Here is a 72,089-nt window from a genome sequence, read left to right as displayed (position 1 = left end):
ACGCGCGCTTTGCGCACGGAAAACCACCGGCCCCGATTTGGCCAGAATTTTTTTTTCCGTCAGGAGATTTTTTTTTTGTTGCTTTAATCCCTGGGCTCCCCCGCACACCGTGATTTAATTCGCACACTGGCTGTAGGCATGGGCCAATGTGTGATTTTGGTGCAAAAATTGCAAAATCACTAATAAAAATGTGTTATTATAAAATGTTTCACTGTGCTCCTAAATTTCTTTGTGTGCCCCTAACATTTTTCATTTAGGAGCACATGTGCTCCTAGTGAAAAAGGTTAGCGTAGAGCCCTGCCTATCTACCAATAACTGAAGGCAACTATCTTTCCCATAGAGTGATTCGTTACCCTTAAATATAATCCCAATTAGATATTAATCCTCAGTTATTCTTCACAACTGACCAAATCTCTCACTCATTGCGCGGCAGATTCAGACTGTATCATTGTTATTTTCACACACGACAAACATGTGACATGTTCCAGTTTTATTCTTTGAACAACATAGAATATACAATAGAATAGAAAACGTAAACAAAAACATCTATAAATATAAATACAAACGAGTGCAAATTGAGTGCAAGCAGGTAAAACAATTGTGCAAAGACATCACGGATCACATTAATTCTAATTCACAACGGCTTATTAAATAATAATAATAATAATATAGAATAGAATAGCAAACGTAAATAACAACATCTATAAATATAAATACAAACGAGTGCAAATTGAGTCCAAGCAGGTAAAACAATTGTGCAAAGATATCACATTCATTCTAATTCTAATTCACAACCTATGGCTAATAACTAAATAACAAAAACCGACAGTAACAAAAAATGAGCATAAAAGCTATTAAAGGCTATTAAATAGTCCGTTAATCGAGGTTCTTCGCAAGAAACACGAGCATGTTCACCTTTTCAGGATTCAGCTGCGCTCGGAACGGACTTACAATTTTGCCTGCTGCGCTGAACACCCGCGCTCTGAAGGTGAACTTGTGGCACACACGCACAAATATTTTCGGGCCACCCGCGACATCAGTGGAAAACGGCGGGCTCCATTTGATTGCCACCACAGAAGAGGGTCTTCGTCCCCGTCAACCACAGGCTCGCGACAATAGGCAGTCATCTCTGCTTCTGCTCGCTCCTCTGTGGTGACGTGGGGACCTGCCGCAGCCCGAACTTTCTTTTGCAGCAGACTGCCCAAAGTCTTCTTCTTTTTCGGGGGTACAGGCTGCGCATCTCTCTCTCCTTCTTCGTCCTCCACTCTGATGGCCACTGAACCGGCTGCTGCACCTCCTTGCCTCTCCAGTCTCACCATCTCGGTCTCTAACGCGGACTTTGTCTCACCCAGAGCAGTGTCATCCCTCTCGTATCCTCCACGGTACCGAGCGTCAAGGAAGGTGCATTTGCGCATCAGCTCGCGCACCACATCACCTTCATACCTGGCCTGAAGCTTAATAAGAATTCCAGCCTTTATGGACTTTGTCAACTGGACATCCTCATCTGACACAGCCAACACATCATCCCTGCAGAGCTGGAGCATGGGTAGGAGAGAGGAACTGGTGACATCGTTCTCTCCAGACAAAATGTCAGTAAAATTACTGACTGGCTTGAGAGCAGCCTGCACAGCCTGCAGGACATCAGTGTCCTGCCATGAAAGTTAGAGGTGGCACCTTCTGTCATCAGACAGGACGTGCCTGATCGCCTGTGCTTGCTCCAGGATGCGCTCAACCATTGCGAGTTTAGAACCCCAGCGAGTAGCGCAATCCTGTCGATTAAAAAAACATTTTAAAATTAATTCATTACTTAATTAATTACAATGATTTAAAAAGTAGGCAATAATGAACAACAAACATCATGCACTGTATTAACCTGTAAGATTATTTATTAGTCATTCTGCACCACATTAGGCCTGTAATAAATTGGTGTATGCTGGCTTACCGTTATGAGACTATGCTCTGGGAGTCCTAATTCCAGCTGTTTTTTGTGCAGCTCTTTCTTACGGTGCCAGCTGTGTGAAAATGCCCCGTTGATTTCCCGGCAGAGTCCAAGGGCACGGTCTGTCGTCCGTCTTTGGTCCTGCACTGCGTTTGTCACAGCCAGGTTAAGGTTGTGGCCGAAACAGTTAAGCCACGGCCAATGCAGGGACCTGATTGCGGCAGCAATGTTGGCAGCATTGTCCGTGGTTATTGCCGAGAGTTTGTTCTCGTCCAGTTGCCATTCCCGAAGTGCGTCTCCGAGCGCGTCAGCAAGATTGACCGCTGTGTGGCTCTCAGGAAAGTACGTGGTCTGAAGGCATTTCGACTCCAGTTTCCACTCGGGTGTAATTGTATGATACGTCAACGACATATATGGTGTCATGTTGACTGACGACCACATATCTGTCGTCAATGAATAACTGTCTGCCCCCGACAGCAGCACGTGAACCTCCTGCTTAACTTTATTATAAAGCTCCGGAATGGCCGTTTTAGAAAAATATTTCCGTCCAGGCAGCTCGTACTGGGGGTCCAGAGTTTGTATCATGGACTTAAACGATGTCTTATCCAACGTCTGAAAAGAGACCATTTCTTTAGCCAAATACCTGGTCACAGCAACAGTGCAGGTTTTCCATCGCATACTGTCCTTTTTATATTTGCCTTTCCCTGCGAACGCACCCATTATTTTTGGCTGTACCAGTGAAGTGGTAGGTCGCGTGGATGGGCCTGCTTGAGCAGCGTCGGCCTGTGAACACGAGACCATCCTTGCAGCAATAAGCGGGTGATTTGTTTTTAGATGGCGACGTAAATTCGAAGTATTGCCATCTTTGGCTACCACCTTATTCATGCAGTGTTGACACACTGCCTCGTCCACGTTTGCTGGCTCACCTGTGTCATTTGGTACGAAACCAAAATGAGTCCATACAACAGAAGTCGTGTTTTTCTTGAACACCAACTCGTTCACGCTAGCCATTGTTTTTTTTCTCCTCACTCTCTGCTCTGAAGAGAAGCTGTCACGTGACCCGTCTTTTTAGACATGTCATCTATTTGACAAGTTATAACAAAGTTAGTGTTTACAAAATCACTTTTATAGCATCTTCAACCACACACTCTTGTACACACTCTAGGCATGTATTATATAGCAATCTATGATATTTTGATAAAATGTAAAAAAAATAATATATATATATAAAAATAAAATAAAAAAATCCGGTTTCAGACGGTTTTGATAAAAAAAACGTTTCTATTTTTAGAAACCCCGGTTTTCGGTATAACCAAAAAACCGTCCATCCCTAGTAGCCAATCAAGAAGCGAGCTGACTTCTTCTTTTCGTTCTTCAGCACTTTATTTGCCCTGTCGCACATGGCTGCCTCGTACAGGTTAGTCAGGGTACTACGTTAGATCACGTTTGATCACGCAAGATTTCTGGCTTGGGGAACGAGACTATCTTTATTAGGGATGCACGATATGCATTTTTTCCTACCGATAACCCATGTTTACCCGCTTCTCGTGGCCGATAACCGATATGATAACCGATATGAGAACAGATATAATTTCACAGTTGATAACCTGTAGTTCATGCACACCTGAAGGTAAGAAAGGCTGTCATCCAGGAAACCGGAAACAGATGCTGCTAACAGCTAGCGGCTAACAAAGCACAGCACTACGAAAGTTTAAACTGTATTTTAATAACATCACAACATGCTGATAGAACATCAACATGCTAAAAACACATAACTACACATAATTAGATGATCACAGTCCTTGCTTTTGAACACGTCCTAAAACGAAAGTATATTTACAAGCCATGTAAACCGATAGCCGATTACCTCCAGACAACAATAACAATTCGGTTGTTAAGTCGTAACGTGTTTCCGGGTCCAACGTTGGCTGAGGCGCTCTCTTCGAAATGACTCAGTAATAATAATAATTCATTATATTTATATAGCGCTTTTCCGAGGCTCAAAGACACTGACAAATATGGGAAAACCGGGAAAGTGCTGCGTCCCTTGTTGTATGAATAGATCAGAGTCTAAAAAACGATTGAACTGTCATTCTACCGCTGTAGTACACTGGTATTATGGTGCAGGGAATTTCTGGTTTGGACCCGGAAATTGCTAAACGTCACGTTTGACGTCAGACTTAACAACCGAATTCCTCAAAGTATACATATTAAGAGAGCTATTTATAGCGGTTTCACGTATGCGAGTGGTGTAGCCCATATATGCATTGTGCGCATATTATGTGCATATAGGACACGCGTGAAGCATTTCTGTGACACGCGTTTCTGTTAACTGTTTTCGTTCCCTCATCGCTGTATTCAATGCCAAAATCATATTCCTTCCATACAGCGTGCTTGCAATGGTGAATCTTCAGGTGACTTATGAGATTCGTTGTGTTGTAACTCGTAGACCTTTGCCCTCCTCTCCGAACTTTTGCCGAACATGTATTGCAAATTGCAAACGCACTATCTGCCTCAGAAACTCTGAAAAATGTCCACACCGTTTCGCTCTCGTCTCTACACTGCGTGGCTGTACGCAGGCCTGGGTTTCCGTTAACCGGTAATTACCGGTCTTTGTCCGGTAAAATGTGTTGAAGTCCGACAAATTTAAACCTCTTCGGTCATAATGTCCGGTGAAAATAATTCCCTCTAAGCACAATTTGAATACAATTCGCTAAAGTTTAATTGTCACATTCTGATTCCTTTTATATTAAAAAAGACGAATATATAGGCTATATATTTATTTTATTATTATATGATTTGACGCCGGCATGATGATGACTCCGCGAAACAGCAGCAATAGCCTGCCTAGCGGCAGGGTTGCCAGATGAGATTGACAATTTACAGCCTAACCAGTCTATTACCGCTAAACCCAGTAGCTCATTCGGCGATAACCCGGCCCATCTGGCAACCCTGCGTAGCGGGCCACCATAATAATAATAATAACTTTTATTTGTATAGGCTAGAGCTTTTAACCTGCAAACGTTGCAGCTCAAAGTGCACCATAGCGAGAGAGAGGTAAACATGGCAAGACAAAGTTTAAGTAGTGGCTCCTCCAGCCAAAAAGTCTTGAGGGTTCCGAGTTGAATGGAAAGAAAATTTCCCCTGGCTGCGTTTAGATGGGGAAGGAAAAATGTTCTGCTCACCGTGCAAAAAATCGGGGAGGAATAACGGATTCATGAGAGGAGCAACGAATATGAGAATGTCAGCTCTCACTGATCACAGTCGGTGCAGTGACCACATATCGGCGGTCAGTTTGAGGCAACAGCAAACCGCTATGAAAGGCCACTGTGAGCAGGCTAATGAAACGGCTAACAATAAGCTGCACTCTCAGCTACAAGTTGCATTTCACATGGCAAAAAATGGCATCGCATGTCATCAGTATGTGGGACTGACTGAGCTACTGAAAGCCTGAATAGCAGGCTATTTTATTTAAGGCTATCCCCTATCTGAGAAAAGGCATAGGCTACTATAGGCCTATTAACATCGAACGGAAATTAGCCTATGCGCATTGCAAGTTCATTTAAAGCCTATTTATTTTCAAAGAGTTTTATTCTATTTTATTTTATCTGATAAAAGGCATATGAACGGAAATTAGGCTAGCCTATGTGTCACGCCAGAAGCCTACATGTAACCTCTTGCACTTTTCAATAAAATATTATAAATCTAGACATTGTGGTATTTCTTTATATACGTATCCCAGCCTGCCTATCAATCGTTTCTCAATAAACAGTTATGTTCTCCTCATTGTCATACTCCCGAGTCCGATTAAGTATGATTTGACAGGCAGCTAAACTAAATGCCGTCCCAACCAGCGAGACCTGGTTATAGAAATGACGTTGTTTTATTGATAAAAAAGGGTAAAACTGAAAAGAGAAAATAGAAAACTCACATTAATCCCAAACAATTTAACAGACTTCAGTTAACGTAATGTGGAGTCCGTTCATTGATCGATGCAGTCTGTTCAGTTCCCAGTGTGGCGTGCGTTCAGCGCTGGACATATGGCATAGCGCGCATGCGAATCATGAAAGCCTATATTATTATATTTATTATATAGCTCGCATCTAATCGTATCGGATGAGAAATAGACATTAAACGGCATATATAGGCTAGGCTACACAACAGTAATCACCGCGACAAACAGCTATATTATATTTTAATATGATGACCGGAATATCTCACGTTTGTCCGGTAAATTGAAATCTTCCCGGACACGTTGACCGGCACACATTTTTTCTAACGGAAACCCTGACGCAGGCGCAGCATCATGAGCGCGACAACCGGAACCGGAAATATTTCCGGCTTCATATTATCGGCTCTATATCGGCAAAAATGTTATAAAACCAATAAATATTTAATAACATTAATTTCCCAATATCGGGCCGATAAATATCGTGCATCCCTAATATATATATATATATAAATTACATGTTATAAGGCTGATCTGTGCATGATAGTGCTGCATTTTGACATATTTCATGTCGCATCTCCCCCCGTTGATGGTAGCCTATATGACGCTATAGTCAGTCCCAATGGTCCAAAAGTCAAGTGCTTCGTAACACAGACGGGGTGAATTTTATGAATGAAAGTGAAAGTTCTGTCACAAAACGCTGTTGCGTATCCTCACACATTTTTAAGTGGGTATACGGAAATCCTTGGCCTTTCCTAGTGGGTATACGGCGTAGTCCTGCGTATCACGTAGACTACACCACTGAGTACATTGCTCCATCTGCGAGCTTTCAGACCTAAACACATTGGCCCTCTTCTGATGACCATTCATTATTTAACTCAAATGTTATATTTGGAAATATATCCATCTTTGTTTGAAACCAACACACATAGATAATCTGATAGATAACGACCGTTAATGTCGTCTAATTAACGGTCATTTAATAGAACACCTGTACGGCGGAATGATTCAGATAGTTAAAAGTCCCAATGCTGTTATACTGTGTATTGGCACTCATGGAATGCCTCTTGTCCAATCAAATTACTTGGTCGGATCTAACTGTTGTATAATAGATCATTATTAATTACAATCAAATACAATGAGTCAAATCTAGTTAGTTGTTCCTAGAAATTCACAATGGTGGTTTTCGTAACAACTAGTGGACAACAGCAGAGCAGTACTATTCCATGTAAGATAGATAAATGGCACAAACTTTTCCGTTTTTTTCATACTAATATTTTGTAGCGGATTTATTACAATTCACTGCCATCACGATTATCCTCTGGTGTTCAGGCTGTGATACGTGTCATGGTCAGATTTAACCAAACAACAGACAGACTAGGGATGCCCCCACACAGTTTTTTTGCGACCGATATGGATCACCTATAATCTATGAGCAATATCGACCGATATAGGCTACTGCCCATACCGATCAAACAATAGCCTAATACTAATAGGCTAATAAATAAATATGAATCAAAATAAAAACTAAAATGAGTGTGGATGAGACATTTAACATTTAGAGCATCTGATAAAGAGAGGCCTCGGCCTAAATGTCTTTTTAAAAATGTCCACAAACCTTTTGATGGCTGATAGACCTTTTGATACATTTCTTCACTCTTGTTTTAATATTTTGATCATCTTTATTTGTAGGATTCCCTGCACTGTTAACTCTCCATCTGGGCAGTGAGATGGATGCTTCTGCTTATTCAGTGTCAGAGAGCCAGAGGACACACCTTGGGTCCCCTGATGCAGAGACAGAAGGACAGAACCACCGGAAGGACAATCTTATTAGGCTCCAGCCACCACCACTACCACCACCTCCCACCCACAGTAGGAACCATCACTCTCCCAACATTAAAGAAGAGTACGACACACTGTGGGATAGGTTCTTACGGGACTACATCAAAAACCAAAAGGCCAAAGATGAGATGCTCAGCACAAATGCCTCAGGGCAAGATGCACATGCTCTTAAAGAGAGGCATCGACTCTCTGAAGCACCGAATGACATGGATAGTGACAGTAATGACATGGATAGTGACAGTAACGCCAGTTCAGAGGTCAAGACTAGAGGTCAAGAGGTCAAGATCGAAGAGTGCTATGGTAGGAATTCCTCTCAACAAAGGCCAACCACAGGCCGCGCTAGGGCGGACCAATCACATCCTGGATGTGAGTCAGGTGGTCACAAGAGCAGCTCAGTGATTGGATTACAGGAACAGGAGAGAAGGACAGCGGCAGGGCAAATCTCTGGGCAAACGAAACATGGTTGTGGTCATGACGACATGCGCCAGTGCTACGTCCAGTGTGGTAAGAAAGTAAACATGGCGGATATTGTGACAATACAGCAACAAATTAGAAGACGAGAGCAACACCATTGTGCTCCAACTGATCAGTAAGTCACACACATGCTGTGAATCCTGTCCACAAGTATTGTGTTCAATAATTCACCATAGGGTGCCAGGTGTCAAGTATGCAAATGGTGGTCATTGAATTGATATGGTGAATAATACTGCCAGTTGCATGACTAATAAGTCGATTTGTAATAGCTCAGTAACACATATCAACAGTAGCTAAACAGTTGGTAATTAAAGGGCAGAACTATAAGCACATCTAATAGATGAATGTCATGTATGATATCGCAGCAAGCTAGCTTGAAAGGGAGCTGCCAGTCAAGCGTGCAAAGTCCACAACCATACAGCCCTCGGAACTGTCTGACCAGGAAGTTGAGCCTAACAAGAAGCTTATTTCCATAGTTTATTTTGTGTTAGCATTTTTCCTGGACACAAAATACAATTGGAACCATTTAATGTCTACTTTCCAGACCCTTTAATTACAACAAATGCAATCAGTAATCCATAGATTATTGCATTTGCAGGACGTGTCCTGTCAGTCTAGATGGGAGTTCAGTGAACTGTTTGTCTGTCATTTCTAATCGACCCTGCGTTGTTTGTGCCTCCAGTGTTTCTAGCCGCAGGTCCTCTTCAGCTCATGTAACCATGGTAACCATGTATGAACCAGAATGCACCGTGTCCCCCCGATCTGACTGTGGTTCTCCATCCCTGAAAAGCCCACAGTGGGGTCCAGAGATGGTGGCAGTGAAGCTGGAGGAAGAAGATGTAGAGGAGTATGGTGTCATGGTAAAAGAAGAGGATGGAGGAGACCAAATGAGAGAGGAGGGAGTGATGGTAAAAGAAGAGGACAGAGGAAGAGTGGAGATGAAAGACAGTGAGATGGATGGTAAGTCTTTGTTATTGGTGAGTGTAATTGCCCTGTTGTAAAATCATTGCTACCAGTGTATGGAAACATATAGTGGACTAAATTCAAATGTTAATGCAATTTGAGATTGCAATTGCATGTTCCACTTTTGCACGCATTCTTTCGGTCAATATTCAAAATCAAATGCAATCATATGATTTTCATTTTCATTTTCATGTAGCTGGTATTCAAGTTCAATCTGAAAAAAGTTCATTCTGAACTGAAAATTACTATGCAATCCCACAATAGCATTTTCCACTCTTTCCTGCATTACTTGAGTCAATATGACAATTGTAATGCAATAATGTGATTAGCGTTTGCATTTCCATGTTCTAGTAAACACATCCGCTTCGTAGCTGACAACATTAAAATGTTGACCATTTCATGCAATAATGGTATTGCATGAAACACACACGCTTATAGGCTAATAATATATTAGAATATATTATTCAAATGATCCCATTCTCATATTCTACCGGCCTGTCAGTCATTCTCTGATGCTCATGACAGAATAGAACTAATAATTGAAAATGTAGCGTAATTCTCTGCGATCATGAATAATGATAATCAGACTACCGTATTTTCCGCACTATAAGGCGCACTTAAAAGCCTTTAATTTTCAAAAAAAACGACAGTGCGCCTTATAACCCGGAGCGCCTTATATATGGATCAATTGGTTAATTTGTTGATCCATACTGGTTGTACACGGCGCTCAAGGCGCTCTGTCAAAATGTTTCAGTACGACTGGTAAACTACAAAGCCGCACCGCTTGCAGCATTACGGTAATCAGTAAACACCGGTATACTGTGCTTACTCACAGTCCCACACCACTTGTGTAAGACCCCAAGTAAAGAAGACTAAACAGAGTTTCCGAGGGAACAAAGTGAGATTCTTGGTGCTTTCAACTTGAAGTTTTAAAGTACCCACTCGATATAATAAACAACAGTTTAACGATCACTAAACACTTAGCATTTGTGTATTGGATTCATTATTCTCGTTTGCCGGAGGCTACCGGTAAGGGAGGGTTGACTTGTAAACAAAGTTTCGTTTTAGCTCGTGTTCAAAAGCAAGAACTGTGTGTTCATCTAGTTATGTGTAGTTATGTGTTTTTAGCATGTCGATGTTCTCCCAGTATGTTGTCATGTTATTAAAATACAGTTTAGACCTTCGTAGCGATGTGTTTTGTTAGCTGTTAGCCGCTAGCAGCGTTTGTTGTGGTTTGGTCAGAGTCACTTTTCTCCCATTCAGTGTTTGAGGTGAACCAACATTCAAATACGCCTGTCGTGTTCAATCTTTCTCTGATTTGAATGTATGACACATCATTTGAAAGCTTACAATCTGTAGTTTAAGCATGTGTAAAAACTGAAAAAGTACGTTGCACATTTCACCAGGAGCTGTCACATATTGGTTGTTGGTTATAATTGTATAGCCTATTGGTTGTTTTCTGGTGTTGTTTTGCTCTGTTTGTAGTCTACTTGATGTATTTTTATCAGCTGTTAAATCACCACAGCGGTTAATCCACTAATAGAGATAATAGCAGATTGAAAATGCTTGTAGCTAACTACTCTATATCTCGTGGTTGCAGCTATTGCGAATTGCTATTCACGCGAGTCAGCTGTGAATCACCGCAGGTCCTTGACGCTTGTTGCAAAAATGGATGACGAACGGCTGATACTTGAGGTGGAAAAATATATATTTTTTACAGTGGAGCAGGTAGAACGTTGACGGTGACAACGCTCAGGTGGAGCTTGGACAACGGGAAGTTGACACAACACCGATGGAGAGGTGACGCAACGCAGTAGGTGGAGCTTGGGCGTAACGCAACCCCAGTCAAACGTTTGACTGCAGTATCTATTCTATGCGTATTATAATCCGGTGCGCCTTATAATCCGGTGCGCCCTGTATATGAAAACAGTTCTAAAATAGGCCATTCATTGAAGGTGCGCCTTATAATCCGGTGCGCCTTATAGTGCGGAAAATACGGTACATGCACAATCACTTTACTTCTACTAATACGGCTGGTTAGCTTCCGGTCCAGCGCTGTTCCCCACCAGCTGTTTACAGGAGCTCCGCAAAGTGTTACGGACGTTACGGACAAGCTTTTTCACAGCGGACAGTCAACTAGCTGTTTTCAGTAGCATGTATTCTGTCAAATTAATTAATTAATATTATTTGCTTTAGCTCTCGACTTTGGAAGTACAGAATGCCTGAGAGCCTTACACCTCGTTCCAAATTATTATGCAAATTATATATTTCTCAGATTTTCCTAAATAGTCGATGCAAATGACAATCAGTATAATTTTCAAGTCATCAACCGTTAGAGTATAATTCAAATTTTATTGAACAAACCTCCCAATGATAACAGTATTTATTTATTTTATAAAAAAACTCAAAATGCACTGTTCCAAATTATTATGCACAACTGAGTTTCAAAACATTTTATAGGTTGTAAAGAACTAAAAATGGTAATTTTATGAATTTATAGTTAGGTCATATTAGGAGGTCATATTTACTGAAATCAAAAGCTATTTCAAACAAAAACATCTTAACAGGTCAAGTTACATGTTAACATAGGACCCCTTCTTTGATATCACCTTCACAATTCTTGCATCCATTGAACTTGTGAGTTTTTGGACAGTTTCTGCTTGAATTTCTTTGCAGGATGCCAGAAAAGCCTCCCAGAGCTGCTGTTTTGATGTGAACTGCCTCCCACCCTCATATATATTTTGCTTGAGGATGCTCCAAAGGTTCTCAATAGGGTTGAGGTCAGGGGAAGATGGGGGCCACACCATGAGTTTCTCTCCTTTTATGCCTATAGCAGCCAATGACACAGAGGTATTCTTTGCAGCACCAGGCCAACCCCACCCCTACTGGCTGACTGCTCCCTCACCTCCCCCTTCCCAAAGCTCACCCCCCCAAAGTTACCTTCCCCATCCCTTGGGTCTCTGGCAGTCTTTGGAGCGAGCACAGGTCGTGGCGGTGCTCCTCTTCGAGCATTGAGGTACTGCAGGGCCAATCTCGCAGCGGCGAGTCCATCCTGTGGCTCGTGCTCTCGAACCCAGGTTTGCGTGTCCAGTGGTAGAACCCGCAGAAGCTGCTCCAAGATGATTGTCTCCCCGATCTGGTCCTTCGTCTGCTTCTCAGGCCGAATCCAGCGTCGGTAGAGTCCTCTCAGGCGGTGATACGTCTCTGTCGGTGATTTCCCTGGTGGTGTCGTTGCCGCCCGGAAACGTTGGCGGTGGGTCTCGGATGAAATGTCAAATTTCAGCAACAGTGCCTCCTTCAGATCCACATAGACATTGGACATGTCCTCGTCCATGGCGGTGTAGGCCTCTAGGGCTTTGCCCGTCAACAACGGGATCAGCCGACACGCCCACTCACCCTCCGGCCACTGCCATGTCCTTGCCATTCTTTCGAACCGCAGGAGGTAATTCTCAATGTCCTCCCCCTGCTGGTACAATGGCATCTTAGGCTCTTTCCGCTGAAACACCGGCACGTCACCCCCGCTGACGAGGTCAGCCAGGCCGCTTGGGCTGCTGGCACGCTGCCCCCCGCTGAACGACGAAACACCCGGCCTTCTTGGGGCTGGAGTCGGGAGTGCCCATCTGGGACTACTGCTGGCTGATTCGGATGTACCCGAAGGGACTGCTGCCCCAGCCCCTCTGGACGGTGATGGGAGGAGTGATGCCTGGAGGCCGCGGAGCTCCTCCCGTAGGTCCTCATCTCTCCTCTGCTGTATAGACAAAAAATTCTGAAACAGGGACACCAAGCCAGGGTCCGCTGCCGATTCAACTGGGGCTGACCCAGTCCGCCTGGAGCTAGGCCCGGGCTTGTCATCTCCCTGGCTGTCCTCTTCCTCAGAGGTGGTCGGTGTCTGCCATGCCTTCTCCTTTTTCCCTGCTGGGGCCAACCGATCTGAACGCAGCCCCGTCCTGGTCTTCTTCCGGCCCAGGCCCGGACGCACTGGTTTGCGACTTGCCATCCCACCACTGCCACCAAATGTCACAAGAGTGGTACCACCACTGGTTCCTTTCTCAAATGATGGCAAAGTCGCAGCATTTTTCATGCAAGGTGTATTTATTTGGCCTGTGCTGACAAAGACAAAGCATACATATAACACAGCATCCTGGCTCTCCCAAACTCCGACTCCCTAGGGTTTACTCTTAAACTCTAAGCCCCGCCCCCTTGGAACATACCAAGTTCACATACCATAATTAGTTAGTGCCAAACTAACTTCACTTGTCTGTAAATACAATATTCTACTATATTACCAACACAAAGTATTTTACAGTACAGTACACACATCCACATACATGTCAAAACACATTAACGACAACAATACCCACAAACCGTCAAACGTACAATAAACAGAGTGCCTTACACCATGGTGTATTTGCGTGATTGTTTATGTGTGTATATAACTGTGGAGGGCTTGTAAATGGAAGGTGTAGACGAACATGATAACCTACAGAATAGTAGGGAACGGGGAGTGTGTATGTGTATATCAGTGGAGGCTCCTCCATAGAGGTGGAGGAGGCCTGGCCTCCCCAATAATTTGAGAGAAGAGAGAGAGATTTAAAAAAACAATAATTATATTTATTTTATGTATTTATTTATTTAACATATTATATTATATTAATATTATTTCCGTTTTGTTCATAAATCAGAATTTTTCCATGGCTAAAACCCAATATTGCAATTGTAAAGCACCTACAGGCCAGAATCCCTATCCGTTTCTATTGAAGGAGGCCAGGCCTCCTGTCGGAAAGTCCAGGCCTCCTGTCGGAAAGTGGTTTCTCATAGAAGTCAATGTAATGCAATTTTTTTCATGGCAATATGTGATTGGTCAAATCACTGAAAATGGGTGGGCACAGGAGGCCTGGCCTCATCATGCATTGAGTCCAGGGCTGAAAGATTGACATTTTGTTCGTCCAATCAGCAATCACATGAAGCCATTTTGAGAATTCGCCAGTCACTTCAGTGCAGGACACGCTAGAACACCCATGGCTATTATCCCTGAAAATAATAGCTCATTTGGCCAAATACTTTTGCTTAAAATGACCTCGGAAGTCGGCGAGATTCTGGCGCGATTTATACATCGAATAGGTAGACAACATTTAGGATTTATTGAACAGTTTTATTTTTAATATTAATAATTAATAATTGTATGTAGTATGTTGTGGTGAATGTTGTGAGCCTGAGCAGAAGGGACAATAGCTGCTGCAGGCGGACCAGAGATTCATTCCAATTGTTTTGTTTATTTGATGACCCATTGTGCAGGCAATAAAAGCTGCTTCATCCACCATCCTGAGAGTGTCCCAATCCCTTCAGTACCGCCAAACACAAATTAATAATTTTTAACAAAGACAGATAAGAAGAACAGGGAACATTCCATCGCGAGTGAAGCGAGCAAGCAGAAAAAAATTTGGCCTCCTCAATTCTGGAAGTCACCAGCCTCCACTGGTGTATATATGGCCTGTCCGACTTAGTCGACAGGTCGTGACGGCATCTCCGTCACAGATGGGGTCATTTAAATAAATAAAAAAAAATAATAATAATTAAACTCACCTTTTCAGGACCCTCCTTTCATGACTTTTCCTAGATGCGTTCTACCACCCAGTATCCTTACATTTTTAAAATCTACCTTGTATAAAGCTATGTATACAACAGGGTTTACCCAAGTTTCATACGCAATAGTGATAGGATATTGTATGTCTATGTACAGACAATTATGAATGAGAGACTGTACAGTAGCTCTCCCAGTTGAGTGTTGCACGCTATAGCTACCGCACCAAAGTAATTGCAACAACCTACATTTGATTATGTCTGTAATCGTCAACGAATTTCCATGCAACATTGAACAAATAAAATTCCATTTATAATACAGTATATCATGTAATCAAGTGTATTTTCGTAGCTTGATAATGTATTTGATAGTGAGTGAGTGTGAGTGTGTGTGTGTGTGTGTGTCTGACATGGGTTTCAAACTATGCGAACATTTCCCTGGTACCTCTCCGCTCCAACATGACAGGTTGTCGGGTCAACAAGGTTCGGGAAGTAAGCCTGTTCCGCTAGATAGTATAGGTATGTAGATAGTAAAGGTATGTAGATAGTATAGGTATGTAGATAGTATAGGTATGTAGATAGTATAGGCATGTAGATAGTATAGGTATGTAGATAGTATAGGTATGTAGAAAGTTTAGGCATGTAGATAGTATAGGCATGTAGATAGTATAGGTATGTAGATAGTATAGGTATGTAGATAGTATAGGCATGTAGATAGTATAGGCATGTAGATAGTATAGGCATGTAGATAGTATAGGCATGTAGATAGTATAGGCATGTAGATAGTATAGGCATGTAGATAGTATAGGCATGTAGATAGTATAGGTATGTAGTCACTACCCATCTTCCGTCGTAGACTGAAGACCCATCTCTTCAGGTTACATCTTAACTGCTCCTCCTGAGACATCTTCTGACCCTCACCACTACGTCTCCTAAAGACACCCGCTTTCCCCTCTACTGTGTCCCTAAGAACTTCTATTGCCCCCCTTGTACTGTTTCTCAGTTTCTCCAGTAATAAAATAAAAAATAAATAAATAAAAAGGTTTAGTAGAAGGCGATAATAGGGAGAAGGTTTTTCCTTCTATCAGTGGCCCCGGGCCCGAGCTAGAGTACTCTTCCTGCAACGAATGGTGGACTGCTGATTCACATGCTTAGTATTCAAATGTATTGATTGTAAGTCGCTTTGGAATAAGGCGTCTGCTAAATGCCAAAAATGTAAAATGTAAATGTAGAAAGCTTAGGCATGTAGATAGTATAGGCATGTAGATAGTATAGGCATGTAGATAGTATAGGCATGTAGATAGTATAGGTATGTAGATAGTATAGGCATGTAGATAGTATAGGCATGTAGATAGTATAGGTATGTAGATAGTATAGGCATGTAGATAGTATAGGCATGTAGATAGTATAGGTATGTAGATAGTATAGGCATGTAGATAGTATACAGGGGTTTTCCTGCATAGACAATTATGAGGCGGCCATCATACATGATAGTATAGGCAGGCAGTTAGTATAGGTATGTAGATAGTATAGGTATGTAGATAGTATAGGCAGGCAGGACGGGCAACGTCAACAACAGTCCACCCACCCAGAATATTTGCATATTCATGACTATTGTTTTTTAATAATGATAATCAACTTCTTCTGCATCATCATGCAGCCACTACCCGTGATAATCTGCTACCTTAATCCTGTATCAGGGCACGATACTTGGACAAGGTGCAGAGGTTTATCTCTCTGAGAGACATACTTAGATAGAGAACACTTTAATCTATATCTTTTTATTCATTGTTTATTATCTTGTTAAATGTTTATCTATTTCATTTCTATATTTTTGTTTTCTTACTATCCTCCTCTTGCTGTATTTTTTAATGCTATATGTAAAGCACTTTGAATTGCCCCTGTTGTATCAAATGTGCTATACAAATTCACTTGCCTTGCCAGAACTAATATTAAAGTTAAACTTGCCTATGTTCCTATTCTTACAGACCAGCAGAGCTCCAACCCAGGTTCAGACAGCGAGCCCAGCTCCACCACATCAGGAAACCATAAACAACACAGGAGCTCAAGGCAGAAGAATCACCGTAAAACACACACACAGACTTACACAGGAGAGAAGACCTACCGTTGCCCACTGTGTGGAAATAGTTTTAGTAAAGCAGGAGACCTGAAGAAGCATCAGAGAATACACACAGGAGAGAAACCATACCAGTGCTCCCAGTGTGGGAAGAGTTTTAGTAAAGCAGGACACCTAAAGGATCATCAGAGAATACACACAGGAGAGAAACCATACCAGTGCTCCCAGTGTGGGAAGAGTTTTAGTGAAGCAGGAATCCTGAAGAAGCACCAGAGAATACACACAGGAGAGAAACCATACCAGTGCTCCCAGTGTGGGAAGAGTTTTCGTCAAGCAGGACACCTGAAGATTCATCAGAAAATACACACTGGAGAGAAACTATACCAGTGCTCCCAGTGTGGGAAGAGTTTTAGTCAAGCAGGAGACCTGAAGAACCATCAGAGAATACACACAGGAGAGAAACCATACCAGTGCTCCCAGTGTTGGAAGAGTTTTAGTCAAGCAGGACACCTAAAGGATCATCAGAGAATACACACAGGAGAGAAACCATACCAGTGCTCCCAGTGTGGGAAGAGTTTTAGTCAAGCAGGAGACCTGAAGAAGCACCAGAGAATACACACAGGAGAGAAACCATACCAGTGCTCCCAGTGTGGGAAGAGTTTTCGTCAAGCAGGAAACCTGAAGAGGCATCAGAGAATACACACAGGATAGAAACCATACCAGTGCTCCCAGTGTGGGGAGAGTTTTACTCATGCAGGAGCCCTGAAGAAGCACCAGAGAATACACACAGGAGAGAAACCATACCAGTGCTCCCAGTGTGGGAAGAGTTTTCGTCAAGCAGGAAACCTGAAGAGGCATCAGAGAATACACACAGGAGAGAAACCATACCAGTGCTCCCAGTGTGGGAAGAGTTTTCGTCAAGCAGGAAACCTGAAGAGGCATCAGAGAATACACACAGGAGAGAAACCCTACCAGTGTTCCCAGTGTGGGAAGAGTTTCAGTCGAGCAGGAAATTTGAAAAGCCATCAGAGAATGCACACCGGAAAGAAACCCTACCAGTGCTCCCAGTGTGGGAAGAGTTTCAGTCGAGCAGGAGACCTTAAGAAGCACAGAGAATACACACAGGAGAGAAATCATACCAGTGCTCCCAGTGTGGGAAGAGTTTTAGTCGAGCAGAACTCTTAAAGATACACCAGAGAATACATACAGTAGAGAAACCATACCACTGCTCAGAGTGTGGGAAGAGTTTTAGTGAAGCAGGAAAGCTGAAGAATCATCTGAGAATACATACAGGAGAGAAACCATACCACTGCTCCCAGTGTGGGAAGAGTTTCAATCGACCAGATTCCCTAAAGGGCCATCAGAAAACACACACAGGAAGAGTTTCAAGCAGGCAGGAAACCTAAAGACACGCCAGAGAACACACACAGGAGAGAAACCGTACCAGATTTCAGTCAAGAGTGAAAGGTTATTTGTAAATATGCTTAACGTAGTTTTTCTATTTGTTTGATTAATGTATAGGCTCTTTGTCCATACAAAGCTTTTGCTGTGCATATAGTATGATATGCATTGTATTTTTTTTTGCAGGGCTCCCCACATGGTTTGTTCTCATCTCTTACTTTGTGTATTGGATAAATCACTTTGAACAGTCACAAGCTTGCTTTTCCAACAGTGGATGTCCTACCCATGTGCTTTGCTTTTGCTCTGCATTAAGTCCAATTGCTGTTCAGGTTCCACAGCTTCTGTTTAATGGAAACTTGGATTTGGGTGATTAATGGAAGTCAAGCTGAAGCTTATGTATTTTTCTTTTCGCTCACAATGAATTGTGCTTTTCAAATAAATTCTTAGTGATTTAAAATCAATGCGGAAGCTGACGGGGAGCCAGTGGAGGTCAGGATGGGTGTGATGTGGTCACGCTTCTTGGTGCACGCTTTTGCACCAGCTGCAGTTGGCGGAGCAGAGGCTGGTCGATGCCAACATACAGGGAGTTGCAGGAATCCAGCCGGGTTGTTATGAAGGCATGGATCACCTTCTCTTGGTCCTTCTCCGGAAGATAGGCCCTTGTCTTAGCGAGGAGTTAGGAGCTATTTTTGACCACAGAGCAGACCTGCTTGTTGAAGTCATTGTCAAAAATCAATGTGTTGTCTACCCTGAATGAATAGTCATTGAAACGTTGCTTGTTTGTTATTAAAATGATCATCTGTAATGAAAAAAATACAATAACTTGTAAAAAGATAACAAATGAATTTTTTTCTTTGTGTGGTTTTGTATTCAATTGTATACCCATAATGCATTACCGTTTTGTCATCAAATTACTGTAGCTTATAATACTGTGAATATTAGCTTCGGCATGGACACAATCTGAATGGGCTATCCAAGTGGTTGCATATTTGCAAATACTGATCCTGTAACTATAGTTAGGGAGATTTACTTATATTTACATGTTTTATTTTATTTTATCTAAAGCGACTTACATTTACAAATTAATACATTTGTCTAAGTAAGTGAACTGTCTATCAATCAGGCATCGCAAGACAACATAATCTCTAAATGTGTTTTAATGATTACAGTAGATGAACTGTAGAGGTGGGAAAAGGGCAGGGTTTGACACTGAAGCCCAATTTATACTTCTGCATAACATCTACGGCGTAGCCTACGGCCCGGAGCCTCCACCGCACCTCTCCAAAAATATAACTACGCGGCAGTGCCTTCGCAGACCGTAAGCACTGTGATTGGTCCGCTTGGTAGCACATGATTCCGGCTCTCGTCGGCCAGAATGCGGAAGCCATGGCAGAAATGTCATTTACTTTTTCTGTAATTACTTATTAATAAATATTTGAAAAATTATGATAACCATCTTATTATCTTAGTTTAATGTAATTTCAATGCATTATAGACATTTTCTTTACAACAAGCATAACAAAAAAAATCGCTATTATGCTGCTATGAGTACACCATGTATGCCCCATGGAAGCGTCAAGCACAGCCTTCCCATAAGGAGCGCGATTCACATTTACGAGATGTACAATCCTGTTTATTTAGAAATAAATGATTACCTGTGGCGTTTGACAGCGGATGATGATAGACATATTTAATGTAAAGTTATCTATAAGAACTGTGATTGGTCCGCTTGGTAGCATCACATTCCGACTCTCGTAAATGCGGAAGCCATGGCAGAAATGTCATTTACTTTTTCTGTAATTAATAAAGATTAGAAAAATGTATGTTCACCATCTTATTATCTTAGTTCAATGCATTATAGACATTTTCTTTACAACAAGAAGACAACAAAAAAAATCGCTATTATGCAACTATGAGTACACCGACCAACACGACGCAGACCGACCAACGCAGAACTATAAATTGGGAGAGCCCTTGCGTAGGCTACGGCGTAGCCGCGCGTAAATTCGACACAGAAGTATAAATTGGGCTTACGGCTTGTTAGTGCATTTTATGTTCAGACAAGGGAAATTCCTCTAGTTGTCCGACAAACAAGTAAAACCAAAAATAATGTGATGGCAGCTGCTGTTTGGAGCTACCAGGCGCAGAATATAAAGTGGTCAAATCGGTCGTCAAACTATTTATGACCTAAAAGTCAGATTTTCTGGATTTCTTCTTTCTATAGCCATTGTCACTGTTGCTTTGCTTGGTCAGGATTTTGTATGACAACAGTTTTAGCTACCCTTGAACCTTTTGAATTGTTTTTAATTATTTTGAAATGTTTGTATTTTATTCATGCTCCGCCCCATAGTCTGGTCCAGCTAACGTGGTAGTACCGCTAGCCCACCCCTGTAGGGTAGACACGCCCATTTTAAGTTAAAGGAGCACTGGAGCGAGTGATTGTGTGTGACTTTCTCTTGCATGTACTTATTTAGTGGTTTCATATAGAGTGCTGTGTGTGGCATTGCCAGTGAATCTTCTAATGTGTGCTATTGTCTATTGCTACTAGTACAGTAGGCTATTATTGTGTGCCCTATACTGGGTTGTAATACCCCTTTATCTCCAGTTCCCCTAGATACTAAGTGGCTGTCGCTCCCAGGGGTTGGGTCTCATGCTACCTTGCTAGCGCCATTTATACTGTGGGTGTTATTCTCTTTTTTGAAAGATATGTTTGTAATAAAGTGATCTTTTGTATACTTTTCTAAAACCTGGTCTCTGACTATTCTGTGTCCTGTACCTGCAAGAAGGGAATCCCTGTTCATGATAATCAGCCCGTCAGGCTTACCTGGTTCATATTACTAGATTCTTTAGGTGAAAGTCCTAAGGTGGCGTTGTCACACCTTGTCATTTTAGGCCCCCAGTTGGCCGGGTTACAATCGCAACTCTCCCACGAATGCCATTTTGATTCGTGTTCTTCTCATTGTTTAAGCATGCACAGTTACCTGAGATGCAGTAAAATATTATGTTTGGGTTGTTTTTTACCAGACTTTGGGGGGGGGTTTGTGGCTCTTGGGGATATTTTGGAAGGGTGTCCACTTCTAGGCCGAGTTGCTGTCATGTTAAATGCTCCCCATTTGTAAATGATTTGCCTCACAGTGGATTTGCCTCACAGATATGGAGTTCATATCTTATATAGCTTTCTGCAGACTGATGTGCTCGTTCTAACCTCTTCCTGATGTCCTCTGAGATCTCCTTTCCTCTCGGCATGGTGTGTTTTGCCTGTATGGGTAACACACAACTGACCAGGTTTCTTATCTCTATTTATCAGAGTCCCACCCAAACTCTTTCCTAAAGATCTCTCCTTCAACTGGTTCATTTGGTACCCAATTATTTACCCACCAGATTCTACTTACCTACTTGATTTAACACTAGAACAGACGTGCCTTTTTACCTGCTTAAAGATCCTCACTTTTAAATCCCACCTCAAAACCTACCTGTTCTCCCATGCCTACAGCCTCCCCTACCCCTAGCCATCTCCCCCATCCCGGCCACCCCCCTGACATGCATACAGCCTCCCCTACCCCTAACCATCTCCCCTGTCCCTACCAACCCCCCCCTCCCCGTTCGCTAACTCTGTGTTCCATGTGCCCATGTTATCTGTTGCTTGTTGTTTCTGTGTTTTCCGTTTCTCCTATATTGGCAGCGTCTTTGAGCCTCGGAAAAGCGCTATATACATTTAATGAATTATTATTATTATTATATTATTGTAATATTCCAACACAAACAAAAATGAATAATTGCACAAGGGGTTCACATACTTTCAAGCATCACTGTATGTGTTTGTTAGTGCAAGTGAGGTGTTACATGCCATAGTGCAATTCAGAAAACAAGTGTGACAAAAGTGATTACGATAGTGCTAAATTCAAACAAAGCAAGAAAAACACAGAAAACACTCCATCTTATATCCGTAATACATTTCTATACACTTCATGTTTTCCATGTTGCTTCATCGACCGTTTAATCTTTAAGCCTTTATTTCACCTAGTAATTGAGGTTGTGTTTAAAGATTATTGAAACATTTAGAAAACCTGTTAGACTTATTGTTATTGTGTACGGCAGCACTTTTTAAAAGGATCTGATGCATCTGATATACTATAAACCATAATATTGTACCTCACCGCTTGCCATAGGATAGACGTCAGCTATTCCCGTGAGACCAAGGAGCGGGATAAGAAAATGTAGATTTGGTTCATGAATTTTATATGTATACGGAAAAGAAGTATACAGAATATATGCAGATATTTACGGATGGATCAAAAGATCCAATAACAGCTAACACTGGCTCTGCAGTGGTAGTCCCTAGTCGCAGAGTCGAGTTATGTAAAAGGACCACAAACTGCTTAAGTGTCTATTCAGTTGAGCTGTACACCATTCTGATGGCGTTAGAGTGGGTGGTACAAGCTAAACCCAGCAGAGTGCTGATCTGCAGCGACGCAGCAGCTTGTCTGTACAGCTTGAGGCGTGGGACAGCAAAAAAGCGCCAAGACGTAATGCACAGTATAATGGATGTAAATTCAAGGGTGGTGAAGCAGGGAGTGGTGGTAGTGGTCATGATGGTCCCTGCACATATGGGTATCATGGTGTAGCAGGTTACTTTCTGCTGTTTATTATTCTGCGTTGTGTTATGGTCTTTTTCATGAAGAAACACCAGTCAGCTGAGCAATGGAGTTATTTCCTTTGACATAAACAAATGAGAAACGGTGTCACATAAGTCCTCTCCACCATCCACACACAGCTCAGAGCAAAATACGTTCTGAAACAAATGTCACATCACTATAGTAATCACACAACAACAATAAAGAATAACATACATCAACAAGCATACCTTTGACATAAACAAATTAAGAAACAAATAAAGAAACAGTGTCACATAAGTCCTCTCCACCATCCACACACTGCAAAACAAACACAATAATGAACACCAACATACATCCAAATCGCCGTTACAACTGGTACAATGCACATTCTCAAAACCAGCGCGCGCCTCCCCACTCACATTCACACGATAGCTAGCTAGCATACAACCCAACCAGTCTCGCTCCATAATCCCAATCAAAACAATATATATAGTTCCTCTACACAGCCTAGCAAACATAGTCACACGCCTCCCGCCCAACCTGGATCCATACCAGTAAACCAGTATACCAAATAAAATAGCATAATAAATAATAGTATATGTAGACTTATATAATAGACAATATTGACTTGGCTACATACTTCCCCCTGAACTTCACCAAAATACCTCAACACTCAGCAGAGTACTCCCATACCCTTGTTGCTAGGCAACACTCAGCAGAGTACTCCCATACCCTTGTTGCTAGGCAACACTCAGCAGAGTACTCCCATACCCTTGTTGCAACTAATAAATTACTCAATACTGAGAGAATGACCCACCAGGACTGTGAGGATACACTTGCTAAAGGGGTACCGTATATACCACCTCATATTCTATTAAGGGTAATTTCAATACATCTTATAGAAACGGGAGTATCTAATCTACTACACCAGGGGTCGGCAACCCGCAGCTCCGGAGCCGCATGCGGCTCTTTTGCCCATCTTCAGTGGCTCCCTGTGGCTTTGACCACAAATGGAAATTAACAACGATTATTTATTTTTTACGTTGCCGCGGTGTCTCTCCTTGAACTACAACTCCCTGCTTACGCTGTAATGTTGTACGAGGGCCAATAGGATTCGGATATGTTGGCACATGACTAGTATTTTGACTGGACCCAACATGAGACTGGATGTGACAGTTTTTTTTCAAGAGTAGACCTATATCCACAGGGATTGACGAAGTACTGCGGCAGGCAAAGCAAGAAACTATCCACATTGTCTACAACTTTGTGGCTAGATTTATAGACGGACATTGGCGACGCACATCAATGAACGGGAGCTTCCCGGTGAGCGCTATTTGCCTACTTTTAAATGCAAAAAGCGGCTTGTCTTTAGCTCAAACCGTTTCCGAATTATGAACTTCTAAAGAAGGTATGATATTTGGGAGCGCCGGCGTTCCTGTGGGTCTGAGAGGAAGGCTAGTTTTCATTTGGTACTGTAGTCTACAGTCTGTAGATTTGTCTATTTTTTGGCTGACGATCTCTTGGTTTGCTCACTTCCTCTGGATGAAATTACAAACGTATCCATATTTTTTCTCAGGCTAGTATAGCCAGATAAAAGTATCAACCCACTTGTTAAAAGGCACCAGAATACACGAAATTGCATCTACTCTGTTAAAAAAAAAAATTGGGGGAACCCCCCAGACCCCCTTTACGCTATCCTAGTGTTTCACTTTTGTAAAGCACAATACGTTTGCATTCGGTTGTATGCATATGTGCTAAGGCTTATGTATTTGTAGCCTACTATTTTGATAGTAGGCTAATATATAGACACTTACAGCATGTAAGTGTACTTTATAACTTTCACTCACTCTTCTTAACTCGTAACACAACTGCTCAGCTCACTACCACGACACGCACTGAGTGGAAATTTAACAGGCGATGTCACGTCACGAGTCACCAGTTGACTGTTGCATGACACCGGACACCAGGGGGCGAGATAGAAAAGTACCGAAATTAGGTACCGAAATCTCCTTTGCAATTCGGTATGGTAGATACCGAATGTAAAGTAACCGGTATATACCGGTACCGATTTTCGGTACCCAACCCTACTTAGGGCTGTGAAGCGGTTGGAAAGGCTGAGCTCTTGTGGTGAGGTGGGGGTAGGTAGTCGTGTTTTCCTGCCCGTCTGCCACTGACCTGCTTCCACTGTGTCACAGGCACAGATGCTGGCTTTGGACAGGAAGCCTCATGGGTACCAGTCAGCCGCTGCTTCACTTGGGATGGTAGGGTGAACTTACCTGGGGAGACTGTGTGATGTGTCATGTGTGATGATGTGTTGTGTTTAGGAGAGTTGTGTTTGTGTGTGATGGCAGTGTGTTTGGTGTGAGAGTCTGTGCTGGGGTTTCTGTGGAGCAGGCTTGACCTCATCTCCTCCAGCTGCCTCTCCAGGATGGTTCTGTGCTCCTCTCTCCTGAACAGCTCCTCTCTCTGCCTCTCCAGGATGGTTCTGTGCTCCTCTCTCCTGAACAGCTCCTCTCTCTGTCTCTTCAGTTCTGTGCGCAGGCTGACTCTTCAACCTCTCTCATGGCCAAGCACATAGAACGGTTTGTCTCAACCTGTCTCACAGCAAGACAGAGTTATTTTAGTTGGTCTGTGATCAGGCTGCTGGGCTGGCTGAGACTGGCTCTTGTTTCTGTTGTAAAAGACAGAAAGTTCCTCTCTAGCTGAGTGAGGTCGTCTCTCAGGGCATCAACCTCCAGAATGTTGAAGTCAGGGGAGAGACATTCAGGACACAGGGTGGAGGGAGGTTTAGGCTCATGGTGGGTCTCTATCTCTGGTTCTGACTTGAAGCTCTCAGCTTGTTGTTTAAATGTTGGAAAACTGGAGTGGAACTCTGTCAGGCAGCTCTCTGGGCCTTGTATCAACACTGTGCCATTGTGGTAGATGTTGATGGAGAATTTCCTCTCATCATGCAAGTCAATGATGATTTGTCTTCCACGGCTGACACCCCTCAGTCTTATGAATTTGAAAGCAGCACAAAAGTCAGTGTGCCAGGCGGTAGGGTAGAGGGTGTAAAATATAAGGTTACACCTCACCCTTCTCTCCTCTGGTTCACTATAGTAGTCAGAGAAAATATTCTCTGGGTGCTGTCTTAAAATCTTTTCTTTGTACCGTATTTTCCAGACTATAAGTCGCTCCGGAGTAAAAGTCGCACCAGTAAAAAATGCGTCATGAAGAAAAAAACACATATAAGTCGCACTGGAGTATAAGTCGCATTTATTTAGAAATGTATTTCACAAAATCCAAGACCAAGAACAGACATTTAATCTGGAAAAGCAAATGAATAGGTGTCCGGTATGTTAACGTAACACATTAACAGTTATTCAGCTACACAATAGCATAAAGAACATACCTGGGAGGCTGAATAGGCTAAATTAACATAACAAACCAGCGAGTCCAACAAGCAAGTTACCAGTAAACAAGTTCACCAAGCTCCCGTTAATTCTTCAGTGGTACAGGAGCAGCATATAATTGTCACAAGCCCAGAGCGCCCTCTCGCGGCTGTAGACGGTAATGTAAAACTATGAAAAAAAAGTGTGACTTATAGTCCGGAAAATACGGTAGATCTTTTTGGCTTTAATACCCTGTATCTCAGGTGGATATAGTATCCACCTGAGATACATGGAACAGTCTATGGAACAGTCCCTGCTTCCATAGAGTTGATACCATTGACATTCCTGATATAAAGCTGGGACTCTTGCTCTTGCTATCCCTGTTCATATCAGTAACAGAACAGTTAATTGCAAGTCTGAATGCTTTATACACCCCTCGAATTTAATTTCTGTACCCTGCCACACACAGCCCACACAGAGACCAAACACAAAACCACTCAAGCTAGCACTTTTCAATTCCAGATCCTTAGCTAATAAGTCTCTCTTAATCAACGACTTGATTAGCTCCTATGAACTAGATTTCTTATTTATCACTGAGACCTGGTTAGATAAAGATAACAAGACACCAATTCTTATTGAGTCAGCACCCCCCAATTTTAGCTGCAAACAGAAATCCTTCGGGGGAATTTTTATAATTTGAATATCTTTCAGTTGTTTTTAAATGTTCCACTCAAATTCTTTTTATAATTTTATACAGACCACCCCAATACTCTACTATCTTCTTTAATGAACTTACAGAGCTTCTCTCCATCATTACTACTGAATTTAATGGTCTGATCAGTGCTGTTGATTTCAATATTCATGTAGATAACTCAGAGGACAACAAAGCCAAAGAACTCTCTGTTCTGTTAGATGTTTTTGAACTTCAACAACATGTGAACCTCCCAACTCATAATCGAGGTCACACTCTGGACCTTATCATCACCAAAGGCCTAGATATTTCAAATGTTGTTGTAACTGACATTGCCCTGTCTGACCACTGTTGCATATTCTTTGACGTACCTATCTTTCCTGTTATTAAAACTATGTCTAAAACTATTTCCAAACGATATATCAATGAAAAGACCAGTGCACTGTTCACACAGGCCTTTTCCCTAGCCCCCCCCCAAACTTCTATTCCAACCTCAGTAAATGACCTTCTACACGATTTCAACTTAAAAATCACAAAAACCATTGATGATATTGCACCCATTAGATCCAAATGCATCTCTGGTAAGCAAAAAGCTCCCTGGAGAACTGCCCCATCCGTAAAGACCCAAAAAAGAGAATGTCGTAAAGCAGAGCGCAGATGGAGAAAAACAAACCTTCAAGTCCACTATGATATCTATAAAGAGAATCTTCAAAACTATAACTTAGAAATAAGAAGCGCCAGGCAATCATTTTTCTCTAAGATCATAAACAATAACATCAATAATGCCCGCATCCTTTTCAGAACTGTTGACAGACTAACAAATCCCCCAACACCCATTGCTCAGGAATTTCACTCAACTAGTAAATGCAATGAGCTTGCATCCTTTTTTAACAATAAAATAGAAACCATTAGACAAGGCACTAGTTCTTCTGTGTCAAGCATGAAAAACATGTCCCCATTAACAACCCAAAATAGGGCGGACATAACAACCATGTCACAATTTAACACCATTGATTACAAGACCCTAGATAAAATCATGTCACGTCTTAAACCATCCACCTGTGCCCTTGATGTCCTGCCAACAAGCTTTTTGACCCCAAATGATCTCTTTGATGACTTTCAATCAGGCTTTCGCCCCCTACATAGCACTGAAACGGCCCTTATTAAGGTCCTTAACACTAGGAAAGCTGTGAGGTGTCATCGGGCACCAGTGAGTACCAAAACAATTCTACCTTTGCACTCGATCAAATGTCAGGACCCTCCTTCCATGACTTTTCCTAGATGTGTGCGTTCTACCACCCAGCATCTTTACATTTTCAAAATCGAGTTAGTATAAAGCGATTTTGCTGTATTTCTGTGTGTGTCTGTGTATTTGCCTTGGAATTCGGCTGCAATTCTTTTATATCAGCAGAGGTAGCAAGGGGGCACACACTGTGCTCAAACTTCATGCTTTAGTGCTGAATTAGATATAGTGGATAAGACTCATAAGTATGTTACATAATGTGTTTATATATAGGCTATATATATATATAGCAATAGGGATACATAAGATATGTATATGTACAGACAGTTATGGAAATGATCAACTGTACAGTTTGTACTATCCAACTGTATAAACTGTACAGTTTGTACTATCCAAGTTCCATGCAATAGTGATAAGATATTATGATATGTGTAGCCTATGCACAGTTATGAATTATACACTGCACAGTATGTACCTATCAAGTTGTGTGGTGCATGCATAGCTACCGCAGCAAAGTAATTGCAGTAGCCTACGTTTGATTATGCATGTACTCATCAACGAATATTATATAACAAACTGATATTTATAATATTGTATATAATGTATTTTTTGTATATCACTGTAGAACACGGTGCTAGACCACTGGACCACCTCAGGCCACCAGTAATAACCATAATTGTGGATTACTATTTACAATTAGTAGTCTCCTAATCTCGCTACAGTTTGAGCGAGTCTGTAACTACTTTTGTTTCAGCCCATTCTTGCCTATAGACAACTGTACAATCATTCATATTGAGTTTATTCACCCAATAAAGTAAAGATGAATAATACTGCCCTTCACCTTATTATCAGATGTTCATAGACCTGTGTCGGCAATGATAATAATACACAACAGGCAAGACGGTTGTACCATAGATATACGCAGATTAATATTTGTAGATTCGTTTTCGAACATTAGATAGGCCTAGTTGATTTTGGCAACATTGTAGTAGCCAATTGCAGAGTGTATTAATTATTTTCTTTGTTTGAATCCTCACTGTGTTCATGTTATAATGTTTAGTGAACGAACAATTGTTGGGTGTTTGCCACAAATCGGAATTCTCTTGCCGTGAAATGTGTACATCAAATAACATGATGTCGGCGATCTACTAGAACTGCGGGATGGTAAATAAATACATGTGGGACCAATGTATGATATGGCAGAGGTGTGGTGTGTATCAGTCTGTCTCGTTCCAGCGAGTCAACTCGTGTTGACTCAATAAGACATTATGCGCTCTGCGCTGCGGGCTACATTTGATTATGTAATCATCAACGAATATTATATAACGAACGGATATTTATAATAGGCCTACAGTATATAATGTATTATTATTTTTATTCTGAGCAGTCCCACTCATAATAAAATACTGATGTTCTCATAATATAATTATAGATATAGCCTAGCTAAATCGTGTAGACTGCTATGGAGGCATATTGAAACATATTATGATAAATAGGCTACATGTGGGATGGAGGTAAGGTGTGGGATGGCAGATATATGTATGATATATTATGGCAGTTTCTCGCGCCTGTCCCGTTCTGTTGTTCAAAGAATATAATATAAAACGTTAACTTTACTCTCATTACTCTCATGCGCCGTGGGCTTTCGGAAAGCTGCGCATTGTTCATATTATGTATGAAAATAATGCAATAGGCTACACAGGAATAAGTGTGTTCATATGCAAACATACTCAATGGGATGTAATTAGTAGGCCATTGTTTGGCTAATCCATGGGAGGGTAGTTCATTTGGGGGTTATTTTATTTGTTTGATTTGTGATTGGTTAAAAGTATGCATGAGGAGAGTGATTGGCTTAGATAGAAATGGGGGCGGGCTTAATGAGTGTGATCTGGGTGACAGGGGAAACGGAAGGTCAGTTGTACAGAGAGATGGGAGTTGGTAAGTTGAGCTCTGAATGATTGTGTAGTTTGTTAAATCTTTTCTGTTAGTTCGTTCACTGTTAATTATTTACATGTACTAATAGATCAATGTGTTTTGTCAGTTTTACAATCTGTTTAATAGAGGAAGAAGGAAAACCAAATCGAATTGTGTCAAGTCTCATCATTTCACCCGCACTGCCGGAGTAAGCAGAAGATTCACCCATTCAGCTAACTAGAGGGAGAGCTGAACAGCCATTGTTTATCAAAGATGAATCCTGACAATTGAATGCCATTTGAGATCGAGACTCGGTAGCCTAATAGTGATAATGAGTTCAATCTGTAAACTGTTATCATCTCAATAGGACGGCCAATGTAATGCGTTGTTTTTTTTATTTTGCATTCCCGTTCACAAAAACCTAAGGTGCCTAAGTCACGTAATATGGCGAAATAAATGTTCGTTCAGACAATACAAGATATATTGAAAAATATGATGATGAATACATGTGGGATGGAGGTACGGGGATGATATGTGGCATGTCCGCTCGCCAACTAAAGCCCATTCTTGCCTATAGACAACTGTACAATCATTCATATTGAGTTTATTCACCCAATAAAGTAAAGATGAATAATACTGCCCTTCACCTTATTATCAGATGTTCATAGACCTGTGTCGGCAATGATAATAATACACAACAGGCAAGACGGTTGTACCATCGATCAGGGTTTCCGTTAGAAAAAATTGGCGCCGGTCATCGTGTCCGGGAAGATTTCAATTTACCGGACAAACGTGAGATATTCCGGTCATCATATTAAAATATAATATAGCTGTTTGTCGCGGTGATTACTGTTGTGTAGCCTATATATGCCATTTAATGTCTATTTCTCATCCGATACGATTAAATGCGAGCTATATAATAAATATAATAATATATAGGCTTTCATGATTCGCATGCGCGCTATGCCATTATGTCCAGCGCTGAACGCGCGCCACACTGAACAGACTGCATCGATCAATGAACGGACTCCACATTACGTTAACTGAAGTGTGTTAAATAGTTTCACGACAGTAATGTAAGTTTTCTATATTCTCTTTCCAGTTTTACCCTTTTTATCAATAAAACAACGTAATTTCTATAACCACGACCACGTTTCGCTGATTGGGAAGGCATTAAGTCTAGCTGCCTGTCAAATCATACTTACTCGGACTCGGGAGTATGAGAATGGGGAGGATGTATCGGGGGGATACACACACACCCGTGGACTATTTCACCTTAGTGGCACAAATTAAACTCTAACACTATAGATAGACTAAATTGAACTAAAATGATGGACACCGACTGAATAACTGAGTGGGGGGAAGACAGGTCTCAAATGTGGAACAATTATAACATGTAATACATACAGATAAAACATACACAAATATATAACATTGATATCCCTAAAATCAAATGTAGTGTGGTATTGTCAACCTAATCTAATCAATCCTAATGAATGGTGGGGATGTTATACTCTGAATCTCCCGACTCAGGGCTGGAACGGGCACGGCAGGCTCAAACAGTGAACGGGGTTGAGATGACCGCTAGCGTCCTTTACTAGCCGCATCTCACGGCCCTCGGTGGTCATTCACTGTGCTCTAGCACATCCAAAACACGCAGAACAATAACCTTGACTCCGGTCACTGCAGTGGTTTTATTTAGACTAGATCAAACTAAATTAACGGACTAAACTACTCGCGCCGTTGAGAGACAGGGTTGCCAGATGGGGGGGGGGGTTACCGCCGAATGGGCTACTGGGTTTAGCGGTTATTTAGCGGACTAGATTGTCAATCCCATCTGGCAACCCTGCCGCTGTTTGTCATCGCGTAGGCTAGTCTACACATTAATAATAAAAGAAAACATATAGCCTATATATTCGTCTTTTTTAATGTAGAAGGAATCAGAATATGTGACAAATTAATTTTAGCAAATTGTATTCAAATTGTGCTTAAAGGGAATTATTTTCACCGGCCAATATGACCGAAGAGGTTTAAAAATGTCGGACTTCAACAGATTTTATCGGACAAAGACCGGTAATTACCGGTTAACGGAAACCCTGCCATAGATATACGCAGATTAATATTTGTAGATTCGTTTTCGAACATTAGATAGGCCTAGTTGATTTTGGCAACATTGTACATTGTAGTAGCCAATTGTCTGCTCGCCAACTAAAGCACTTGGTTATAAACATACTAGGCTCTGTTTCTAACAAGTAGGCTTCTAACAAAATCACTGTATGGGACAACTCGTTTCTAAAAAGTGAGTTACAATCACTTGATGTAGGCCTAATGGTTGATGGGGGGAGGGTTGATGATGGCTCTCGATCGTTTCCGATCAACAAAGACAAAGACATTGGGTTTCCCCCGCTCCACCACGTCCCAACGGTGTGTTTCTGTAACCATTTTCTCCTTCTTGTTGCATAAAAACAAATCAAGACTCGCTCCTCTCAGGAGACCACTATTTATAAATAATAATCCACAGATAGGCACAGTCACAGTGCTACATGAAAATATCTAGCCACACACCACATATCATACCTCCGCCCTATAATGTATTTATCATCATATTTCTCAATATAAAACGGAGGTACGATATATGGCAAATATATGTATGGTATATTATGGCAGTTTCTGGCGCCTGTCCCGTTCTGTTCAAAGAATATTATATAAAACGCATCACATGTTTGTCATTGTGTGAAAATGTTTCTGTAGCGAAGAACCTTGGTTCAATCTGGAGCTGATCAACTCCGGACGGCAATAGCTCGTTGTGGGTGCAATTGTGCAAGAATAACACTATTTACAGCGCTGTCATTTATTGCTATATTTATTACTGTTATATATAAATGTGAACATTACAGATACCTGGTCAACACAGCTTGGGATTCCAAGGAAATTACATGGAACTACAGTATGTGTGCCGCCATTGGTGTGTGAATGTGTGTGTGTGAATGGGTGAATGAGAGGCCGTTGTAAAGCGCTTTGGAGCAGCAAAAAAGGCGCTATATAAGTGCAGTCCATTTACCCTTTACCATTTGTGAAAGGGACAACATTGCAATATATATTACAGTTATTTTTTAATAATGATAATCAACTTTCATTCCTTAGTAATGAAAACTCCCGCAGTCTCGATCAATCTCCTCTCCACTTACGTTACATCTACAATGGCATGCATACGTTATTATATTATATACTGTATATATATATATATATATATATATATATATATATATATGTGTTCCTTTTCAGCTGACTCTCTGCTCTGTCCCCGCTTCTCTGGAACTTTATGCATTTTTAGAGGTCATTTTTGTCATTGTCATTTTCTCTTCTTGTGTGACATCGCCATCCAGCGATTTTTGTGCATCAGTACACACTCCCCCATTGTCAAGAGTGATCGTGTGATTCGACACCTCTTCGCGCTAAAAGTAGGTAAAAAAACGTCGCTGTTCTAGTGTTAATGACATTCGCGTAAACACAGACTCCGGAAAAATCTCAGTTTTGGTACTACTAGATCTTAGTGCTGCCTTTGACACTGTAGACCATGACATTCTAATAGATAGACTAAAAACCTGGGTAGGACTTTCGGGCACTGCCCTAAACTGGTTTAGATCCTACCTACAGGACAGAAGCTATGTCTCTATTGGCAACTTTGTATCTGACCAAATTAAAATGACATGTGGGGTTCCCCAAGGGTCAATCCTTGGCCCCCTTCTATTCAATCTCTACATGCTTCCATTGGGACACATCATAAAAAAGAACAAAATTGCCTACCACAACTATGCGGATGACACTCAAATCTACATAGCCCTCTCACCGAACGACTATAGTCCCATTGACAATCTCTGTAATTGCATTGAGCAAATAAACGCCTGGATGACACAAAACTTCCTCCAACTAAACAAGGACCAAACCAGGGGTGCACATAACTGGTGCGCCAGTGCGCATGCGTCACCAAAAATGTACTTCCTCAAAATCCAACTGCTGACTGCTGCATCACTGCAAGCCCCACTAAGTAACTATTTGCCGTCCCCTCAGCCGAAGGCCCGACTAGTAATCCATCACAACAGTCGACCGACGACGACCACGGCGACTCTCCTCATGAAAACATTTGGAAAGTATCGTAACTCGTACTTTCATTCCGCGTATCGCGTATCGCACGGTTATCACGCCGCCACGTGAAAATTCAGTCCCGAACGACTCGTCGCTAAAAGGAAAAACAACACCAAGGGACACGTTTCTTTTCTCTGAAGCTTTCAAACATTCAGACGTTTGTTTTACAGCTTCATTATCGCACCTCGACCCCTGACCCAGGGAATATGGTTGGGAATTCTATTAGAAAAAGAAGAAAAAAAAACGTTGTTGCACAATCAAAATAATGAGCTATTTAAAGTGATAGCCTACAATATCCTCTACCATGGTTGAAATTGAGGACAGTGATAACAGCAGCCAAGAGAGCAGTGATGATGATGATTAAGCTTGTAGCATAAATAAATGCTTAGGCTGTAACTTTTTGTTGAAAAGTTGATTTCAGTGTTTACAGAACAGAGCAGTGCTTAAAGAGATGTCAGTTGATTTCATTGTTTTTTAAAGAACAGACATTCAGTTAGTGCTTAAAGAGATGTCAGTTGATTTTCATTGTGTTTAAAGGAGTCTGACAGACTTTCATGCTTAAAGAGCAGTCATTTGATTTTGCATTTGTTTCTTTTGTTTTGCACACAATAATTTGTTCGTTCATCTTTATTTATGAATAAATGTTGTTTTGTTGTTATCCATGTATCCCTTTTTTATCCATCCTGTGGGACGGGTCGTGACTCACGAGCTCGGGGAGCACCAAGCAGCATCCCTAGGTGCTCCTCTGAGCACTGGCCCCAAAAAGGTATGTGCACCCCTGGACAAAACAGAGATAATTGTATTCGGTGCACCTGACAAAAGATCGAAAGTCAGTGCAAAACTTGATTCTCTCTCTCTTCACACTAAAAAACAGGTCAGAAATCTTGGTGTAATTCTGGACTCCGATCTAAACTTCAACAGCCACATAAACTCGATAACTAAATCAGCCTACTATCACCTGAAAAACATAACAAGAATGAGAGGTTTCATGTTCAAGCAAGACCTTGAAAAACTCATCCATGCATTTGTTTCGAGTAGACTTGATTATTGTAATGGTCTACTAACAGGCCTATCTAAAGGAGCTGTTCGTAAATTGCAGCTAATCCAAAACGCCGCTGCTAGGGTCCTAACAAAAACAAAGACATTTGAACACATTACACCAATCCTGAGATCCCTGCACTGGCTACCAGTCTCTCAGAGAATTTAATTCAAAATCCTCCTAATTACATACAAATCACAAAATGGTCTTGGACCAAAATACATATCAGATCTCCTCCCACCCTATATTCCCACAAGGTCCCTAAGGTCAGCTGAGACAAATCAGCTAATAATTCCAAGAGTAAAAACAAAACACGGTGCAGCAGCTTTCAGTCACGCTGCTGCATGCTCCTGGAACAAACTCCCTGAAGAAATCAAACAGGCCCAAACCCTTAAAATATTTAAATCTAAGCTAAAAACCAGTTATGATTAAACACAAACACTTCTATCAATGTATTTTTTTCCATGAACTATTGTCTTTTTAAATATGTTATCTATTTACTTATATTTGCTTTTATTCATTGTAATTTTTATTTTATTTTGCTCTTCTTGCTGTATTTTTAAATAATGCATGTAAAGCACTTTGAATTGCCCCTGTTGTATGAAATGTGCTGTACTAATAAACTTGCCTTGCCTATTATAAGCTCATCCTCACATTTGAAAAATGCTTCTTGGTTGAAAATGGCTTGGGCCTCCATTATGACATCAGTTCTCAGCTATGCCTTTTTTGAACAAGCTAATGTTAAACTAGCACTTCGCTCTTTAGCTTTTCTTGGTTCAAATTTGTATCACGGTTTTATGAGAGTCCTTGGTTATTTTCAAAGGTCTTACCGTCTCAGAATTAGCCTCTGTAGTTAGTTAACCACGGGCAATTAGATGTTCTGTGATCCAATCAAAATCCTATAATTCAAGGCAAAAAACTGCAAAAAACTCAGCTCACTTTTCTTGCTTCCAGTCACCAGGTGATGATGTTTTTACTTGTTTGTCGGACAACTGGAGGAATTTCACTTGTCTGAACATAAAGTGCACTAACAAGCCGTAAGCCCAATTTATACTTCTGTGTCGAATTTACGCGCGGCTACGCCGTAGCCTACGCAATGGCTCTCCCAATTTATAGTTGTGTACTCATAGTGGCATAAGTGATTTTTTTGTTGTCTTCTTGTTGTAAAGAAAATGTCTATAATGCATTGAAATGACATTAAACTAAGATAATAAGATGGTGATCATAATTTTTCTAATCTTTATTAATAAGTAATTACAGAAAAAGTAAATGACATTTCTGCCATGGCTTCTGCATTTACGAGTCGGAATGTGACGCTACCAAGTGGACCAATCACAGTTCTTATAGATAACTTTACATTAAATATGTCTATCATCATCCGCTGTCAAACGCCACAGGTAATCATTTATTTCTAAATAAACAGGATTGTACATCTCGTAAATGTGAATCGCGCTCCTTATGGGAAGGCTGTGCTTGACGCTTCCATGGGGCGCTCCGTTGGAACGGTGTACTCATAGCGGCATAATAGCGATTTTTTTGTTATGCTTGTTGTAAAGAAAATGTCTATAATGCATTGAAATTACATTAAACTAAGATAATAAGATGGTTATCATAATTTTTCTAATATTTATTAATAAGTAATTACAGACAAAGTAAATGACATTTCTGCCATGGCTTCCGCATTCTGGCCGACGAGAGCCGGAATCATGTGCTACCAAGCGGACCAATCACAGTGCTTACGGTCTGCGTTGGCACTGCCGCGTAGTTATATTTTTGGAGAGGTGCGGTGTAGGCTCCGGGCCATAGGCTACGCCGTAGATGTTATGCAGAAGTATAAATTGGGCTTCAGTGTCAAACCCTGCCCTTTTCCCTCCTCTACAGTTCATCTACTGTAATCATTAAAACAAATGTAGAGATTATTTTGTCTTGCGATGCCTGATTGATAGACAATTAGCTTACTTAGACAAATGTATTTATTTGTAAATGTAAGTCGCTTTAGATCAAATAAAATAAAATAAAACATGTAAATATAAATAAATCTCCCTATCTACAGTCACAGGATCAATATTTGAAGTATTTGCAAATATGCAACCACTTGGATAGCCCATTCAGATTGTGTCCATGCTGAAGCTAATATTCACAGTATTAAAAGCTACAGTAATTTGATGACGAAACAGTAATGCATTATGGGTATACATTTGAATACAAAACCACCCAAAGAAAAGTATCTTTTTCAAATATAAGTTATTGTATTTTTTTCATTAAAGATGATCATTTTAATAACAATCGAGCAACATTTCAATGATTATTCATTCAGGGTAGCCAACACAGTGATTTTTGACAATTACTTCAAATTCACCAAGCAGGTCTGCTCTGTGGTCAAAAATAGCTTTTTTCAAGGCAAGGCAAGTTTATTTATATAGCACATTTCATACAACAGGGGCAATTCAAAGTGACGTTTACATTACATGACAGTTACATACATTATTTAAAAAATACAGCAAGAGGAGCATAGTAAGAAAATAACAATTACAATGAATAAAAGCAATTATAAGAAGCAAATAGATAAAACATTTAATAAGACAATAGTTAATGGAAAAAAGACATTGATAGAAGTGTTTGTGTTTAATCATAACTGCTGCAAAACATGAAGGTTTTTAGCTCAGATTTAAATATTTTAAGGGTTCGGGCCTGTTTGATTTCTTCAGGGAGTTTGTTCCAGGAGCATGCAGCAGCGTGACTGAAAGCTGCTGCACCGTGTTTTGTTTTTACTCTTGGAATGATTAGCTGATTCGTCTCAGCTGACCTGAGGGACCTTGCGGGAATATAGGGTGGGAGGAGATCTGATATGTATTTTGGTCCAAGACGATATTGTGATTTGGATGTAATTAGGAGGATTTTGAATTAGAGATACTGAGTCTGAGAGACTGGTATCCAGTGCAGGGATCTCAGGATTGGTGTAATGTATTCAAATGTCTTTGTTCTTGTTAGGACCCTAGGAGCGGCATTTTGGATGAGCTGCAATTTACGATCAGTTCCTTTAGATAGGCCTGTTAGTAGACCAGCTCCTTTAGATAGGCCTGTTAGTAGATCAGCTCCTTTAGATAGGCCTGTTAGTAGATCAGTTCCTTCAGATAGGCCTGTTAGTAGATCAGTTCCTTTAGACAGGCCTGTTAGTAGACCAGCTCCTTTAGATAGGCCTGTTAGTAGACCAGCTCCTTTAGATAGGCCTGTTAGTAGACCAGCTCCTTTAGATAGGCCTGTTAGTAGACCATTTCTAGGGGTGTAACGAGACGTAATTATCTGTATTCTTAACCATAAACATATCTGTTTAAATATCTGTATTGGGATAGGCCGGAAGACACTGTTGTGTCCACACATAGGGGTAATTGGGATACTCGGGGGTTTGATTGCTTGTTACTATGGTGATGCATGTATGATCGATTGCTCTATGATTGTGATGTGAAGCCTAAGTGATATAGTGCCTATAAACCTGTGATGTATTGCTCCTGTCTGGTTGTTGATACTCAGTAAAGAACATGGTGACGCTATGCTACCGTGTGTTGTGTGCTTTTTACCCCAAACATAACATACACTAATGGCCTTTTTCCACTACAGCGCTAAAGCAGGCCAAAGCAAGCCAGCCCGCTTCGGTCTGCTTCTTTTCCCCTTTTCCATTAGTCGTCCCAGGTCGCTTCGGGTCGCTTCTTTAGCTCCACATCGAGAGCAGGTACTACAATTTAACATCCAGATCTTTTTGCCAGGCTGCATGTGACGTGTGACGCTGCACACCGTTGATTGGTCAATGGAAATCGTCATCCCATGTCCATATATTTCTTCACTAACCGCCATCTTGAAATACCACATTCGCTCTAGGAAAATGTCACTAGAGTTTCTGTAATAGCTTATTAACTCATTGACTGCCAAAGACGCCAATTGGCGTCTTATAGAATAGTAACGTAGACTGCCAAAGACGCCAATTGGCGTCTTATAGAAAAAAAAAATTTTTTCGCGGGGATCGCGTTATTGACATGTTCTACACCTATTGTGTGAATTTCAGACTTGGGTGTAATGTATTTCGGTCCCAGATGAGGGCAGTAGTTCGATTTAGCTCAGCTATAAAAAGCCTGGACAAGGAAGTGGCTTGTTGTGGGTTGTAGAAATGGCGAAGAGGAGAGCGAAGACGAGAGGTTCAGGCGACAAGCATTATAAGCAGTTGACACTGGCACAGAGCTTGTCTGGCAGTGGATCTGCAAGGAGTGTGGTGCAGATCAGGTCAAGCAGATCTGGTATAGGAGATGTGCCAAACGCGGCGAGATCTGGTATAGGAGATGTGCCAAACGCGGCGCGGAGCATCGCGGAGCATCCCGGAGCAGCGCAGCCATCGCGCGACTCTTCAAACAGTTCAGAGTCGGACGATTCTGAACCAGACCCCGATTCAGACGAGTGGTTGCCTTCCCGATCGGATAGTAGCAGGGGCTCCTCTCCAGATCAGCGCGGATCCCCGCGGGTGGAGAGCAAAAACGGTAAAACTGTTGAATGAATGAATGAATGAATTTGTTTTTCTTTTTGTATTCTTTACAGACCGTGTGTGTGTATGTGTGAGTGTGTGTGTGTGTGTGTGTGTGTGTGCCTGTGTGTGTGTGTGTGCCTGTATGCCTGTATGTGTGTGTTTGTGTGTGTGTGTGTGTGTGTGCCTGTATGTGTGAGTGTGTGTGAGTGTGTGTGTGTGTGTGTGTGTGTGTGTGTGTGCAGATATGAGGGAGATGAAGAGGGGATGTTTATGGGTAATGTGATGTAAGGCTCATATTAGTTATGAGGTAGTTATGGGTAACCTTGGGTCTACATGTATGTGCTACACAAATACATTTGCCTTGCCTCAGGTCAGAGAGGCTCTGTTTCACACGCGCGCGTGTGTGTGTGCGTGCGATGTCTACCTGTGTTGATGTCTACCTCTGTGTTGATGTTTACCCGTGTCTTTGAAGTATACCTCTGTGTGTTGATGTGTGTGTTGATGACCTGTGTCTTTGAAGTCTCCCTCTGTGTGTTGATGTCTGTGTTGATGACCTGTGTGTGACCTGTGTCTTTGAAGTCTCCCTCTGTGTGTTGATGTCTGTGTTGATGACCTGTGTGTGACCTGTGTCTTTGAAGTCTCCCTCTGTGTGTTGATGTCTGTGTTGATGACCTGTGTGTGACCTGTGTCTTTGAAGTCTCCCTCTGTGTGTTGATGTCTGTGTTGATGACCTGTGTGTGACCTGTGTCTTTGAAGTCTCCCTCTGTGTGTTGATGTGTGTGTTGATGACCTGTGTGTGACCTCTCTGTGTTGATGTCTACCTGTGTGTGTTGTGCTGAAACTTTAACCATCACTAGAGCAGTATAACACTATTACTATTACTATTACACTATTACACTACATCATTACAAAGCAATAAAACATGCCTTTTGTATATATATATTTTGTATAAAATGGTATATATTTCAATATTTTACAGTTCCTGAATCGAGCAGAGGACGTGCCTCAACCAGTGGGTTTGCTGCAAGGAGACGGCTGTCTTCAGAGAAAGCTGCTGGTTGGGGTGACGGTGACTGGCAACCCACAAAGGTTCCATTCACGGCAACCCCTGGACCCCAGAATGCTGCTGCAGAGCTGAAATCTGACCGGCCGGTTGATTTCCTGGAGCTGCTCATTCCTGATGAGCTGGTGCAGCACATTGCAGATCAAACCAACCTGTATGCCAAGCAGTTTTTACAGGCACATCCCGACACATCCCGGCACTCCAGAGGGAGGTCATGGAAACCGGTGACAGTCCCAGAACTGAAACGATTCTTTGGACTCACTTTCATCACCGGTTACATAAAAAAGCCAAAAATAGAAATGTATTGGAGTGTGGATCCACAGGACGCCACTCCATACTTCAATAAAACCATGTCCAGGAACAGGTATCAGCTCATCTGGAAGTTCCTCCACTACAACAATAATGCATCACAGGACGCCACAGATAAAATGTATAAAGTGCGTCCTATTTTAGATCATGTTGTAGCCAAATTCAAAGAGCTGTATCAGCCCTTTGAAAGTATCTGCATTGATGAAGGAATGATGCAGTGGCGTGGCCGCTTATCATTCAAAGTGTATAACCCTCAGAAGCCGGTGAAGTATGGAATTAAATCCTACATACTGTGTGACTCTTATACTGGGTATTGTTTTAACATTAAGCCTTATGTTGGCCAGCATAACACACTCCCAGACACAGTGTTCTCCCTCCTTGACCGTCTCACAGGACACGGATACACACTTTACATGGACAACTTCTACAACTCTGTTCAACTTTGTGAGCAGTTGATCAAAGCCAACACCAACGTCTGCGGAACACTGCGAAAAAACAGGGGGGAACCGCAGATCATAAGGGAGCCGACAAAGAAGGACTTGGGTGTGGAGGGGAGGGTGGTGCGGCACAATGGCAGGGTGCTGGTTATGGCATGGCAGGACAAGCGTCTGGTGAGGATGGTGACAACCTGCCACCATGACAGCATGCAGAGGGTGGAGGTGTGGCAGAAGGGGAAGAAGGAGAAGGTGGGTCAGCTCAAACCGCAGTGTGTTGTGGCATACAATGCCTGCATGAATGGGGTGGACAAACTTGACCAGAACATTGCATATTACCCATTCATACGGAAAACACTCAACTGGTCAAAGAAGTTTGTGGCATACTTATTTCAGCTGTGTGTGTTCAATGCATATGTGCTGTACAAGGCCAGGAACCCGGGGAAGTGCAAAACACACTTGGAGTTTGTGAGGAGGGTGGCGAGGTCGTGGACTGAAAAAACCTATGTGGAGGAGGAGGAGGAGGAGGAGAGAGGAGGAGGAGGGGGAGGAAGAGGAGGAGAGAGGAGGAGGGGGAGGAGGGGGAGAGAGGAGGAGGGGGGGGAGGAGGAGGAGGAGGAGGAGGAAGAGGAGGAAGAGGAGGTCCGACAAACCAGGGCCGCAAGACAGAGAGACCCAGACAGCAGGCTGGATGGCCAGGCATGAGTTGGAAAAATTAAGGCCCACCAGCAATAACACAAAGCCAGCAAGAAAATGTAGGGTCTGCGTTCGAAGGGGTAAAAGGAGAGAGACCAGAATGTGGTGCAGGTCCTGCCATGTACCCCTGCACTCAGGAGAGTGCTTCACAGCCTACCACACAGCAAAAAAATATGATTGAGTGCATAGAGACACACACACACACACACACACACACACACACACACACACACACACATATCTGTAAATAAGTTTACACACACACACACACACATCTGTAAATACGTTTACACACACACATACACACACATCTGTAAATAAGTTTACACACACGTACACACCTGTAAATAGTTCACACACATGTAAATAGATTATTTTGTTATGTTTTGTATTATGTTCTAAATGTTCTAAATCTGTGAATAAATGTAGTTATTTTGTCATCAAAAGCCTTTTTTCCTGTGTTGTTTTTATTGTTTCATAGAAGTAAACAACTTTTCAGATGTTTGAGGTGTCACTAAAACTAAAATATGTGGACGTCAGTCACCGTTTTGCTTGAATTTGCTTCTCTGCAGAAAAAAAAAAAAAAAAAGGTCTGCAGAAAAAGCTCGTTTTCTCTGTTTATTGGTCAAAATCAGGTGTTTTTGCTGAAACCACCCTATGTTCTACGGCCGATTTCTAAACACTCAAAGAGGCTAGAAACAAACTTTCTTTTTCTGATGAAAGAAGAGAGTCTAAAGTTTTGGTAGATATGTTCAATGTTTATGTAGTCCGAAAAGTCAATATTTGGTGGGTCTTCAAAGTTCAGCGAAAATGCCCCAAAAGTCTGGCAGTGTGGAGCTCTCCGCTCTGAACATGGCTGGCAGTCAAAGAGTTAATAAAGATTCGAAAAATTATGCTGACCATCGTATTATCTTAGTTTAATGTCATTTCAATGAATCATAGAACTTTTATTTACAACAAGCACAACACAAAAATCGCTATTATGCACCGTCTTTGCCCGTGAATAACACCGGCTGTGGAGGTGGTACAAACACAATACTCGCTAACTTCACCATCTGTCTACGGTCATTTTGAGCCCTTAACCACCGCGCTGACACCCCGAGAAGTTATGCTTTTAACCGTAAACTCGATGAACCGGGAGTTCACCCGGCCGCTGCTGCTCGCAGCACAGCTTGCTGCTGTTTCGAAGTCCCGTTGACAGCGGGGGCAGAGAATATTTCTACCCCGGAATTCCATTCAAATGCCCGCGTCAGTCAGCCTTTTCCGTAGAAATACATCGCTCCGTTATATATCTAACGTTACATGTTTTAAGGCTGATCTGTGCATGATAGTGCTGCATTATGTACTATAAACGCGGAGATTGGAGCCCCGCACCAGCAAGACAGCGCTGCACTCGTATCTATCAGCCTGTCTGTATAATGATGTCGTTGAATGCCGATGCTGAGATACTGTGCTGATGAACCATTCGCTGACTGTCTTAATAAATCAATACAGAGATTCCAACCCGTGTTGAACATCCTATTTCCTTGTCAAATCGTGTATGCTGTCATTGCTGTGCACCTAATCTGTCATGAGATGACAACGCATTTAAGATCACAATCCTCAATAGATTGATTCCATCGTTTTACCGACAAGAAGATTCTACAATCTATCAGCCTTTCCGTAGAAATACATCGCTCCCTGTATAACGATATATATCTAACGCATTTCCCCCCGTTGTTCTGTGCCGTTCCGTAGTCCAGCGCTTCATCATCCCCCTTCTAAAACTGCCATCACCCCTTTCCATCCCTGGCGTCATTTTATCAATGAACGTGGTATTATACATATTTACATATTTACATATTTGTTGTTATTTATGGAAGTGTCCGGTTGCTGGAGGAACCAGGACGCCGGCTACACTGCACAGTTTAGCCCGAAATATATAGAGAGAGTGCTGTACCGCGCCAGCTGGTGCAACTCCCGTTGACGGCACACAATGATGCTACAGTTCATAAAGCAGACAAGTGAAGGCAGTGGTTTTAAGGGTTCAAAAACATGACTTTATTATGTGTAGAACAACATATGTGCAGAACAAAATCCAATAGAAATGATTCAAACATGCAGACAATCAGGCAGTAGCCATCTCTATGCTGAACATAACAATGATGCTACAGTGAGCTAAAGTAGTAGCCATCTCCTTACGATAGCCCACAGTAGTTTCTTTCACTTTTCAGCATTCCTCTTTCGAGTATCCTTCCTTCTGCCTTCGCTCTTCTGTCTTCTCTCTTTTCTCTCCAAAAAACCACGGTTAATAATATACCACATGCTGAGGGAAAGGCATAGGATAGCTGCAAGCATAGGATAGCTGCATGTTGCTGTTGTTATGTCTCGTGAAAATATACGTCACCACCATGGCGCGCTGTTATGACGCGTAACTCCGCCTACTATCGTCTACTCCTCCTACTAGTCCGGGTCGGTTTGTGTATAATGGAAAACCAGAACTGATCTAAAACGGGCTAAAGTGACCCGACCTGGGCCGACCTGGGCTGCTGATGGAAAAGCCCCATAACAGTCAGTTTGAACGAAGCTTTATAAATCAAAACATTCTCACTGAGCTCTTTTTGTAAGGCTATACGTCCCTAACAGGGGTCAATATATCATCATTCTGGACTGAGAAACAAAGATAAAAACAGCTTTACAAATCAAAATATTGGAAATCACGTTGGAAATGAAAACTAGTTAGTTGGGGTGGAAATCGCAAGGTAACTCACGATACGATAACCGTACGATATTTTGCCACCCGTACCGATAGTATCACAGTACATGGATTTTGCGATGATCTATACATCAAGACAATTCATCAACGATACGTCAGGATATCTGTGTTAGCTGGTATTTCATAACGTGGTTTCAGTGTTAGCAGCATTCAGCAGAAACCTTAGTTTTCCACAACACTGTACAGACGAAGGTCCTTGCAAATACAGGGTTCGACAGTAACACTTTTTTACTTGCCGGGAGCAATTAAATATAATCGTTCCAGACTTATATTTGTTTTTCCATTTCAGCCATTCATCTTCTTAATTTCTATAACATCACAACATGCTGATAGAACATCGACATGCTAGAAACACAAAACTACACATACAGTAATTAGATGATCACACAGCCCAAAACGAAAGTATTTACAAAAGTCTCCCTTACCGGTAGCCTCCGGCAAATGCGAATAGTGAATCCAATCCACAAATGATACATATTTAATGATCATTAAACTGTTGTTTATTATATTGAGTGGGTACTTGCGGTGAGCCCAGTGTGTATTCTATGGTGTTTAGTTAGATGTTCTGCCTGCTTGAAACCCTTCCCACACTGTGAGCACTGGTACGGTTTCTCTCCGGTGTGTATTCTCTGATGAATCTTCAGTTTTCCTGCTTCACTAAAACTCTTCCCACACTCGGAGCACTGGTATGGTTTCTCTCCTGTGTGTATTCTCTGGTGCTTCTTCAGTTTTCCTGCTTCACTAAAACTCTTCCCACACTCGGAGCACTGGTACGGTTTCTCTCCTGTGTGTATTCTCTGGTGCTTCTTCAGGTTTTCTGCTCGACTGAAATTCTTCCCACACTGGGAGCACTGGTAAGGTTTCTCTCCTTTGTGTATACTCTGGTGTCTAGTTAGGTGTCCTGCCCGCATGAAACTCTTCCCACACTGGGAGCACTGGTATGGTTTCTCTCCTGTGTGTTTTCTCTGATGAATCTTCAGGTCTCCTGCATGAGTAAAACTCTTCCCACACTGGGAGCACTGGTATGGTTTCTCTCCTGTGTGTATTCTCTGATGAATCTTCAGGTTTCCTGCTTCACTAAAACTCTTCCCACACTGTGAGCACTGGTATGGTTTCTCTCCTGTGTGTATTCTCTGGTGCTTCTTCAGGTCTCCTGCATTAATGAAACTCTTCCCACACTGGGAGCACTGGTATGGTTTCTCTCCTGTGTGTATTCTCTGATGAATCTTCAGCTTTCCTGCTTCACTAAAACTCTTCCCACACTGGGAGCACTGGTATGGTTTCTCTCCTGTGTGTATTCTCTGATGAATCTTCAGGACATCTACTCGACTAAAACTCTTCCCACACTGGGAGCACTGGTATGGTTGCTCTCCTGTGTGTATTCTCTGATGAGTCTTCAGGTTTCCTGCTTCACTAAAACCCTTCCCACACTGGGAGCACTGGTATGGTTTCTCTCCTGTGTGTATTCTCTGATGATCCTTCAGGCTTCCTGCTTGACTGAAACTCTTCCCACACTGGGAGCACTGGTATGGTTTCTCTCCTGTGTGTATTCTCTGATGGTTCTTCAGGTCTCCTGCTTGACTGAAACTCTTCCCACACTGGGAGCACTGGTATGGTTTCTCTCCTGTGTGTATTCTCTGATGAATCTTCAGGTTTCCTGCTTCACTAAAACTCTTCCCACACTGTGAGCACTGGTATGGTTTCTCTCCTGTGTGTATTCTCTGGTGCTTCTTCAGGTCTCCTGCATTAATGAAACTCTTCCCACACTGGGAGCACTGGTGGTTTCTCTCCTGTGTGTATTCTCTGATGAATCTTCAGCTTTCCTGCTTCACTAAAACTCTTCCCACACTGGGAGCACTGGTATGGTTTCTCTCCTGTGTGTATTCTCTGATGAATCTTCAGGACATCTACTCGACTAAAACTCTTCCCACACTGGGAGCACTGGTATGGTTGCTCTCCTGTGTGTATTCTCTGATGAGTCTTCAGGTTTCCTGCTTCACTAAAACCCTTCCCACACTGGGAGCACTGGTATGGTTTCTCTCCTGTGTGTATTCTCTGATGATCCTTCAGGCTTCCTGCTTGACTGAAACTCTTCCCACACTGGGAGCACTGGTATGGTTTCTCTCCTGTGTGTATTCTCTGATGGTTCTTCAGGTCTCCTGCTTGACTGAAACTCTTCCCACACTGGGAGCACTGGTATGGTTTCTCTCCTGTGTGTATTCTCTGGTGCTTCTTCAGGGCTCCTGCTTGACTAAAACTCTTCCCACACTGGGAGCACTGGTATGGTTTCTCTCCTGTGTGTATTCTCTGATGCTTCTTCAGGTCTCCTGCTTTACTAAAACTATTTCCACACAGTGGGCAACGGTAGGTCTTCTCTCCTGTGTAAGTCTGTGGGTGTGTTTTATGGTGATTCTTCTGCCTTGAGCTCCTGTGTTTATGGTTTCCTGATGTGGTGGAGCTGGGCTCGCTGTCTGAACCTGGGTTGGAGCTCTGCTGGTCTGTAAGAATAGGAACATATACAGGGTTACATAGGCAAGTTTAACTTTAATATATACGTTTAGGCAAGGCAAGTTGATTTGTATAGCACATTTGATACAACAGGGGCAATTCAAAGCGCTTTACATACAGCATTAAAAAAATACAGCAAGAGGAGGATAGTAAGAAAAAAAAATAGAGAGAGAAATTAAATAGATAAACATTTAACAAGATGATAAACAATGAATAAAAAGATATAGATAAAAGTGTTCTCTATCTAAGTATGTCTCTCAGAGAGATAAACCTCTGCACCTTGTACAAGTATCGTGCCCTGATACAGGATTAAGGTCGCAGATTATCACGGGTAGTGGCTGCATGTATGATGCAGAAGTAGTTGATTATCATTATTAAAAAACAATAGTCATGAATATGCAAATATTCCGGGTGCGTGGAACGCTATTTCCATACACCCATGTGTCGCATTTGATTGGAACAACCCACAGTTTGCATCCCACCCCTGCTAGATTCCCCTGGCCCTGGTAAACACGGGGATGTGTGTATTTTGATGTTAGCCCCCTGGGAAGTGAAGCATGCCCCTTCTGCCTGCCTGCCTATACTATCTACATACCTATACTATCTACATGCCTATACTATCTACATGCCTATACTCAGTGTGCGAATTAAATCACGGTGTGCGGGGGAGCCCAGGGATTAAAGCAAAAAAAAAAATCCTGACGGAAAAAAAAATTCAGGCCAAATCGGGGCCGGTGGCTTTCCGTGCGCAAAGCGCGCGTGCGATTTTCCGTTCTACGTTCTAATGCTTTGACTTTTCTTTCGAAAAATGTGCATACATTTCCGCGTTGTCGAAAATCAATGACACATCGCTAGTCAACTAACACGGCTTGTTTTGTGAGCCTGCTAACAATGTAAAGTAGTGTTCCAGTTAACTAGGTAACAATGTAAAGTAGTGTTCTAGTTAACTAGGTAACAATGTAAAGTAGTGTTCTAGTTAACTAGGTAGCAGTCCAATCCATTTCGCTGCTGTATTTTGGCTTGACTAGCGAGTTTGTGTTGTGATTCTCAACAACGTAGTTTCACCCTTTTCCATAGTTTTGAATAATAAATGTGTGGACTGACGATGTAGCGCAGCCTAACTTATTCTAATAATTATTTAACATAGTTTTATTCTGATAATGATTCCCCCCTCCTCCCAGACTTACAAGGTCACATTATTATTGCATTGGCTGTTTGGTGCCGGGTGAAGTTAGCTAAACATTTAACCTGCTAGCTAGCAAGAGAAACATCATGTCACTCTCCAAAGGTCTAAAGAGGCAGGTTGACGGTGAAAACAGGGCATTTAAAGAGGAATGTTCATCCTACCTGGTTTCATCAATGCAAAGCCGTTGTGAGAGACTCACATTTTACGTGCTCACAATGAATGTTCCCTTCCACCTATACATGCGAGTCGTACCTTTTCGTCAATGAATGTGATAAAGACGCACTAGAGGAATCGATTGGTGCATAAAAACCTTGAGAACTGCCGGATTAAAGTGACGTCCATAATAATAATAAGTAATAATAATACATTAGACTTATAGCGCTTTTCTAGACACTCAAAGACGTCCATATCACCAGATAGCCAACAAATAGTGACCGATGGGAGATGCCAGTTTTCTCATTAAGTGAGATTTAATAGCCTACGGTAATATTATTTTTTCTATTTTTAATGAATGGCTCATTGTAATTATTATCCCTACTAATGTAGCGTGTTTGCTCTGTCATTAAATGTTTTTCAGGAGCATATAGGCTAAGCGGATTCAGCTTTTTGTTTTTTGCGCCGATTTAGTTGTCAATGTTTTTCATAAAATTAAACTGCATTTGCTTTGTTACTGTTCACATGTGTGGTGCAGTCACATTCACATAGCCTATAAGTAAACATTAAGTTTGAATTATTTACTGAGCTGGCGTTACTTTTTTCAAACCACACACCGCATGTCGGCTATTTCAGCACCACGCGTTGTCCACCTACTTATCACTATGAGGGGTTCAGCGTCAGTGCACCCCGCTGCAAGTTACTGTCGCATAGTTGTAGCCAATAAAGGCCTATATGTAGGCTATTATATATCATTTATATACCTAATACCAACATCAAAATAGATTGTATGCCTCTACAAATCATATTACACCAGGTAAAATCCGTCACAACTTGGAATAAATCCATCGCAATTTGGAATATTTTAGAGCTCCCCCAAAATTTCACAAACCATGTTTCCAGGGGAGCTCATGTCACCACTAGGGGAGCTATAGCTCCCCGAGCTCCCCCTTATTTCGCACCCTGCCTATACTATCTACATGCCTATACTATCTACATGCCTATACTATCTACATGCCTATACTAGCTACATGCCTATACTATCTACATGCCTATACTATCTACATACCTATACTATCTACATGCCTATACTATCTACATGCCTATACTATCTACATACATATACTGTCTACATGCCTATACTACAGTGTTTCCTCTATATGCATTTATTCGTGGCAGGCCGCCACGAATGAATTTCCTCCGCCACTAATTGATTCAGACAGTCCACTTTGATTCAGGCTGCGCAGAAAGGCAGCGAGTTATTATGACCGGAGAACAGAAAAAAAGCAGATTGAAGCTAGATTTAGGCCGCTTCCACATTTCGTTACGATTTAGGGCGTAGTTAGTTACAATATGTTACAATGTTGCAATTAACCGCGAGGCGACGCGCTTTCAAAACAGTTTTTTGATTGGTCCAAATTTCGCATCGTTTGAAACCCATGTCAGACACACACACACACATACACACACACACACACACACACACACACACACACTCACTATCAAATACATTATCAAGCTGCAAAAATACACTTGATTACATGATATACTGTATTATAAATGGAATTGTATTTGTTCAATGTTGCGTGGAAATTCGTTGACGATTACAGACATAATCAAATGTAGGTTGTTGCAATGACTTTGCTGCGGTAGCTAAAGCGTGCAATACTCAACTGGGAGACCTACTGTACAGTCTCTCATTCATAATTGTCTGTACATAGACATACAATATCCTATCACTATTGCGTATGTAACTTGGGTAAACCCTGTTGAAGAAGTAGCTTCATACAAGGTAGATTTAGAAAATGTAAGGATGCTGGGTGGTAGAACGCATCTAGGAAAAGTCATGAAAGGTGGGTACTGAAAAGGTGGGTCTTGAGTTTAAAAAGATATATCGATTCTTTTACTTACTAGGTCAAATGACCCCACCCATGGCTGCTGTAGTGTTAATAATCTCGTCTCCCTGGGGGAGTTCAAAGCTCTGATTAATTGTGTGACAGTAGAGTGCAGAAGAGTGCTAGTAGACAGTTGCTATTCCTAAAATGGATTTTCTATCATATTTATCTCTCGTCCCTTGTCTGTTTTTATTATGTTTTATTCTCCAATTGTGTAAACTTGTACTTGAACTGGTGTGCTGTTGGCCAGGTCTGCCTCGAAAAATTTATTTTAATCTCAAGGGACCTTCTGGTTAAATAACTGATTAAATGAATAAAAATAAATATGCCTGCGTGGCGCTAACATTATTAGCACTGTATATTTGTGCCAGCGTGGCAACATGGCATTCCTGTAATTTTAGCCCATGTTGCGTCGAAAGATAATAATAATAATAATAATAATAACTTTAATTTATATAGCGCCTTTCAAAAAACCCAAGGATGCTTTACAATTCAAGGGAATGATCAGACAGACAAAACAGAAAACAAACAAAGCAAAACTGAAACATTGACTAGGGGCCAAAGGTCTTGGAGAACAGATGTGTTTTGAGCAGGGCTTGACACTTACAGGGCTTAAAGTGGGAAAAAATCCTGTGCCTGAAACTTTTTCTTGGGGAGGGGGGTCACAGTTTGAGATATCGGGAGAGCGGGTACAGAAGACAGCTTCTTGTCTCAATGTTTAAATGCATTAATACTATTTTATAGTCAATACAAAATATGTCTCAATGTTAAAATGCATTAATACTTTAAATGAATGTGCAACAATACTATGTGCAATATGACAACCCTTGTGTACATAAGGTTCAGATATAGGAAAAGTTAGGATATTTATAGCATAGCATAGAGTACAGCACAGTGTTTTATTGTATAGTATAGTAGTATAGTCAGGGGTGCACATAACTGGTGCGCCAGTGCGCATGCGTCGCCAAAATGCATGCTGCGCGGCAGATCAGTGGCATGAACGCGCTCTTGCGCACCAACAGCTGGAAGCGCTGGGAGAGGAATTGACTTCCTCAAAACTCCTACTGCTGACTGCCCGTTAATACCAATACCATATCCTTTCATGACCACAATGTACCCACCGACGACGACCACGGCGACTCCCCTCACGAAAACATTCGGAAAGTATCGTAACTTGTACTTTCATTCCGCGTATCGCGCATCGCACGGTTATCACGCCGACACGTGAAAATTCAGTCCCGAACGACTCGTGGCTAAAAGGAAAAACAACACCAAGGGACTTCACGTTTCTTTTCTCTGAAGCTTTCAAACGTTCAGACGTTTGTTTTACAGCTTCATTATCGCACCTAGACCCCTGACCCAGGGAATATGGTTGGGAATTCTATTAGAAGAAAAAAAAAAAAGACTTTGTTGCACAATCAAAATAATGAGCTATTTAAAGTGATAGCCTACAACAACAACATCCTCTACCATGGTTGAAATTGAGGACAGTATTAACAGCAGTCAAGAGAGCAGTGATGATGATGATTAAGCTTGTAGCATAAGTAAATGCTTAGGCTGTAACTTTTTGTTGAAAAGTTGATTTCAGTGTTTACAGAACAGAGCAGTGCTTAATGAGATGTCAGTTGATTTCATTGTGTTTAAAGGAGTCTGACAGACTTTCATGCTTAAAGAGCAGTCATTTGATTTTGCATTTGTTTCTTTTGTTTTGCAGACAATCATTTGTTCGTTCATCTTTATTTATGAATAAATGTCGTTTTGCTAATATAAGTTATCCATGTATCCCTTTTTTATCCATCCTGTGGGACGGGTCGTGACTCGCGAGCTCGGGGAGCACCAAGCAGCATCCCTAGGTGCTCCTCTGAGCACTGGCCCCAAAAAGTTATGTGCACCCCTGAGTATAGTAGATAGTGTACATAGCCTTTATTTATGTAAACCAGCTCTTTTCCCTTTTTTATTTTACCCTTGGCCCTCGTGTTTTTAGTCTTTTTCCAAGCACCAGGGGAGGCCCCCCTCCTAAATGTCGTTGTATGGTACCTGTACTGTATTACAGTTTTTCTCAATTGCTAAAACACATTTCACAAAACTTTCCTCCATTTCCCCAAAACTCTAAACACAACACACTTTTCTAAAGCTACATAAGCAAAACCACACCTTCTCTCTTCAAAACTCAAACTCAAACCCTACCCCTAATCCTAACCCTAACCTTACTGTAACCCTAGCACCTAACCCTTGTTTTTTTTTTGTATGATAGTCATGCATAAAAATAAATCTGCGCTCCCTGTTTAACGTTATATTTAACATTACATATTTTACATTACAGTAAGGCAGATTTTGCATGATAGTCATGCATTTTTAGATATCTATTTCCCCCCTTTAAATGGCATATGATGTCCGAAATTTTACTAAAGTTCAGCCGCGAAGTTGTTGCACTGTTGTCCTATCGAGTTTTACGTAAATAAAGGTTTGAAAAATGGTACCGTATTCCCACATGTACCGTAACATGTACAATACTGTACTGTATAGGGGTGCAACGGTTCAGTTGGCCCACGGTTCGGTACGGTTCGGTATTTTGGGTCACGGTTTTCGGTACGGTTCGGTTCAGAAACAAATGCTACTATTTATTTACAAACTGTTACTTTACTTTATTTTGCTTATACATAATATGGAACTTTAACATACACATGTATATGTTATGTATATAATGTATATATAATTGTATATAAACAAAAAACACTTTCAAATGTCCAAAAATAAATAAACACTTTCGAAAGTAAAAGTGCACTTTAGCCTTGACAGCTGGGGATTATTTTGGTGCTGAATGATGTACGGGAGGGGACACTGTAACGGGGCTCGAGAGTTTTTATCAGATTTCGAAAACCCAAATCTCCAACCACCGAAAAGGGCTGCAAATCCTTTGCAATGAACATCCCCACTGCATTGGTTATTTTTTTGTGTTTCTCTGAAGTGGTAGTGTACGTCTGTCCGAACGCATCAGAGAGAGACTGCTGTCTGCTCACTGACGCTGCCTGACTGGCTTTCCTGCTCCCAGTCAGTGTTATCGTTGAGTGGTAGCGGCGAATATGCTGGTTCATGTTAGAGGTGCAACCATTTGCATATGGCACACGCTTTAAGCAGAGCTTGCAGACAGTAATATTTCTGTCCACTGTTTCCCCCCCCTTATTGTCGTATTCAACGGGAAAAGCGAAATGACCCCACACCGCAGACTTGTAGGAATCCGGGGCTTCCTCAAACTGTTGCGGCGCTCTCAGAGCTAATTTACGAACGCAGCCAAATCGCAGCATAAACCGAAAACCGTCACGGTTCACTAGTGAATTGAGCCGTGGAACGCAAACCGTACCGTCCGTAAAAAAACCGAGAACCGTTGCACCCCTAGTACTGTATCACAACTCAATGCAAACACTACAGAGGATCCATTACACACAACAATACTCACTGAAAACAATGTTCAGGGTGTGATGTTTTTTTATTTATTTATGGAACTATACCACACACACACACACACCACAATCATTTGCAACAAGTGTCTTAAATTTTGAGTCGTTATGTTTAATGAATGAAGCCAGGTGTGTTCATTGTGTTAACATTTTGCTGACTGTGGCAAGCATTTTGCATCACATGAGCTTTAATTTGAGAATTTGACATTTTGAGCAGAGTTTTTTGCAACTTGTGTTTTAGCAAGACAAAATGTGTTTAGATTTATGAGAAAAGGAGGATTGTGTTTTGTGAATTGTGTCTTCATGTGAAATGTGTTTATGGTTTTGGCAAATGGGAGCTAGTTTTATTAAATGTGTTTAGAGAACTGGTCATTTGGTTTAGAGAATTGGCTTTTGTGTTTTAGCAATTGGGAAAAACTGTAATGACAATAAAGACCATTCATTCATTCATTCATAATACTGTTTTATACTTAATAAAAATAAAAAATAAATAGATGTCTTTAAAAGGCCAAACTGATTGCATCACTTATTAAGCCACTATCACTATAACAATACAGAATAAAATATATACATGTCTTTAAAAGAACAAACTGATTACTTATTAAGCCACTATCACTTATATTCTCCTTCTTGGCACCACGTCCCATAAGGCTTCCCGTCACTACTCGGGGTTTTTCCTGGCTCAAAATGAGGCGGAGGTGGTACCAGTGGTGTTTGACATCGGGGGGGACCCATGAAGCAGGGCTGTCTGGGGGTCCTTAAACGAGCATCAAACACTTAATTTCTTGCATTCTGGTTAATTGATATGCACCAATTTGTGCCCTTTCGCCATCAATTTATGGTGGAAATGTCATTATATATGTAAAGGAAAAAACAATATTCAGGCACCAGATGGCCATTCAAAATATAATGTAATATAATGCAATATAAGGCTCTCAGGCATTCTGTACTTTCAAATATGTATTCTCCTTGAGCAGTCAACATCAACTATCAGCTGTTTCGCTAGCAAACACGAAAGCTAAGTTATTTGTGAAACAGCGCCCCCTGCCACCACGTCGGCGCAATGCCGCAATTGCAAAAAAAAAATATATATTCTCCCGCGCCGGAAATCCGGCACTGTGCCGGAGTACTTTAAGCCCTGCACTTACCTTTTCCCCAGGTAGCACTGTGCTACCATGTTGAAAAATTTAGAAGCACACCAAGAATTTCAGTAGCACAATGAAAATTGCGCAATTTTCGTCAACAACGACAACAAATTATCAGAATCATAAGTTAACATATCAAAATGATCATAACCGGCTCTTGGCCGTAATAAAAATGGAGACTCACACAATGTAAAGGGGAAGTAAGAATATTAATTTCAGTTGGCCCACGGTTCGGTATGAACCTCGGTTTTTGGGTCACGTTCACGGTTCGTGTTTTTCTTTTTTTTTTAATGCTACTATTTATTTACAAACTGTTACTTTATTTTGCTTATACTTATGGAACTTTAACATTTAGACACATTCCAGAATATGACTGGTATATTGTATAATATAAATATATATAAACAAAAAACACTTTCAAATGTAAAACAATTACATAAACACTTTCAAATGTGACGTGTTGTGGATTGGAACTACGGATCATAAGCTTTCAAATGATGTGTCATACATTGAAATCCGAAAAAATATTAAGTTTGAGTCATTTGAATGTTGTTAGACGTCAGGCACATATGGGGTTAACCTCTTTGTAATGAAACCGGAAGCAAACGCTGCTAGCAGCTAGCGGCTAACAAAACACAGCGCTACGAGCGCATTTTAAGCGCATATAGGAGTCGCGTGAAGTATTTCTGCGACACGCGTTTCTGTTCACTGTTTTCATTTCCTCATCGCTTATACACATAAGTTTGACTGCGCATGACAGTAGTCAGTGTTTCCTCTACATGCATTTATTGGTGGCGGGCCGCCACGAATGAATTTCCTCCGCCACGAATTGATTGTCCCCAAAAAAACAAAAATAATAATAAATAAAAAAATAAAAAAAAATAATACATCTGAACATTTTAGCTGATTAAAATATATCTGATCCTAGATCAGCACTATAATGGATGTTGACTAAAAGTGCACCTAAATCCACGCCCATCTCTCTCTAACCGCTGATCCAAAATCAGATTAATGACATTCAGTTGACGACGTGACACAAGGGCTCCTGATTGGTCTAAATGTGAACTGTGGTATTATTGTTATTGTGTACAGGCCACCGTAGTGACATCAGGGGGGTATTCCATCAACATCGCTAAAGGGAAAATCCAGGTTTAGTCTGATAAATCTCGCGAGAGTTCTTAAAAATATCCAGGCATATTCTGATAGGTCTCGCGAGAGTTATCAAAAATAAGCCAGGATTTTCCTTAAGCGACGTTGATGGAATACCCCCCAGGTCAGGTGGGCAGGTTACGACGAGACAACAAGAGACCGGTATTGTAGAGCTTACAGAGCGAGTTAAAATAAAGACACTTACATTGAAATACAGAAGGACTCACGTGTATGTTTAATAGAATAACACGACATGGTGTCAGAAGTCCTGTAAGTGAGTGTTAAGAGTTAGATCGGCCGACAAGTGTCATTTGAGCTCGTGACGGTGAGAAGGGAGAAGAAAAGATGGATGCTAATGCTAACGCGGGAGCAGCTGCAGTCCAGAGAACGGCGCCAGTTTCAAGTGCTACGTTAGCAGACATTAGCAAGTCAAAAAACGATTCTTATGTGCCGTCACTTTAGCAACGACACAGTATTGTCAAGGGGAAAAGAAGGGGAGACGATTTTTTTATTGACAACGGAATTACATGCTGGAAAAACATGCAGCTAAAATTCAGGGAACATTTGGACAATAAGAGACACACGGGAGAAGTACGGGAAAACAGGGCTCATGTGGGTCTCATCAAAGGTAAGAGTTTGTTTTCTTTAACTCAGCTGATACTCAGCTGTTTACCGAATGCTCCATCTGACTGTGATTTTACTTCTGTAATGTGGTGGGTTGACATAATTCACGCACGGAACTATAGGTTGAGACTATTGTTCCGTCCGTAGTACCCAAGTTGTTTAGACTGTTCTATTTACTGCTTGAGTGTGTTGTTGACAATCGTTCATGTCCTTCATTAAACGTTTAGCTTTGTCATTTGATACGCCGTCTACGACTACCATCTCTCTGCACTACAGTAAACAGTTAATCAGTAACGTTAGCCGCTTTTGTGCTCATGTAGGCCTACTTCGTATTATATTATAGCTGATGATCTTTGTGTGTGTGTATGTGACTGTCAGTCACAAGTTTATATTCTGTATATTCATTATTTTATTTTTTGGGCCATCCTCTAGTTTTGGCTGTGATTAGAAAAAAAAAATATATGTTTTGAGCGCGCGTGCGCGTTTCATGCGTTTGCACGCGCGGTCACGGCCATCCGCCACCATTGTAAAAATTCCTGGAGGAAACACTGGTAGTTCAGCAGTCTTTTAGTCGCACTGGTGCGACTGAATGTATTTCCAAGTCGCACAGAAATATATTCACTCGCAAATGCGACCAAAACAGTCGCACTGTCGAGCCCTGGTTTTGAGGGCTAATTTGAAGGAGTCCAGGGTGGGGGCATTGCGAATCACTGTGGGGATGGAGTTCGAGAGAGTAGGTGCGGCCACGCTGAAGGCTCTGTCCCCAAAGGTCCGTAGGTTGGTGCGGGGGGTGGACAGCAGGCCCATGTCTGCGGACCGCAGGTTCCAGGAAGGGGTATGTTGGGGGAGGAGGTCAGTTAGGTACTGGGGGGCGCAGGCGTGGATGTTTCATGTCAGGGTGATGCCTCAATAAGTGGTTCCGTAGATTTGTGGTGTTTCCACTAAATTTAACCTCCACTGCTCACAGCTTGCAGAAAGATGTTTTGACATGTGTAACAGCTGCTGGTGTTTTGGGGAACAAGTAGCCAAAGTTGTTTATATGTCAGTACACACGCGTACAGAACTGAACGACTTACAGTCCAATTCCAGTGCAAATACGTGTACCGTTACACCCCTACTAACTAGCTAGCTTTGTGAGTGTGAGCTGAAACCACTATGTTCAGTGTGCACTTAGCTAGCCAAAGCTTTTGTTTGTTAGCTACGCTAGCTTTGTTTGTAGCTACGGTACGTTTACAGGGTTTTTCCTGGCTCAAAATGAGGCGGAGGTGGTACCACAGGCGTTTGACATCGGGGGGACCCATGAAGCGGTCTGGGGGTCCTCACACGAGCGTCAAACACTTAATTTCTTGCATTCTGGTGAATTGATATGCACCAATTTGTGCCTTTTCTGCATCAATTTATGGTGGAACTGTCATTATTTATGTAAAGGAAAACACAATATTCAGGCACCAGGGGCCTCATTTATAAAGCTTGCGTACGCACACTAAGGTGCGTAAGCTAATTTTCCCGCAATTTGGGGATTTATAAAAACTGTGCGCACCTCTAGGCTACGCACAGTGTGATCCATGCGTACGCATAGAAACTGGAGAAATGTCAACTGCGACTCCGCTGGCAGAAGGATGAAACAGGAGAAACGCTTTGAAATAGATACAATTTCCACCAACATAAATCGAAATATTACCTCACATATTATGCGAGTGCACACAAAGAATATACGTGCACACTGCACATATCTTATTCTCCCTTGTCCTGTACCCATCACAATGTAGCCTACATATGTGTGGTGGCCTGGGAAAATCCGTCGGATGTCGCTGGTGTTCGTTTGTGGCAAAGAGCAAAAATAGATGGAAATGTCCTATTTCGGCGATTTTGATATTATGTGCAGGGGTGCACATAACTGGTGCGCCAGTGCGCATGCGTCGCCAAAATGCATGCTGCGCGGAAGATCAGCGGCATGAACGCGCTCTTGCGCACCAACAGCTGGAAGCGCTGGGAGAGGAATTTACTTCCTCAAAATCCAACTGCTGACTGCTGACTGCTGCATCACTGCAAGCCCCGTAACGCCATCACAACGACCACGGCGACTCCCCTCACGAAAACATTCGGAAAGTATCGTAACTTGTACTTTCATTCCGCGTATCGCGTATCGCACGGTTATCACGGTTATCACGCCGACACGTGAAAATTCAGTCCCAAACGACTCGTCGCTAAAAGGAAAAACAACACCAAGGGACTTCACGTTTCTTTTCTCTGAAGCTTTCAAACGTTCAGACGTTTGTTTTACAGCTTCATTATCGCACCTAGACCCCTGACCCAGGGAATATGGTTGGGAATTCTATTAGAAGAAAAAAAAATGACTTTGTTGCACAATCAAAATAATGAGCTATTTAAAGTGATAGCCTACAACATCCTCTACCATGGTTGAAATTGAGGACAGTGATAACTTACAGCAGTCAAGAGAGCAGTGATGATGATGATTAAGCTTGTAGCATAAATAAATGCTTAGGCTGTAACTTTTTGTTGAAAAGTTGATTTCAGTGTTTACAGAACAGAGCAGTGCTTAAAGAGATGTCAGTTGATTTCATTGTGTTTAAAGAACAGACATTCAGTTAGTGCTTAAAGAGATGTCAGTTGATTTCATTGTGTTTAAAGGAGTCTGACAGACTTTCATGCTTAAAGAGCAGTCATTTGATTTTGCATTTGTTTCTTTTGTTTTGCACACAATCATTTGTTCGTTCATCTTTATTTATGAATAAATGTTGTTTTGCTAATATACGTTATCCATGTATCCCTTTTTTATCCATCCTGTGGGACGGGTCGTGACTCGCGAGCTCGGGGAGCACCAAACAGCATCCCTAGGTGCTCCTCTGAGCACTGGCCCCAAAAAGTTATGTGCACCCCTGATTATGTGGTATTCTAGTACTTTGAACTCCATACTACATTATGGTGAATAAACATTTTAAGAAAACAAAAGAGAAAGTACTTATACTTTACAGACGAGGCGAGCAGACTAACACCGCATCACAAGCAGACAAACGAGACCGGCCGATCTGCATAGGCTCCTCCCCCGACCCGGAGGAGAAAGGAGTCGGGGGCAGCATGGGGGCAGCATTTCTCACCTTTCACTTTTTTTGACATGATACATTAAAATGCGCATAACTTTTTAAAATAAAGGGCTATCTCAGTCATTCAACCAGTTATGAATAGCTGAGAACTTCTAATGTATGGAAATATTAAAAAATGGAAATGTCAAAATGCCACCATGTGAAGGGTTTTCCCAGGCCACCACACATATATCTTTGTTCGTATCAATCATATAGATATTCATGCAAATATATTAACTTGTTATATTCATATTCATTGCACATAGCGCGAGGCTGGACAAGTTGAGCACCGTTCCTGATTCACTGTTCCCGAGTGCTCAGTGGGTAACGTCCCGATAAGTCCAATGATCGCAATAACCATACATTGAAGAACATGAACAAGCCCACTGTAGACAATTGACTATCATCCCAAAGCACACCCCATAAGGACTACGAACATTTTAAGCGCACAGACACTTTATTACTGAGCTATCTATTATTACTAATTGCACCACCAGTGTATCTTGTCTTACTTAATCTGTAATTATTAAACAATACTTAGATGTTATGACATGTGTTATCATGAATAGTAAGGTGAACAGTAGGACGAATCACGTTTAAACTGACTCCGTTGTTGAAGCAGTCTGGAACATAGATATTATATAGACGAGAGAAGAGAGTTTCGGTGCGTACGCAAAGCAAGAACATTTGGATCTATAAAATCGGTGCGCACGCGGCAAGTGGAATTTGCGGGCCACTCTTCCCACACCTGCTTCCCTTTATCCCAATCAACCCTAAATGTTGCGCACGGGAACGAGCGTCTCGCCCCACCCTTTTTAACACCCATGCTTTGCCTATTATTGGTCAGTTAAATGCCCGACAGAAGGCGAAAAAAAATTCACCCACTCAATTTCTGCGCAGTAGTTCCGCTTAACGAACACATAACAATATGAAACTCTCTATAATATCTATGTTCCAGACTGTATCGACAATGTGTTCACCTTATTATTTATGATAATACATTTCATAACATTCAAGTATTGTTTAATAATTACAGATTCAATTAAATATGATTCCCGATTAAACTGTACAACATATCTCCCTTTGTATTTATGTTAAATCATGTTTTTTCTTTTAGATTAGATTCAATCTTATTGTCATTGACAAGTACCAAGGTTGTCACAAGGAAATGAAGTTCGTCATCTAACCTGCATTGTAGAAAAGCCAAGCATGTTTCAAGTTTATTGTTACGTTACATTAAGAGAGTAAAATTCGTAGGCTTTGGTTCCTGACATGGCAGCACAAGACATAAGGCAATAGGCATAATACAAGATAAAGGTGACAATATTACAGCTAAGACAGGATACACTAGTGATGCAACTAATAATAGATAGTTCAGTAATCTGTGCGCTTAAAGTTTTCGTAGTCCGTATACATAGGGATGGGGTGTAGGCCTACTTGGGGATGATAGTCAATTGTCTACAGTGGGCCTGTTCATGTTCTTCACTGTATGGATATTGCAATCATTGGACTTATCGGGAACGTTACCCTTATGAAGACGTACATTACTGTGAAGTCAATGCGGACGGTGGTCAACCTCGCGCTACGTGCAATGAATATTTATGTAAAAAGTAAATATATTTGCATGAATATCAATATGATATGTTCAGTAAAGATATATGTATATAGTGTGATGCGTACAGTACAAGGACGAATAAGATGTGTAGTGTGCACGTATCCTTTGTGTGCACTCCTTCATAATACGTGAGAGGCAATATTTCTTATGTCGGTGGAAATGGTATCCATTTCAAAGCGTTTCTCCTCTTTCATCCTTCTGCCAGCGGAGTCGCAGTTGCTCATTTCTCCAGTTACTATGCGTACGCATGGGTCCCAGTGTGCTTAGAGGTGCGCACAGTTTCACGCCAAGTTCCTTTTTTATAAATCCCAAATTTGCGGGAGGATTTACGTACGCATGTACGTACGCAAGTCACAAAATCAATCAATCAGATTCTAACCTCTCCATCATGGGCAAGACCAAAAAGTTGTATAAGGACGTCAGGGACAAGATTGTAGACCTGCACAAGGCTGGAATGGGCTACAAGACCATCAGCAAGCAGCTTGTTACTGTTGTGCGATTATTTGAAAATGACAGAAAGACAAAATAACCATCAATCGCCCTCGGTCTGGGGCGACGAACATGAAATGCATCTGCGTTACCTTGTCTTAGTACTTCTCAATGACAATAAGGTTGAATCTAATCTAATCTAAAAGAGAAATGATTTAGTATAATAACTACAAAGCGAGGTATCTGTTTTTGCATAACAACCTCTCAAATGTTGTAGTTTAATCGGGAATCATATTGGATCTGTAATTATTATACATATTATACCAATACTTGGATGTTATGACATTATCATAAATAATAAGGTAAACAGTAGGACGAATCACGTTTAAACTGATTCCGTTGTCGATGCAGTCTGGAACATGTTATATATGGCAAATTCCACTGGCGTGCGCACCGTTTTATAAATCCGAATGTTGGCGACGTAAATGTTCTTGCTTTGCAAAGGTACGTAGGTACGCAAAGCTTTATAAATGAGGCCCCAGATGACCATTTAAAATATAATGCAATATAAGGCTCTCAGGCATTCTGTACTTCCAAAGTCGAGAGCTAAAGCAAATAATATTAATAATTTAATTTGACAGCATACATGCTACTGAAAACAGCTGGTTGACTGTCCGCTGTGAAAAAGCTTGTCCGTAACGTCCGTAACACTTTGCGGAGCTCCTGTAAACAGCTGGTGGAGAACAGCGCTGGACCGGAAGCTAACCAGCCTTATTAGTAGAAGTGAAGTGATTGTGCATGTAGTCTGATTATCATTATTCATGATCGCAGAGAATTACGCTACATTTTCAATTATTAGTTCTATTCTGTCATGAGCATCAGAGAATGACTGACAGGCCGGTAGAATATGAGAATGGGATCATTTGAATAATATATTCTAATATATAAGCCTATAAGCGTGTGTGTTTCATGCAATACCATTATTGCATGAAATGGTCAACATTTTAATGTTGTCAGCTACGAAGCGGATGTGTTTACTAGAACATGGAAATGCAAACGCTAATCACATTATTGCATTACAATTGTCATATTGACTCAAGTAATGCAGGAAAGAGTGGAAAATGCTATTGTGGGATTGCATAGTAATTTTCAGTTCAAAATGAACTTTTTCCAGAATGAACTTGCATACCAGCTACTAGGGATGTCCCGATCCCACTTTTTCACTACCGATACCGATACCTGGGCTTCGGGTATCGGCGATACCGATACCGATCCGATATTTGTATACATTTTTTGACCCCTGAATAATAACAAATACCTCCCCAGTATATAGTCCACACCAACAACAGTTAAATTAAAGACTGCCAGCCTTTATTAAAGCAACAAATGCGACGTGTTGTGGATTGGAACTACGGATCATAAGCTTTCAAATGATGTGTCATACATTGAAATCCGAAAAAATATGAAGTTAGAGTCATTTGAATGTTGTTAGACGTCAGGCACATATAGGGTTAACCTCTTTGTAATGAAACCGGAAGCACACGGCACAGCGCTATGCGCATATAGGACTCGCGTGAAGCGCTATGCGCATTTTAAGCGCATATAGGACTCGCGTGAAGCATTTCTGCGACACGTGTTTCTGTTCACTGTTTTTATTCCCTCGTCGCTTATACACATACGGTACGTTTGACTGCGGATGACAGTAGGATCGGATCGGAGCCTTTTTTTTTTCTGGTGCGATCCCCGATCCAGCATTCAGGACCAATATCGGGTCGATATCCGATATCAGTATCGGATCGGGACATCCCTACCAGCTACATGAAAATGAAAATGGAAATAATATGATTGCATTTGATTTTGAATATTGACCGGAAGAATGCGTGCAAAAGTGGAACATGCAATTGCAATCTCAAATTGCATTAACATTTGAATTTAGTCCACTATATGCTTCCATACATTGGTAGCACTGATTTTACAACAGGGCAATTACACTCACCAATAACAAAGACTTACCATCCATCTCACTGTCTTTCATCTCCACTCTTCCTCTGTCCTCTTCTTTTACCATCACTCCCTCCTCTCTCATTTGGTCTCCTCCATCCTCTTCTTTTACCATGACACCATACTCCTCTACATCTTCTTCCTCCAGCTTCACTGCCACCATCTCTGGACCCCACTGTGGGCTTTTCAGGGATGGAGAACCACAGCCAGATCCGGGGGACTCGGTGCATTCTGGTTCATACATAGTTACATGAGCTGAAGAGGACCTGCGGCTAGAAACACTGGAGGCACAAACAACGCAGGGTCGATTAGAAATGACAGACAAACAGTTCACTGAACTCCCATCTAGACTGACAGGACACGTCCTGCAAATGCAATAATCTATGGATTACTGATTGCATTTGTTGTAATTAAAGGGTATGGAAAGTAGACATTAAATGGTTCCAATTGTATTTTGTGTCCAGGAAAAATGTTAACACAAAATAAACTATGGAAATAAGCTTCTTGTTAGGCTCAACAGTTAGACAGTTCCGAGGGCTGTATGGTTGTGGACTTTGCACGCTTGACTGGCAGCTCCCTTTCAAGCTAGCTTGCTGCGATATCATACATGACATTCATCTATTAGATTTGCTTATAGTTCTGCCCTTTAATTACCAACTGTTGAAATGTGTTACTGAGCTATTACAAATCGACTTATTAGTCATGCAACTGGCAGTATTATTCACCATATCAATTCAATGACCACCATTTGCATACTTGACACCTGGCACCCTATGGTGAATTATTGAACACAATACTTGTGGACAGTATTCACAGCATGTGTGTGACTTACTGATCAGTTGGAGCACAATGGTGTTGCTCTCGTCTTCTAATTTGCTGCTGTATTGTCACAATATCCGCCATGTTTAGTTTCTTCCCACACTGGACGTAGCACTGGCGCATGTCGTCATGACCACAACCATGTTTCGTTTGCCCAGAGATTTGCCCTGCCGCTGTCCTTCTCTTCTGTTTCTGTAATCCAATCACTGAGCTGCTCTTGTGACCACCTGACTCACATCCAGGATGTGATTGGTCAGCTCTAGCGCGGCCTGTGGTTGGCCTTTGTTGAGAGGAATTCCTACCATAGCACTCTTCGATCTTGACCTCTTGACCTCTAGTCTTGACCTCTGAACTGGCGTTACTGTCACTATCCATGTCATTACTGTCACTATGCATGTCATTCGGTGCTTCAGAGAGTCGATGCCTCTCTTTAAGAGCATGTGCATCTTGCCCTGAGGCATTTGTGCTGAGCATCTCATCTTTGGCCTTTTGGTTTTTGATGTAGTCCCGTAAGAACCTATCCCACGGTGTGTCGTACTCTTCTTTAATGTTGGGAGAGTGATGGTTCCTACTGTGGGTGGGAGGTGGTGGTAGTGGTGGTGGCTGGAGCTTAATAAGATTGTCCTTCCGGTGGTTCTGTCCTTCTGTCTCTGCATCAGGGGACCCAAGGTGTGTCCTCTGGCTCTCTGACACTGAATAAGCAGAAGCATCCATCTCACTGCCCAGATGGAGAGTTAACAGTGCAGGGAATCCTACGAATAAAGATGATCAAAATATTAAAACAAGTGAAGAAATGTATCAAAAGGTCTATCAGCCATCAAAAGGTTTGTGGACATTTTTTAAAAGACATTTAGGCTGAGGCCTCTCTTTATCAGATGCTCTAAATGTTAAATGTCTCATCCACACTCATTTTAGTTTTTATTTTGATTCATATTTATTTATTAGCCTATTATTTGATCGGTATGGGCAGTAGCCTATATCGGTCGATATTGCTCATAGATTATAGGTGATTATCAGTCGCAAAAAACAGTATGGGGGCATCCCTAGTCTGTCTGTTGTTTGGTTAAATCTGACCATGACGCGTATCACAGCCTGAACACCAGAGGATAATCGTGATAGCAGTGAATTGTAATAAATCCGCCACAAAATATTAGTGTCAAATACCGGAAAGGTTTGTGCTATTTATCTATCTTACATGGAATAGTACTGCTCTGCTGTTGTCCACTGGTTGTTATAAAAACCACCATTGTGAATTGCTAGGAACAACTAACTAGATTTGACTCATTGTATTTGATTGTAATTAATAATTATCTATTATACAACAGTTAGATCCGACCAAGTAATTTGATTGGACAAGAGGCATTCCATGAGTGCCGATATACAGTACAACAGCACTGGGACTTTTAACTATCTGTATCACTCCGCCGCACAGGTGTTCTATTAAATGACCGTTAATTAGACGACATTAACGGTCGTTATCTATCAGATTATCGATGTGTGTTGGTTTCAAACAAAGATGGATATATTTCCAAATAATAGAACATTTGAGTTAAATATGAATGGTCATCAGAAGAGGGCGAATGTGTTTAGGTCTGAAAGCTCACAGATGGAGCAATGTACTATCTTGTCAACTGGTCTGAATCGCATTCACACATTCACCACCAAAGCGACTGTCAGTGTCAACCGAGTCATATTTCACTGGTTGCACAATAAATGGAAACGTACAGCTAAATGTACACAATACAAAGTAGCTAGCCTGCGGATGTTTGAATACATTACTTGAGAAGTTACAAAGCCACCTTGCCTAACTAGTTTGCAGTGTAGCTTCATGTTCATGTTCATTCCATTCAAGGACAAATAGACTGAAGCTCAGCTTCTTCCCTTGGGCCATTCAGGCCCTGAACACAGCAAAGACCTATGTCCTAGGCCCTGGACAATCTAGACAATTTGATGGCAGCTACTAGATTGTAATCATAAGTGCAATATTGAAATACAACTGTGAACATTTCAAACCTGCAAACTGCGACACTTTAAATGAATGTGCAATGAGACTAGGGATGCACGATATGCATTTTTCCCAACCGATACCGATACCGATATTTACCCGCTTCTCGTGGCCGATAACCGATATGATAACCGATATTTATTTATTTTTTTCTTTCTTTCCTAGCACCAGGGGAGCCCCCCCTCCCAAATTTCGTTGTTTGGTACCTGTACTATATCAATGACAATAAAGACCATTCAGATATAATTTCACAGTTCATAACCTGTAGTTCATGCACACCTGAAGGTAAGAAAGGCTATGTAGTGAGCAAAGATTGATGATTTAATATTCCATAGTGATCCAGTGTTTCCTCCAGGAATTTTTACAATGGTGGCGGGTAGCGTTGACCGCGATAAATATCCTAACATTTCCTATCTCTGAACCTTATGTACCCGAGGGTTGTCATATTGCACATAGTATTATTGCATTCATTTAAAGTGTCGCAGTTTGCAGGTTTGAAATGTTCACAGTTGTGTTTCAGTATTGCACTTGATTACAATCTAGTAGCTGCCATCAAATTGTCTAGATTGTCCAGGGCCTAGAACCTAGGTCTTTGCTGTGTTCAGGGCCTGAATGGCCCTAGGGTAGAAGCTGAGCTTCAGTCTATTTGTCCTTGCGGACATGGTCCTGAACCGCCTGCCTGAGGGCAGCCGAGCAAAGTGTTCGTTCCCAGGGTGGGATGGGTCTCTTAGTATTTTTTTCCTAGCACCAGGGGAGCCCCCCCTCCCAAATTTCGTTGTATGGTACCTGTACTATATTAATGACAATAAAGACCATTCATTCATTCATTCATTCATTCATCATTCATTCATATTTTTTTACAGCCCTTTCTGCAATTTGGCTTTCTGCAGTGTGAAGATTCACCCACTGTAGAGAACAATGTACAAATTTGTAGGGATGCACGATATGCATTTTTTCCAACCGATACCGATACCGATATTTACCCGCTTCTCGTGGCCGATAACCGATACCGATATTATTATTTTTATTTTATTTTTTCTTTCCTATCACCAGGGGAGCCCCCCTCCCAAATTTCGTTGTTTGGTACCTGTACTATATCAATGACAATAAAGACCATTCAGATATAATTTCACAGTTGATAACCTGTAGTTCATGCACACCTGAAGGTAAGAAAGGCTATGTAGTGAGCAAAGATTGATGATTTAATATTCCATAGTGATCTCACCAAATCTAACTTACATCACTATTGTTAACACAACAAAGAGAACACTTCTGAGTCTTCAAATGTTCATTTATTATTTCCTCTAACAAACAGAATCTGTTATAGACAGTGCACAATGCTTTTTTTAGCCAAAGTTCATAAAGATCTTATGTTAACCGTAGCTTTAGACAGTATACTGTATGTTTACATGTATATGTTAACCATAGCTTTAGACAGTATACTGTATGTTTACATGTATATGTTAACCATAGCTTTAGACAGTATACTGTATGTTTACATGTACATGTTAACCATAGCTTTAGACAGTATACTGCATGTTTACATGTATATGTTAACCATAGCTTTAGACAGTATACTGTATGTTTACATGTACATGTTAACCATAGCTTTAGACAGTATACTGTATGTTTACATGTACATGTTAACCATAGCTTTAGACAGTATACTGCATGTTTACATGTATATGTTAACCATAGCTTTAGACTAGTGATGCTCCGATCTGATCGGCGCCGATCGGTATCGGCCGATATGGCCTTGATCGGTTTTGATCGGAGTTCTCAAAACGGCCGATCAAACATGACCGATCAGTTTACAAAATGGCGTCGCCAGTCTGGAAATATTACACAGTGTCGGAAAGAGACAACAAATATGCCGTTTGTAATGTCTGCTCAAAAGGAATACCTTGCGGAGGAACGCACGCAAGGTCTTTCAATACCACGAATATCATACGGCATTTGCTGCGTTCGTCGATTCGCTCAGAGAGCGCCGAAGCGCACACTGGGCTCGACGTCATAAAGGGACCGAGTGCTTTGATTGGACGAGAGGCGTTCCACGAGTGCTGGTCAGAGTTCCAGCGCGACTTCACGAGCGTAGTGTAGGTAGTGTTCACCGACGTCATGTGACCCCGCGAGCAGGAAGTCACTTGGCCCATAGCAACAACAACTATTAGCGCGTGAGTTTTAGGTCTTCCTCTGTGCACCTTGCACAAGTGTAGATAGCGAGCGACTTTTCAGCAGCAGGACATATTTTAGATGATAAGAGGAACAGGCTGAGTGCCAAAAACGCTGAGATGCTTGTATTTCTCAAGGCTAATCTGCCAGTGATGCTGCTTAATCAGAAGTAAGGTTTGAGTCTGAAATCTCCTTAGGTGCAATGTTTTGTTTTTTTGTTTTATTGATTATTGCTGACTTGCTGTCTTATCTCCTCCTAAATATGACTTGAAACTGACTGACTTGAAACAGTATTTTATATTTGGCTATAGCCTGTTTATGTTGCAGTTTAGTTTGGGTATGTTTATTGTTCCTCAGGAAAGCTACAGTTACAGTATAAGCTCCAAGTTCTCTAAGAGCCCCTAGTTCCTCTCATTCGAGTGGAATGTTGCACATTTGATGTGACAGTGTACATTTTATTTATTATGATTTTTATTTTCACATTTTATTTGTTTTTCCTGAAGTAAGCTACAGGTGGTTGTGAATTCAATAAAACAGATGGTCGTCAATTCATGATACTTTATCATCTCCTAATTTCATTTAAATACTTAATATACAATGTCAATGGTGTTAAGAATAATTTAAAACATAAATAATGCTACACAATAAATAGAATGCTTCAATTGCCATTTTCGACGCTGTGATCGGTGATCGGTGATATCGGATCGGCAGATCACTGATTCCAGTGATCGGTGATCGGCACCAAAAACCCTGATCGGAGCATCTCTACTTTAGACAGTATACTGTATGTTTACATGTCATGTATGTTAACCATAGCTTTAGACAGTATACTGCATGTTTACATGTATATGTTAACCATAGCTTTAGACAGTATACAGTATGTTTACATGTATATTCATTACATGTAAGTTCATGAAATCCACAATGGCTTTTTTTTCGCGGCTAGGCTAACGTGTTCTGCTACAACGAGTGCTTGATATTCCTTCCATACAGCGTGCTTGCAATGGTGATTCTTCAGGTGACTTATTAGATTTGTTGTGTTGTAACTCGTAGACCTTTGCCCTCCTCTCCGAACTTTTGTTGAACATGTATTGCAAATTGCAAACGCAATATCTGCCTTAGAAATTGTGAAGAATGTCCACACCGGGGAAGGCATGTTTCGCTCGCGTCTCGTCTATACAAACTGCGTGCCTGAGCGCGGAAACCGGAAGCAGAGCGCGGAAACCGGAAGCAGAAATATTTCCGGCTTCATATTATCGGTTAAATATCGGCTAAATTTTATAATAAATACCGATACCGATAAACATTAATTCCCCAATATCGGGCCGATAAATATCGGTGCCGATAATATCGTGCATCCCTACAAATTTGGTCCAACTTTCATCTGAAAATGCTATAATATTGTCCGTTCGGTTTGTTAAATGCATACAACACTCCATAATTCATCACATCTCGTTATTTCCCCGCGGTTGCTAGGGTTAACATCCAGTCAGTTGCTAGGGTTAACATCCAGTGTTTACATTTCGGGGTCCTAATGAAGCCGTACTCGAATTCTGATTGGTTTATCAACTAGAGCGACCAGCGATGTCCCTGAGCAGACAGACGATTAAAAAATAAGTTTGTGAAAATCTCCGACATAAATACAGCTGCCAACAAATTGTTATAGACTTAAGAGAATTACTTAATATCGTATGTAAGAGATCGTTTACTCTGTAGATGGAAAAAGATCAACTTCGCGATAAACGCGTTCGGCCCACCACCTATAATCTGTAGTCGCTTATTACTGTTAACTAATAAATGTCGCTGCCAGCGGCCTCGCATCAGCGGCCCGGGTCGCTTCGGCTTGGTTCGGGTCGGCACGCACCGGCACGCTTTTGAACAGTTCTGGTTTTCCACTATACACAACAGACCAGGAACGAGTAGGAGGAGTAGGCGATAGTAGGCGGAGTTACGCGTCTTAAAAGCGCGCCATGGTGGTGACGTATATTTTCACGAGACACAACACAGCCACAACAACAGCGACATGGAGGAACTTGAAGCTATCGTATACTTTTTCCTCGGCATGTGGTATATTATTAACCGTGGTTTTTTGGAGAGAAAGAGAAAGAGAGAGAGGAAGCTATGTACACATAATAAAGTCATGTTTTTTGTAGGGATGCACGATATTATCGGCACCGATATTTATCGGCCCGATAATGGGAAATTAATGTTTATCGGTATTTATCGGTTTTATAACATTTTAGCCGATATTTAACCGATAATATGAAGCTGGAAATATAAACATGCCTTCCCCGGTGGCGAATTTGCGGAACCTAGGATGGTAGGGGAAGGTAGGGCAATACCGCTACCTGATTGGTTGGCGAAGCAGGGAAGGCGAGTCGGCAGCCAATGAGGGGGCTCTTCACGAGTGCTTCGCCAACCAATCAGGTAGCGGTATTGCCCTACCTTCCCCTACCATCCTAGGTTCCGCAAATTCGCTCACCGGTGTGGACATTCTTCACAGTTTCTGAGGCAGATAGTGCGTTTGCAATTTGCAATACATGTTCGACAAAAGTTCGGAGAGGAGGGCAAAGGTCTACGAGTTACAACACAACGAATCTCATAAGTCACCTTAAGATTCACCATTGCAAGCACGCTGTATGGAAGGAATATCAACACTAGTAGCCTAGTAGCCTAGCCGCGAAAAAAAAAGCTGCTGTGCCTATTGAACACGCATTTGAAAACTGCAGGAAGTTCACTCGAGACAGCTCAAAGGCTCAAGCAATCAATGAAAAAATTATGGAGTTGATGGCCCTCGACGACCAGCCTTTC

This window comes from Nansenia antarctica (genome assembly GCF_963989245.1).
Source record: "Nansenia antarctica genome assembly, chromosome: 6".
NCBI classification, from domain to species: Eukaryota; Metazoa; Chordata; class Actinopteri; order Argentiniformes; family Microstomatidae; genus Nansenia; species Nansenia antarctica.
This window is presented reverse-complemented; position numbering follows the sequence as displayed.